Here is a 72,089-nt window from a genome sequence, read left to right as displayed (position 1 = left end):
CTCAGACGAGGAGACCAGGAGTTAGAGAGCAGCCAGAGGAGACCAGGAGTTAGAGAGCAATCAGAGGCTCAGACCAGGAGACCAGGAGTTAGAGAGCAGCCAGAGGAGACCAGGAGTTAGAGAGCAGTCAGAGGCTCAGACCAGGAGTTAGAGAGCAGTCAGAGGCTCAGACCAGGAGTTAGAGAGCAATCAGAGGCTCAGACGAGGAGACGAGGAGGGTTAGTTCCCTGCAATGACAAGGCCACCAGTTTAGGGACTCAAGTGATCAGGCTCAGAGACAGAGAGATCCTTGGAACGTGGGGAGATTTGCCTTCAGTGGGGGATCAGCCAATAAAACCTCTGGGTTCTGGGAACACTAAAGCTGAGAGTTGTGAGAATAAACTGGAGGATTATTTGTGGGAAGAACTGACTGTACATTTGTCTGACTACAAACAACACCCACGGAAGAGACTTTAGAAAGGGATCCATATTCTGTTTGGGAGTTAAAGTGACAGTGTTCTGCAAATAAACCTTTCAACTTTATCCCTGTGTGTGATTGTGGATCAGACAAGATCCCAGGGAGGAGTGTTATAGTTCAGCCTGACCCTGGGTGTATATTGTACCAGCTCTCCCATATAGTCTAGTCACAGGACTCCAGTAGCACCACACACAAGTAAATGCATGTCACATCTATAGTATATCACTGTTCATTCTCTCTCTCACTCTCTTTCTCTGTTTCTCTCTCATTCCGCCCTCTGTCTCTGTCTGTGTCTCTGTCTGTGTCTCTGTCTGTGTCTCTGTCTCTGTCTGCGTCTCTGTCTGTGTCTGTGTCTTTGTCTGTGTCTTTGTCTGTGTCTCTGTCTCTGTCTGTGTCTCTGTCTGCGTCTCTGTCTGTGTCTTTGTCTGTGTCTGCGTCTTTGTCTGCGTCTCTGTCTGTGTCTCTGTCTGTGTCTCTGTCTGTGTCTCTGTCTGCGTCTCTGTCTGCGTCTCTGTCTGCGTCTCTGTCTGTGTCTCTGTCTGTGTCTCTGTCTCTGTCTCTGTCTGTGTCTCTGTCTGTGTCTCTGTCTGCGTCTTTCTCTGCGTCTCTGTCTGCGTCTGTGTCTCTGTCTGCGTCTCTGTCTGCGTCTCTGTCTGTGTCTCTGTCTGTGTCTCTGTCTGTGTCTCTGTCTGTGTCTCTGTCTGTGTCTCTGTCTGTGTCTCTTTCTGTCTGTCTGTCTGTCTGTGTCTCTGTCTCTGTCTGTGTCTCTGTCTGTGTCTCTGTCTGTGTCTGTGTCTCTGTCTGTGTCTCTGTCTGCGTCTCTGTCTGCGTCTCTGTCTGCGTCTCTGTCTGTGTCTCTGTCTGTGTCTCTGTCTGTGTCTCTGTCTCTGTCTGCGTCTCTGTCTGTGTCTGTGTCTTTGTCTGTGTCTTTGTCTGTGTCTCTGTCTCTGTCTGTGTCTCTGTCTGCGTCTCTGTCTGTGTCTTTGTCTGTGTCTGCGTCTTTGTCTGCGTCTCTGTCTGTGTCTCTGTCTGTGTCTCTGTCTGTGTCTCTGTCTGCGTCTCTGTCTGCGTCTCTGTCTGCGTCTCTGTCTGTGTCTCTGTCTGTGTCTCTGTCTCTGTCTCTGTCTGTGTCTCTGTCTGTGTCTGTGTCTGCGTCTTTCTCTGCGTCTCTGTCTGCGTCTGTGTCTCTGTCTGCGTCTCTGTCTGTGTCTCTGTCTGTGTCTCTGTCTGTGTCTCTGTCTGTGTCTCTGTCTGTGTCTCTGTCTGTGTCTCTTTCTGTCTGTCTGTCTGTCTGTGTCTCTGTCTCTGTCTGTGTCTCTGTCTGTGTCTCTGTCTGTGTCTGTGTCTCTGTCTGCGTCTCTGTCTGCGTCTCTGTCTGCGTCTCTGTCTGTGTCTCTGTCTGTGTCTCTGTCTGTGTCTGTGTCTGTGTCTGTGTCTCTGTCTCTGTAAGTAAATGATCAGTATCAGGGGAGGAATTGGGCACAATCAGGAAGGTATCAGTTAAGGAGAGAGGTTTTGTATCTGCTAAATTCAGAACATTTCTCTGTGTGGGTTTCATTTCAGTGGGACTTGGATCAGCACCAGGGTCAGTAGTAAAGCCCAGCTCATGGTGGGAGTGTTGGAACATTTTGCCCACCTCTCGCCCCAGACTTGACGGGCCCAGTAAATTGGCTCTGGAAAAATGTCATGTTCACCGGTCACATTTAATGCCCCAGAGGCATCCTGAGCAGCCCCCACAATAGACAGAAGTACCAGTGTTTGGGCAGTCGGGGGCAGGAGTAACTTGCTTTTCCCTATTGAATCTCCTCATTCCTGCCCCTGTGATGGGAATAAGCCCAATTATAGTCATGGCCCAGTTATCTTGTAGCCCTCCATATGCAACTCCCAGCACCCCCTGCATTCTTCTATAACCCACACACAACAGCTGATTGGGCAGCACCAATTTACTAATTAAAAAGAGTTAATAGACAGTGAAATCCAATAATTCCAACATCTGTTCCCCTCTCCTCCCAGGAATGAAATGTACCCCCACAGTCTGTGGCTCAAAACCCCTCCCCCCCTCACAGCAGTCGGGGGCCACACTAAGTAATTCCCTGTTTCAACCAGACACAGGGGGCACAGGGCAGAGAGAGACAAGCAGCGTTAGGGCAACGTTTGTGGTATTACTTGGGTGAGTTAATGATTCCATTCTGTTTGTGCAGTGATCTTACTGGCATATCTGGGGTTAATGTGGCCATTTGTGCAGTGATCTTACTGGCATATCTGGGGTTAATGGAATTTGGCCATTTCTGTGGTGATCTTACTGGTATATCTGGGGTTAATGTGGCCATTTGTGTAGTGATCTTACTGGCATATCTGGGGTTAATGTGGCCATTTGTGCAGTGATCTTACTGGCATATCTGGGGTTAATGTGGCCATTTCTGCAGTGAATTTACTGGCATATCTGGGGTTAACGGAGTGAAGTGTCAGGGATAACCTGCCTTAGCCATTACTAAAAGAAACCTACAAAGGCATTTTCTCACTTGCAATATTATCTTTCACCTGTTGGTGGGGCAGAATCTCTCTTCCACTGACACTAATAGAACAGCCCCCCCCCCCAGTGCTATTTGAGATTAAACAAAAAAACTCCCAGAATTGGCAGGACCCAAATTAAGTTTCTTTAATTCCCTGTCAGATGTGAGACTAGTTAGTAAGTCACCGACTGGAAGAAAGTGTGCGACTGTAACTCTCTGTCGACTGCCCATAGGGTCCAATAGAAGCAGCAGATGTGATTGAGGTTATTGAGTGATTGAGATCAGCAGGGAAATAGATTGAGGCTTTGGGATAAGCGCAGAGAATTGGCCAGAGACCCCAGAGCAATAACAGTCTAATCCCCTGCACTGCTGGTCACCCCCGCAATCAATTACTCACCAGCACTCCCTCATATTGTCATTCAAGGGCAACTAACCCTCCCAGTGTCCTGATCTTACTTAGTACATGGCCCCAGTGCTCCGGGCAGGTAAAGGTTAATGTGCCACATTTATGGGCAGAGGGCAAATAAGAGTTAATGGGCAGATCCCCAGGGCACTTATTGCTGATCAGAATAGAAACCTGGGGTTAATGTTACTGGTGCTGATCCAGAGACTATTGCCCTTCCTGATATCTCTATATAATCTGCTCTGTATTTACTCCCCAGCCCCCATTTACTCCACATTCCCATCATTTCGTCTGAGACCCTCTGACTTCCAGTGTGATGTCCCCCGACTCCTTCATTCTGTCCATACGATTCCCTAATAACCTGTATTTATACTTTTCTCTCTCCTGCCGGGAGATCTGGTGCTGATTCCTGAGCCCCTACAACTATTTAGCTGCCCAAAATAAACGGAGTTGCCCCAAACCAACAATACACAGTCCCCCATATGTAATAAAAGGAGCAATAACCCATAGCAACTAAAAAGATGTTTGTTTTTGAAAGAGTGACCATTCAATGCTTCCTTCTGATTGGTTGCTATGGGTTACTGCTCCTGACCAAACGTGCTCCCTTTTATTATATAAGCCCCCCATTGAGTCCAACACCAAATGAGGAGGTTCCATTAACTAATTATAGAAATAAGGAACCTGCACATAATTCTAGGGCACAAGTGTTTGCTTTTTCACTACAAGGCCCCCTTAAATTCCTTTATCTGGTCAGCACTCCCCACTCCCACAGATATATAGAAACATTGGGGTAACAAGTCACCCTGCTATAGTTCCAGGGGTACCTCACCCCAAAGCTCCCCCTAACTGACTTTCAGACTGGGCCCCCTTAGCTCATAACAAGGTTACAGATATATAGAAACATTGGGGTGTCACCCTGCTATAGTTCCAGGGGTACCCAGGGTACAAATAAACACTCACCCCAAATCTCCCCCTAACTGACCTTCAGACTGGGCCCCCTTAGCTCATAACAAGGTTACACATATATAGAAACATTGGGGTAACAGTCATAGAAATGGCAATAATTGGGTTTTATTTCCCCTTTAATCCTCAAAGAAACAGATGTGAGTGAGCTACTGTACATAGAGTATACTGACAAGGGAGCAGCTGTTCCAAGAGCTGACAATCTAATAAATGATTGGTACAAAAGAGCTGACACACACTCACATACAGATACAGTAACATACAAGGACAGACAGTGATGGGATATTCTCAGATGTGGGTGGAATTCAGTTGCTATGACATTACCAGTGATGATGTCACATGTGATTTAGGGCCACTGACTGATGAAGTTTATGAAGTAGTTTGGGGGCCTGTGACTATACAGGGGGCCCATATAGAACAAGAGTGGCCCCTAGTGAACCTCCCACTGGAGAAACAATGTAGTGACGGGTGCAGAACACAACACTGGGGGGCACAGACAGCCGTATACCCCCCCACACTGATTGTGGCTGATGAAACCATGGAAACGAGCAGCATTTGTCGTCCATATACAGGATCCGAGTTGAATAAAGGGGCCCTGGAATTGTGTTAGGGCCACACCCTGATAAATGATATTAAATCAATACGTGGAGTTGCCATAGTGCTGTCAGCTGTAGCCCCAGAGTGGGGTGTCAGTGTGTGTAACATGTATAATGGGGGTGTCAGTGTGTGTAACATGTATAATGGGGGTGTCAGTGTGTGTAACATGTATAATGGGGGTGTCAGTGTGTGTAACATGTATAATGGGGGTGTCAGTGTGTGTAACATGTATAATGGGGGTGTCAGTGTGTGTAACATGTATAATGGGGGTGTCAGTGTGTGTAACATGTATAATGGGGGTGTCAGTGTGTGTAACATGTATAATGTGTGTAACATGTATAATGGGGGTGTCAGTGTGTGTAACATGTATAATGGGGTGTCAGTGTGTGTAACATGTATAATGGGGGTGTCAGTGTGTGTAACTTGTATAATGGGGGTGTCAGTGTGTGTAACTTGTATAATGGGGGTGTCAGTGTGTGTAACATGTATAATGGGGGTGTCAGTGTGTGTAACTTGTATAATGGGGGTGTCAGTGTGTGTAACATGTATAATGGGGGGTGTCAGTGTGTGTAACATGTATAATGGGGGTGTCAGTGTGTGTAACATGTATAATGGGGGTGTCAGTGTGTGTAACATGTATAATGGGGGTGTCAGTGTGTGTAACATGTATAATGGGGGTGTCAGTGTGTGTAACATGTATAATGGGGGTGTCAGTGTGTGTAACATGTATAATGGGGGTGTCAGTGTGTGTAACATGTATAATGGGGGTGTCAGTGTGTGTAACATGTATAATGGGGGTGTCAGTGTGTGTAACATGTATAATGGGGGTGTCAGTGTGTGTAACATGTATAATGGGGGTGTCAGTGTGTGTAACATGTATAATGGGGGTGTCAGTGTGTGTAACATGTATAATGAGGGGTGTCAGTGTGTGTAACATGTATAATGGGGGTGTCAGTGTGTGTAACATGTATAATGAGGGGTGTCAGTGTGTGTAACATGTATAATGGGGGGTGTCAGTGTGTGTAACATGTATAATGGGGGTGTCAGTGTGTGTAACATGTATAAATGGGGGGGTGTCAGTGTGTGTAACATGTATAATGGGGGTGTCCAGTGTGTGTAACATGTATAATGGGGGGTGTCAGTGTGTGTAACATGTATAATGGGGGTGTCAGTGTGTGTAACATGTATAATGGGGGTGTCAGTGTGTGTAATGTATAATGGGGGTGTCAGTGTGTGTAACTTGTATAATGGGGGTGTCAGTGGTGTGTAACTTGTATAATGGGGGTGTCAGTGTGTGTAACATGTATAATGGGGGTGTCAGTGTGTGTAACTTGTATAATGGGGGTGTCAGTGTGTGTAACTTGTATAAATGGGGGTGTCAGTGTGTGTAACATGTATAATGGGGGGTGTCAGTGTGTGTAACATGTATAATGGGGGTGTCAGTGTGTGTAACATGTATAATGGGGGTGTCAGTGTGTGTAACATGTATAATGGGGGTGTCAGTGTGTGTAACTTGTATAATGGGGGGTGTCAGTGTGTGTAACATGTATAATGGGGGTGTCAGTGTGTGTAACATGTATAATGGGGGTGTCAGTGTGTGTAACATGTATAATGGGGGTGTCAGTGTGTGTAACATGTATAATGGGGGTGTCAGTGTGTGTAACTTGTATAATGGGGGTGTCAGTGTGTGTAACATGTATATGGGGGTGTCAGTGTGTGTAACATGTATAATGGGGGTGTCAGTGTGTGTAACATGTATAATGGGGGTGTCAGTGTGTGTAACATGTATAATGGGGGTGTCAGTGTGTGTAACATGTATAATGGGGGTGTCAGTGTGTGTAACATGTATAATGGGGGTGTCAGTGTGTGTAACATGTTATAATGGGGGGTGTCAGTGTGTGTAACTTGTATAATGGGGGTGTCAGTGTGTGTAACTTGTATAATGGGGGTGTCAGTGTGTGTAACATGTATAAATGGGGGTGTCAGTGTGTGTAACTTGTATAATGGGGGTGGTCAGTGGTGTGTAACTGTATAATGGGGGGTGTCAGTGTGTGTAACATGTATAATGGGGGTGTCAGTGTGTGTAACATAGTATAATGGGGTGTCAGTGTGTGTAACATGTATAATGGGGGGTGTCAGTGTGTGTAACATGTATATGGGGGGTGTCCAGTTGTGTGTAACATGTATAATGGGGGGTGTCAGTGTGTGTAACATGTATAATAGGGGTGTCAGTGTGTGTAACATGTATAATGGGGGTGTCAGTGTGTGTAAACATGTACAGTATAATGGGGGGTGTCAGTGTGTGTAACATGTAATAATGGGGGGTGTCAGTGTGTGTAACATGTATAATGGGGGTGTCAGTGTGTGTGTAACATGTATAATGGGGGTGTCAGTGTGTGGTAACTTGTATAATGGGGGTGTCAGTGTGTGTAACATGTATAATGGGGGTGTCAGTGTGTGTAACATGTATAATGGGGGTGTCAGTGTGTGTAACATGTATAATGGGGGTGTCAGTGTGTGTAACATGTATAAATGGGGGTGTCAGTGTGTGTAACATGTATAATGGGGGTGTCAGTGTGTGTAACATGTATAATGGGGGTGTCAGTGTGTGTAACATGTATAATGGGGGGTGTCAGTGTGTGTAACATGTATAATGGGGGTGTCAGTGTGTGTAACATGTATAATGGGGGTGTCAGTGTGGTGTAACATGTATAATGGGGGTGTCAGTGTGTGTAACATGTATAATGGGGGTGTCAGTGGTGTGTAACATGTATAATGGGGGTGTCAGTGTGTGTAACATGTATAATGGGGGTGTCAGTGTGTGTAACATGTATTATGGGGTGGTCAGTGTGTGTAACATGTATAATGGGGGTGTCAGTGTGTGTAACATGTATATGGGGGTGTCAGTGTGGTGTAACATGTATAATGGGGGTGTCAGTGTGTGTAACATGTATAATGGGGGTGTCCAGTGTGTGTAACATGTATAATGGGGGGTGTCAGTGTGTGTAACATGTTATATGGGGGTGTCAGTGTGTGTTACATGTATAATGGGCAGGTGTTCAGTGGATGTGTAACATGTAATAATGGGGGGTTCAGTGTGTGTAACATGTATAATGGGGGTGTCAGTGTGTGGTAACATGTATAATGGGGGTGTCAGTGTGTGTACATGATAATGGGGGTGTCAGTGTGGTGTAACATGTATATGGGGTGTCAGTGTGTGTAACATGTATAATGGGGGTGTCAGTGTGTGTAACATGTATAATGGTGTCATGTGTGTAACATTATAAGGGGGTGTCAGTGTGTGTAACATGTATAATGGGGGTGTCAGTGTGTGTAACATGTATAATGGGGGGTGTCAGTGTGTGTAACATGTATATGGGGTGTCAGTGTGTGTACATGTATAATGGGGGGTGTCAGTGTGTGTAACATGTATAATGGGGGTGTCAGTGTGTGTAACATGTATAAAGAAAGGATGGGGGTGTCAGTGTGTGTAACATGTATAATGGGGGTGTCAGTGTGTGTAACATGTATAATGGGGGTGTCAGTGTGTGTAACATGTATAATGGGGGTGTCAGTGTGTGTAACATGTATAATGGGGGTGTCAGTGTGTGTAACATGTATAATGGGGGTGTCAGTGTGTGTAACATGTATAATGGGGGTGCAGTGTGTGTAACATGTATAATGGGGGGTGTCAGTGTGTAACATGTAATAATGGGGGTGTCAGTGTGTGGTAACATTATAATGGGGGTTGTCAGTGTGTGTAACATGTATAATGGGGGTGTCAGTGTGTGTAACATGTATAATGGGGGTGTCAGTGTTGTAACATGTATAATGGGGGTGTCAGTGTGTGTAACATGTATAATGGGGGTGTCAGTGTGTGTAACATGGTATAATGGGGGGTGTCAGTGTGTGTAACATGTATATATGGGGGTGTCAGTGTGTGTAACATGTATAATGGGGGTGTCAGTGTGTGTAACATGTATAATGGGGGTGTCAAGTGTGTGTAACATGTATAATGGGGGTGTCAGTGTGTGTAACATGTATAATGGGGGTGTCAGTGTGTGTAACATGTATTACTGGGGTGTCAGTGGTGTGTAACATGTATAATGGGGGTGTCAGTGTGTGTAACATGTATAATGGGGGTGTCAGTGTGTGTGTAACATGTATAATGGGGGTGTCAGTGTGTGTACTGTATAATGGGGGTGTCAGTGTGGTAACATGTATAAATGGGGGTGTCAGTGTGTGTAACTGTATAATGGGGGTGTCAGTGTGTGTAACATGTATAATGGGCGGTGTCAGTGTGTGTGTAACATGTATAATGGGGGTGTCAGTGTGTGTAACTGTATACATGGGGTGTCAGTGTGTTGTACATGTATAATGGGGGGTGTCAGTGTGTGTAACATGTATAATGGGGGGTGTCAGTGTGTGTAACATGTATAATGGGGGTGTGTGTGTGTAACATGTATAATGGGGGTGTCAGTGTGTGTAACATGTATAATGGGGGTGTCAGTGGTGTGTAACATGTATAATGGGGGTGTCAGTGTGTGTAACATGTATAATGGGGGTGTCAGTGTGTGTAACATGTATAATGGGGGTGTCAGTGTGGTGTAACATGTATAATGGGGGTGTCAGTGTGTGTAACATGTATAATGGGGGTGTCAGTGTGTGTAACATGTATAATGGGGGTGTCAGTGTGTGTAACATGTATATGGGGGTGTCAGTGTGTGTAACATGTATAATGGGGGGTGTCAGTGTGTGTACATGTATAATGGGGGTGTCAGTGTGTGTAACATGTATAATGGGGGTGTCAGTGTGTGTAACATGTATAATGGGGGTGTCAGTGTGGTGTAACATGTATAATGGGGGTTGGTCAGTGTGTGTAACATGATTAATGGGGGTGTCAGTGTGTGTAACATGTATAATGGGGGTGTCAGTGTGTGTAAGCATGTATAATGGGGGGTGTCAGTGTGTGTAACATGTATAATGGGGGTGTCAGTGTGTGTAACATGTATAACATGTATAATGGGGGTGTCAGTGTGTGTAACATGTATAATGGGGGTGTCAGTGTGTGTAACATGTATAATGGGGGTGTCAGTGTGTGTAACTGTATAATGGGGGGGTGTCATGTGTGTAACATGTATTATGGGGGTGTCAGTGTGTGTAACATGTATAATGGGGGTGTCAGTGTGTGTAACATGTATAATGGGGTGTCAGTTGTGTGTAACATGTATAATGGGGGTGTCAGTGTGGTGTAACATGTATATGTGTCAGTGTGTGTACATTGGGGGTGTCGTGTGTGTAACATGTATAATGGGGGTGTCAGTGTGTGTAACAGTATATGGGGGTGTCAGTGTGTGTAACATGTATAATGGGGTGTCAGTGGTGTGTAACATGTATAATGGGGGTGTCAGTGTGTGTAACATGTATAAATGGGGGGTGTCAGTGGTGTGTAACATGTAAATGTCAGTGTGTGTAACATGTATAATGGGGGTGTCAGTGTGTGTAACATGTATAATGGGGGTGTCAGTGTGTGTAACATGTATAATGGGGGTGTCAGTGTGTGTAACATGTATAATGGGGGTGTCAGTGTGTGTAACATGTATAATGGGGGTGTCAGTGTGTGTAACATGTATAATGGGGGTGTCAGTGTGTGTAACCATGTATAATGGGGGTGTCAGTGTGTGTAACTTGTATAATGGGGGTGTCAGTGTGTGTAACATGTATAATGGGGGTGTCGTGTGTGTAACATGTATAATGGGGGTGTCAGTGTGTGTAACATGTATATATGGGGGTGTCAGTGTGTGTAACATGTATAATGGGGGTGTCAGTGTGTGTAACATGTATAATGGGGGTGTCAGTGTGTGTAACATGTATAATGGGGGTGTCAGTGTGTGTAACATGTATAATGGGGGTGTCAGTGTGCTGGTCAACATGTATAATGAGGGGTGTCAGTGTGTGTAACATGTATAATGGGGGAATGTCAGTGTGTGTGTAACATGTATAATGGGGGTGTCAGTGTGTGTAACATGTATATGGGGGTGTCAGTGTGTAACATGTTGTATAATGGGGGGTGTTCAGTGTGTGTAACATGTATAATGGGGGTGGTCAGTGTGTGTATACATGTGGTGTCAGTGTGGTGGTAATGTATAATGGGGGTGTCAGTGTGTGTAACTGTATAATGGGGGTGTAGTGTGTGTAACTTGTATCATGGGGGTGTCATGGGGGTGTCAGTGTGTGTAACATGTATAATGGGGGTGTCAGTGTGTGTAACCATGTATGGGGGTGTCAGTGTGTGTAAATGTATTGGGGGTGTCAGTGTGTGTAACATGTATAATGGGGGTTGTCAGTGTGTGTAACATGTATATGGGGGGGTCAGTGTGGTGTAACATGCAGTGTGTCTGTAAGTGGGGGTGTCAGTGTGTGTAACATGTATAATGGGGGGTGTCAGTGGTGTGTAAATGGTGTATAAATGGGGGTGTCAGTGTGTGTAACATGTATAATGGGGGGTGTCAGTGTGTGTGTAACATGTATAACTGGGGGTGTCAGTGTGTGTAACCATGTATAAGTGGGGGTGTCAGTGCTGTGTAACTGTCATAATGGGGGGTGTCAGTGTGTGTAACATGTATAATGGGGGTGTCCCAGTGTGTGTAACTTGTATAATGGGGGTGTCAGTGTGTGTAACATGTAAATCGGGGGTGTCAGTGTGTGTAACATGTATATATGGGGGGTGGTCAAAGTGTGGTGTACAATGTACAGTAATAAATGAGCGGGTGTCAGTGTGTGTAACATGGTATAAAATGGGGGTGTCAGTGTGTGTGTAACATGTAATAATGGGGGTGTCAGTGTGTGTAACTTGTATAGATGGGGGGTGTCAGTGTGTGTAACATGTATAATGGGGGTGTCAGTGTGTGTAACATGTATAATGGGGGTGTCAGTGTGTGTAACATGTATAATGGGGGGTGTCAGTGTGTGTAACATGTATAATGGGGGGTGTCAGTGTGTGTAACATGTATAATGGGGGTGTCAGTGTGTGTAACATGTACAGTATAATGGGGGGTGTCAGTGTATAACAGTTCGGGACCACAGAGCCCCCCACTAGTGACACAAACACACTGGGGGTCCCACATGAGCTCCTGTGGGCGGGGCCAGTGAATACGTTTCATTCCTGATGAGACTCTGATTGGCTTTAAAATCCAATTACAAATAAAATGGGTTTTTCTGTTTATTATGAGATTTCTCATTGTCTCGTTTGGTTCAGGATTAAGGGACGTTACTGATCCGTCAGTTCATTACGTGTGGGACGTGGGTGCAGGGGGGGCAGGGAGATTGGGGCTGCAAAATCCTCCATCATCTTCTCATTCCATTAATTATAGTGGAACCCCCAGCTCATTGTATCACAGGAGATTGATTTCCTACAGACCAGCGACTCACATCCTGAGCAAATCCCCCCTCATACACATTCTATAGGATTCCCCTTATACACATTCTATAGGGTCCCACCATCATACACATTCTATAGGGTCCCGTTATACACATTCTATAGGGTCCCACCATCATACACATTCTATAGGGTCCCGTTATACACATTCTATAGGGTCCCACCATCATACACATTCTATAGGGTCCCGTTATACACATTCTATAGGGTCCCCCCTTATACACAGTATGGCCACCTATTGTTTCCCTCAGTCCTGGCAAAGCCCAAACTACAACAGTATGTGATGAGGGGCTGCAGGGTCCAATACCCCCCATACCGTCCCCAAATACAGTCATTGTACATAAATACACATATATTGTCATTAGAACTGAAGCAGTGTCCATCTGTCTCTGACTATTCTCTGCACTGCTGGTTCTGGCTCAGCACACGTTGCTTCTCCTCCAGTGAATCTGTGAATCAGTTACTGGCTGCTCTTATATTGTTTAATATTGTTTCAGGTGTCATAACCAGCAGTGCAATGAATAGCAATAACAGACACACAATGATCATTAGAAATTACATTAACTAAAACCCTTTAACCTAAAATTAGCTTTTTCAAAGTTAAAATTACAAAAGGCAAAGGGGAAGTTGCACTGACGTTTCTCTAAACATAAAGTATAATTCTAGGACTCAGCCTTTGTGCCCCTCCCATAAAATCCAGTTTAAATTGATACAAAATGACAGTTTAACCTTTGCCTCTGTATAAGACTCCGCTCACTCCCCTCTACTTGACCCCCACACTGGGATTTGGGATCTGGAATCAGAGCCAGTGACCTCAGTAGGGGGAGGGGCCATTCCCAGGAACTGACAAATGCATCTTTCATGTAACTGTCAGACAGAATTAGCGGAGAGCATGGAGCTTCCCAGTCCAGCCTACACACAATGAATTGTCAGTTGTTACTGTTATGGGCCCTAAGTGCAGGTAAATGACATATATATCAGGATATTCACCTGTGACCCTTTTAGATCTCACTAAACCCCCATTAACATTCACCAGTGGGGGAGGGGTAGCAATCAGACACCCATAACACTGCACTGGTGGGACTGGGTGCTGATGTTACAGGTGTAGGTCCCAGTACAGGGATGTTTATTGGATTTTGGCAACAAGTGACCCAATTCGCCCAATTACATTCCTGCATTTGCCCCTACCCCCCAATATCCACCCAAACCTGAAAATCCGTGAGACTTTTTAGTTTGACCTGAAATCCCAGGAGACAGGGTGGGGAAAAAGGGTGGGAGCTGGAAGGGGGGAGTCTCCCAATGCAAATCTTGGGGTTCATTAAAGTGCAGTCACATTCTAGAATGATCTAATATATCCTTACGCCGGGGCCCCTGTTATACAGCCCTCTCTGCCCTTCATTACAAGTGGCCCTCGGCAGACTCCTCATTGTTCCCACTGTGAGACTGGGGCCCCGGGACATTAATATTAGCCATAGGGTCAGAGGCAACTCCCGGCCCCAGTTCTGAACAGTTTTGTACCCCATCTCCCTCCCTCCTATAATGATATACTCACATTCATGTTGGATTCATTCTGCCCCAATAAACTCAATTTTAGGAAACATGATAAATAAATCATCACTTACAGAAAGTGTTCAGCTTTACAAGAGCAGAGAATATTCTGAATTGCCCCATATAAAAGCCTACTGGGGTTACAGGGCTCTCTCCATTATGCACTTTCTTTACCCAAAACTATTTGCCCCCCTGGTCACAGAAGGAACGGAGCTTTGGGGAAATTAACCCTCTCTGTTCTCAGAAGCTCATGAAGGACCCAGAGCACAAATGTATTTTGTTATTATGATATAACATTCATGTAATACTTCTGCCAAAAGGGGTCACTCTTCTTCTGACCAATGAGATCCCACTTTTACCCAAAGGGGTTACACTTCTGAGCAATGAGATCTCATTTTACCCAAAGGGGTTACACTTCTGAGCAATGAGATCTCATTTTACCCAAAGGGGTTACACTTCTGAGCAATGAGAAATCACTTTTACCCTAAGGGGTTACACTTCTAACCAATGAGATCCCAATTTTACCAAAGGGGTTACACTTCTGACCAATGAGATCCCACTTTTACCCAAAGGGATTACACTTCTGACCAATGAGATCCCAATTTTACCCAAAGGGGTTACACTTCTGACCAATGAGATCCCACTTTTACCCAAATGGGTTACACTTCTGAGCAATGAGAACTCATTTTACCCAAAGGGGTTACACTTCTGAGCAATGAGATCTCATTTTACCCAAAGGGGTTACACTTCTGAGCAATGAGAAATCACTTTTACCCTAAGGGGTTACACTTCTAACCAATGAGATCCCAATTTTACCCAAAGGGGTTACACTTCTGACCAGTGAGATCCCACTTTTACCCAAAGGGATTACACTTCTGACCAATGAGATCCCAATTTTACCCAAAGGGGTTACATTTCTGACCAGTGAGATCCCACTTTTACCCAAAGGGGTTACACTTCTGACCAATGAGATCCCACTTTTACCCAAAGGGATTACACTTCTGACCAATGAGATCCCAATTTTACCCAAAGGGGTTACACTTCTGACCAGTGAGATCCCACTTTTACCCAAAGGGGTTACACTTCTGACCAATGAGATCCCACATCTAACCAAAGGGGTTACACTTCTGACCAATGAGATCCCACTTTTCCCCCAAGGGGTTACACATCTGACCAATGAGATCCAACTTTTACCCAAAGGGGTTACACTTCTGACCAATGAGATCCAACTTTTACCCAAAGGGGTTACACTTCTGATCAATGAGATCTCACTTTTACCCAAAGGGGTTACACTTCTGACCAATGAGACCCCACTTTTACCCAAAGGGGTTACACTTCTGACCATTGAGATCCAACTTTTACCCAAAGGGGTTACACTTCTGACCAATGAGATCCAACTTTTACCCAAAGGGGTTACACTTCTGATCAATGAGATCTCACTTTTACCCAAAGGGGTTACACTTCTGACCAATGCGACCCCACTTTTACCCAAAGGGGTTACACTTCTGACCATTGAGATCTCACTTTTACCCAAAGGGGTTACACTTCTGACCAATGAGATCCCACTTTTACCCAAAGGGGTTACACTTCTGACCATTGAGATCCCACTTTTACCCAAAGGGGTTACACTTCTGACCAATGAGATCTCACTTTTACCCAAAGGGGTTACACTTCTGACCAATGAGATCTCACTTTTACCCAAAGGGTTTACACTTGTGACCAATGAGATCCAACTTTTACTCAAAGTGGTTACACTTCTGACCAATGAGATCTCACTTTACTCAAAAGGGTAATTTCCTAGTGACAGAAATTTGCACAAACTGATATCTGATCTAATAAATCAATACAATCAGTACAATAAATACACAGGTATTCGCTCCCATTTCAGCCAATCAGACGCAGTTGCACTGGATGCAGCACATTTGAGTCAGACGCAGCGCAACTCCATATCAGTACTGAGACACTGGATCAGAAGATTCTGTTTTGGCTTTGAAACGCTCAGCATCTGCTCCAGCCTTTGGATGAACCTAATGGACCTGAGTGTCAGCTCTTTGTTACAATAGCACCCCCGACACATTTTACTTTCTAAAATATATCTCTTGGCAATTTCTATTCATTATTCTATTTTGTATTTCCTACTTATTGTGACATGTTGCTGCCAGTTCTGTTTCAGCTTTTGTTTCATCATTTAATTCTCATGATATTTCTTCCTTCTCCAGGACATAAACATGCCGAGCGCTTCTCTCAGCTCCACTGACCCATTTATTAGCCACAAAGTCAGGCCATTAGGAGGCATCTTCCTAAATATATAATTCTCCTCTTGCCTCGGAGTTTTGTAACACAGCTAATTACGTATATTTCATTATGTGACCTTAGCCAGATGAGTTAATGAGGGAAAATATCTCACAGTATAAGAGAATGTGATACATTCATTCTTCAGCTTCACCTCAATTACAAAATATTATTTCTTTTCTACTAATTGCTTTCTATAAACATTTCTATTCAGTGACGAGGAAAGAATTACAATGGAACATAAGGAAGTTGAATTAATTACTGTTTCTATTCCAGTGTGTGAATAGCTAAGCTCTTAATTAAACTCAATGCTTTTCCCAATCTACATGGATCAGCCACTGACCAGTTGCCAAGTTGTTCATAGTATTGGTGAGTCACACAGGGGTACATAATGTTGAGGAGTCACAATTTTCAGCAACCCCATCCCACAAAAGTGCCATATGTAAGTAAACAACTATATAGACTCCCCTGAGGCTCATCAAGTAGAAGAACAATGATCAATAAGTTACTGTTCAGACCTTTTCCTACTGTCCCCACCTTGTCCTACAGTCTCCATTTTGCCCTACTGTCTCCATTTTGCCCTACTCTGTTTGCTCAGTTGTCACCATCACATTCTACTATATACATGTTGCCCTTTTGTTTTCATCTTACCCATCTGTCTCCATCTTTCCCTGCTCTCTCCATCTTGCCCTACTGTCTTCAACTTGTCCTACTGTCTCCAAATCATCTTGCCCTACTGTCTCCATCTTGCCCTGCTTCTCTATAGTGTCCTACTGTCTCCATCTTGCCCTACTGTCTCCATCTTGCCCTGCTTCTCTATAGTGTCCTACTGTCTCCATCTTGCCCTACTGTCTTCATCTTGTCCTACTGTCTCCATCTTGCCCTACTGTCTTCATCTTGTCCTACTGTCTCAATATCGCCCTACTGTCTCCATCTTATCCTACTGTCTCCATCTTGCCCTACTGTCTCATCTTGCTCTACTGTCTCCATCTTGCCCTGCTCTCTCTATAGTGTCCTACTGTCTCCATCTTGTCATACTGTCTCTGTTTTGCCCCACTGTCCTTCTCTTGGTCTTCTCTTACATTCTCCAGTGTATCCTAATGTCAACACATTGTCCTATGGTTGCTGTCTTGACTTAGTGTTGCCATTTGACCCATATGTTTGGCATGTACCAAACTAAATACAGGCATTAGCAAAAAGGCTAAAACATTACAATTACTGACAAATATTAATTACCAAATTTGAGTCCAAAGGGAGGGCAAGCATGGGGGGGGGGAATCCCTTGTAACAATATGGGCAAAATTAGATTCAGTAACATTTTGATAAACCAAAGATCTCAGTACCTTCAAAAAGTTGAGTCGTGGTTATTCTGAATTCAATTCATTGCGATGTTGCCTTATTCGAATGTGAGAAACTGAATAATTTTCTTTACCAAGTTATCATTGTTTCTTTCTCGTCCCATTCACTCATCTCATGATGAAGACCTTCCTGTGTGTAAAACAGTCAGAAGCAAAGGAAATTTGACATCACAAGAAATTGCAATTTCACCCGGTCAAGTTGATAGAATGGGAAACCAAACATCTTCACAGGTTAAGTATTTTTGGGGAGGTTTCAATTTGGGGAGATATATAGTAGAATTTATGCCCACTGCTCAAAGCCCATTTAGACAAGAGAGGCCCAGGCAAGTCTCATGCAGCTTTCAATGTATCACAGACTGGCAACATTGGCACCAGTCCTATTATCTTTTCAGAGGATGTATTTGTGTCTATATAGTGTGTGAGCTGGGCTGGTCTTTCTATGGTCATTCAGTCCCTCTTCTGCTAAAGGCATAAACCCCAGAGCTCTTATACATTGGGACAACGCTCTTGAATGTGCCAATGTCTGTTACATCTGTATAGTTGTCTTGATTCTCCCTGGAACCTACTGCAGCAACATCTGTGTCTGTCACAAGCCTCTTTGCCACCCAAAGCATTGGCACCCGACAGACTGGCACTTGCTGTGATCACTCATAGCCAAAGGGCTGAGAGAGACGAGTAATAAGACTGAGATGTGAGCTCTTGTGTATTATATCTATTTCATCATTGTGTAGAGCACGGAGTGGGCGCACATCATGGATCCGCAGGGAAAGAGAGTTAAAAGCCCTTGAGTATTTTCAGTTCCACGTCAGGGGCTGAGTCTGTTGTTGAACAGGTCCCAGTAGCACCATTAGCGGGGGAGCGGCAGATGCACTTCACAGGTTTGGGTCACATATTTGCCAGGTCACTCACAATCAATTTGTCTCCCACCCAGAACTTAAAATAGCCCAGAAAATGAAAAAATACAAGGAAGAAACTCTAAATATATATAAATATAAATAAATAAATACATAACAGCGAGCACAGGTCTGATGTGACTAAAAAAAGGTGTCCCTGCACATACAGAGGTGGGTGCTGATCCTCACTACTGTTGTTTTACAGCTTTATTGTCTAATTATTATGTGATTGAAAGGCACAGAACATTGTTATTGTTGCAGCAATGTACACATAGGGGCCAAAGATATCACTTGGTGGTGCGGCAACTGCAGAAAGGCAGGTAATTGCAAATGTAAATGGAGTCACAGGACAGGTAACAGTGTCTAGGCCTGGAGTCTGTATGGTCGAACCCTTGAGAAGATTGTATAGTTGGGGTCAAGCTGAGGGGCCACTTTGAAAATGTCCAGATGGATGCTCCATTGCTCAGGAGATCATATATCATGTATAATGTAATACCAAACAGATCAGAAGGCACTCACAACCAGCTGGTTCTTTGCTTCTTTAAAGTTTATTGAGATCTCTGTGCAACATTTCAATAATCCTCAAGACCCTCGTGCCTGGAAACCAAGGCTAAGGCAACCTCTACCCTTGAAAACCAACTAACGGATCAGCCCAGAGGTGGAGAGACCCAGCCAGAAGATTGTAAGTGACTGCAGATAAGAGTGGATGAGAACCTCAAATGTGCCCTCAACCATGTACTTGGACTAACATGACACATATGGGCTGTGAGATAGACAGGGATCCAGGGGACTGCAGACTTGACTGGAGATGGGTCATGGGTTCATGTTTTAAGACACCATTGCTATTTAAACAGTTATTTCTCTACTAGTAATGAGCAATTTTATTCTCCAGGTATGGAATCGCAGAGAAAACAAAATTGTCGTAGAGACAAAAGGGCCGCCATAAGAAAAAACATTGACACCCATTGACTTCAATGCGTTTCACTAATTTTTCACAGTTTCGCAAAATTTTGTGGAGTTTTGTGAATTTTTCTCCGAAGTGAAACAGGACAGATTCGCATATCTTTCTTCTCTCCCTTTATCTGTGTTTTTGCTTTTTTTTCTGGTGGTGCCACTCATTGAGACATCTTTGTCAGTTCCTACTTGATGTAATTTTCTTGCCATATTGTCTCATCTAATCTCCATCTAGTCCTAGTGTCTTTATCTTGTTTTACCGTCTCTATCTTGCCTTAGTTTCTACATTGTTTTTCCTGTTTGCTCGTTTACGTCTTAATCTTACACTACTGTCACCATTTTGCCTCTCTGTCTTTCTCTTGTTCCTACTGTCTCCATCATGTTCTTCTGTCTCCATTTTACCCCTACTATCTCCATCTGCCCTACTGTCTCCATGTTGCCCTACTGTCTTCCATCTTGCCCTACTGCCTCCATCTTGTCCTACTGTCTCCATGTTTCCCTACTGTCACCATCTTGCCCTACTGTCTCCATCTTGCCCTACTGTCTCCATCTTGTCCTACTGTCTCTATCTTGCCCTGCTGTCTCCCACCTAGCCCTACTGTCTCCATCTTGCCCTACTGTTTCCCATCTTGCCCTACTGTCTCCATCTTGCCCTACTGTTTCCATCTTGCCCTACTGTCTCCATCTTTTCCTACTGTCTTCATCTTGCCCTGCTATCTCCATCTTGTTCTACAGACTCCTATATTGTCCTACTGTATCCATCTTGTCCCTCTCTCTTCATCTTGCCCTACTGCTCCATCTTGTCCAACTGTTTCACATCTTGCCCTACTGTCTCGATCTTGTCCTACTGTCTCGATCTTGCCCTTCTGTTTCCATCTTGCCTTACTCTCTCACATCTTGCCCTATTGTCTTCATCTTGTTATACTGTCTCCCATCTTGCCCTACTGTCTTCATCTTTTCCTACTGTCTCCATCTTGTTTTACAGTCTCCATCTTGTCCTACTGTCTCCATCTTGCCCTACTGTCTCCATCTTGCCCTACTGTCTCCATCATGCCCTACTGTCTACATCTTGCCCTACTGTCTCCATCTTGCCCTGCTGTCTCCATGTTGTCCTTACCCAAATAATCCATGCCCCATACCCTTGGCATTGCCTGAAGGAACTCCCTACCCTTGTTTTTGGATTTGCCTGGAGGGCGTGTGCATCTTGCTGGGGCTTGCTCCAGGGGAAGTCCTATATTTCTGGCCAGGGAGTGTTATTGGGACTTGGGGACTTCACATGCTAATGCCGTGTTCCTGATCTCCCACTTTTATGTCTGTAATAAACCTCTGTGTAAATGTTTCTAACATGTATGTAACATGTAATTCCCTGTTTGTGTCAGTTGGTCATACGTCACACTTGAGCGACACAGTAACTTCAGTTTTGTTGGGTCCCCAACCACAGGCAGTTGCAAAGATGCTAATCTAATGACTATTTTAGCAGTTTGAATTTTTTGAAATGCTCTCCCCCCCTCCCGCACAAAAGAAAATTTCAGTCCCCTCCCTGCCATGCTATTCACTGACTTCCTTACCGGATGTTTGGCAGATGAGAGAAGAAAAAGTGATGCCATATATAATACCCCATGGCTGATATAGGCCCCCCTTTTCCCTGCCCCCCCTGTAGTTGTGGGGCCTGATGTACAGTAGTTATATCACTGGCACCATCCCCTGCTGCCCCCAGCACATTGGCACCACTGATATCATGTGATATTAAACAGATTGAACCATAAATATCCCAAGAAGTAATCAAGGTGGGTGTGTTACAACTGGGGGGGTTGTCTAGATTGAGTTTCTCCAGCAGTTACTGAGCTAAACATGGAATTTGTAAATCTGAAATGAGCCTCTTTCTCCCACACTAATTATTCTGCCCGTGTTTGTGCTGTAATTATCCTAATGGTGAGACCTTTGTATCAGGGAATGGCCTCTTTATAAGGGTCACAGTATGAGTGGGGTCATATTAACAGGAGTGAAAGTACAAGAGAGACTCAGGGAAGGAGGAGGCTCCAGGAATCTTATTCTAATATCCAGATCGTTAAGGAATCATGACATTTGCACTTCTATTTTATATTTATATTATATATCTTTCCCAGCATGCCCTTTCCTCATGCACATTCATCCATTTCTCTAACTGTTCTTCCATTATTATTGCTATTTAATAAGAATAAAGTTACTTTAGCATCTGGAGGTATCTCAGTTATAGGTGTTTATTACATGTGGGCAGGAATGTTACAGGATGGGTGGGCTTCATGCGCAGGGATCTTATTGGCTCACGACTAATCTACCCAAATTAGACTTTTCAGCTTCCAGCAGTGGGGGCAGATGTGGGGGTGACAGATCTCACTGGGGTGAATGAAAAGATTAGAATATGGGGAGCAGTTAAACAGATAAGGAGAGAGTTGGCTGTAACTTCTCCCTGTCTGGAATCTCAGCTCTTTCCTTGACTCTCAGTCTCTGGAGCGGAACTGCACTGGGGTAATTTGGGTAATTAGATTCCTATAACAAGTGAGGGAGGCGGCTGCTTAATTCTGATTTATTGTACTTACACTTATTTCCCTTATTGCTGTGTCAGGTGAGAGGGAGAAGGTGCTGAACTAACAAGCTCTGATAATTACAATGGACTGGTCACAATCTCGCTGTGTTCACATTAACCTCAGGAGCTGCTCTGCCAACAGAACTAATTACCCCACTCCCAGCAAAGCCTTCAGCTCATCACCCATTGTTGGACTCTCTGAACCCCTACCTGGGGGCTCAGCAGAAAATCAAAGGCAACAGCTTGGGCAATAAACACATAGGTTTAGAGTTATGTAATAAAAGGCACTAAGTTTGCCCAGGAGCAGTAACCCATAGCAACCAATCAGAAGGTAGATATTACTGGTCATCTGTTCAAAAGCAAAAAGCCTATTGGTTGCTATGGGTTACTGTTCCTGGGCAAACTTAGTGCCTCTTATTTCATATGGGGGGATAATGTGTTCTAAGCAATGATGTCAATGAAGTTTGTGCTGACCAATAAGATTGTGCTGTTTCATACTATGAGAGTGGTACAGTGCATTGTTTCAAAGGAGAAACCATATGGATGAGGGGGTTTCAATGGTGCTGAGTTGTTTGCCCCTGTAATGCTGAATACAGTTCCACTTACCCTACCTCTCCTACCTAACCCTAAACCTAACCCTCCTTATCTGATACTGAATGATGAGCATTAAAGCATTTTATAGGATCTAAAAACAGCCAAACTGTCACATGTCACATTTCTGGGGCAAAGCCAAGTATCTCTAGTATGGGGTCATTGTATAAGTGTGATGCATTGTAGAAACATACAGAACTACAGATACAAGAGCTCTATTGAATAAAACATATGTTACCCAACTGATACCATCTTGTCCTATTGTCAATGTCCTGCCACAATGTGACTTATACTCATTTATGTCTCCATCTTGTTCTACTGTCTCCATTTTATCCTACTGTCTCCATCTTGATCTACTGTTTCCATTTTATCCTACTGTCTCCATCTTGCCCTACTGTCTCCATTTTATCCTACTGTCTCCATCTTGATCTACTGTCTCCATTTTATCCTACTGTCTCCATTTTATCCTACTGTCTCCATCTTGATCTACTGTCTCCATTTTATCCTACTGTCTCCATCTTGCCCTACTGTCTCCATTTTATCCTACTGTCTCCATCTTGTTCTACTGTCTTCATCTTGCCCTACTGTCTCCATCTTGTCCTACTGTCTCCATCTTGTTCTACTGTCTCCATTTTATCCTACTGTCTCCATCTTGTTCTACTGTCTCCATCTTGCCCTACTGTCTCCATCTTGTTCTACTGCCTCCATCTTGTCCTACTATGTGAATCTTGTCCTACTGTCTCCATCTTGTCCTACTGTCTCAATCTTATTAGTAACTATCACTCCTCTTGCCATTGTGTCCTATTATCACCATCTTGCTTTATATTTACCATCTTGCCCTTCTCCCCATGTTGTTTCTCTACCAGCTGTTTGTCATCTTTTACAAATGTCACTGTTTTGCCTTAATATGGATAATATTTCCCAATTTCATTTCCTGCAACATCTGCTGTGTCTGTTGTGAATCCCAAACTGTCCATTGAGAAAAGTGTGGAGGTCCTTATACAGAACTGACCTGCGAGGTCCTATTCTCATACACTCATTTATATTAATGGATTGAAACATATGATTATTTTCCAGCACATTTTCAACACTAATTAATGCTTTGACTTCATTTTGTACCATATTGTGACCTCTCTAATTTTACAGCTAAGGCACAGAGGTCTCATATTTTTCCAAATGCTATTTATGAAAGAAAAACGGCAAAAAAATCCTCATTTGGAGATGAAAGCCGCAGTCTGTTCCATTTCTACCTGACAGGGACAAGAAGTTACTCCACAAGGTTAAACCCAAGGTCATTTTTATTGGATCCTGTTTGTCCCATACTTATTATTGTGTGATTGTTACTATGGCGACACTAAGAGGGAACAGTTCGAATAAAACTTGATGCTGACGTCTGGATTGTAACACTGGGTAGAATGAATTGATAATTCAGTTGCAGATGTTGAATCCTCAAATAATAATGACACTTCTCTGCTCTCAAGACTGAAATATTTTCTATTTAATTGGGGCTGAGGCAGTGGAAATGTATCACTGAGGGTTGGTTTGTGTAGATCATGTATGTACACATAATAACATACAGAGATGCCGTGTGTAACATGTTCACTTACTCCCTGAATGTCTCTGGGGAACATGGTGGTGCCTCACAAATGTAAAAAAGGTGACAATATCTGCAACTGATACAATGTTCTTCTCATATTACACTAAATCAATATAGTTTATCTGGGGTTAGTTTACTAATATTTTTCAAATTAGCCATATGACTGATACCAACTGAATGTCAATAATTCAATAACTCATCTATAATAAAAGCTTAGACCAATCAAAGGGAAGGACTTCTGTAGGTATTGGGTCAAATCTGACACCAAATCTGCTTGACCTCCAGAAGAAAAAGAGAAAAGCTCCTGAACTTCAACCTTCCTCTACTGATAGTTTCTTAATAATTTTGTTTTCTTCTGACTCCATTGACCTATAAGAGACTTTAGTTGCAATCAGCACCAAGATGGAATACGCTAATGAAATCAGCCTGACACTCGCCTGTATACTGAGAATAGAGCAACCTAATCAGCCAACCAGAGCAGATAATGATCCTGCCAGCTGGGTACATAAATGTTCCGAATTTTACTCCGTGCATAAATAAAGGCACCAAAATAGACAACAAAATGTGCAATTAAAATAGACAAGACCAGTCTCTGAAACAAAACCTGAGCAAAACTTTTGTAATGTTTTGTGTATTTGTGAAAAAGAATAAAGACAAAAGGAGAGAGGAGCAGGGAAAGTAGAAACAGAACAGAGTAGAGAAACAAATGGGTGAGAGGAGAAATATAGAAGGGGAGAGAAGAGGGAGAATGGGGGAGAGTAAGGCCAAACAGTTGGGAGAGAAAAGGAAAGGAGAGGGGATGAGAGACAGAAGGAGAGAAGGGAAAGGGGGTTAGGGAGTAGAGAAACAAATGGGTGAGAGGAGAAATATAGAAGGGGAGAGAAGAGGGAGGATGGGGGAGAGTAAGGCCAAACAGTTGGGGGAGAAAAGGAAAGGAGAGGGGATGAGAGACAGAAAGAGAGAAGGGAAAGGGGGTTAGGGAGTAGAGAGACAAATGGGGGAGAGGAGAAATATAGAAGGGGAGAGAAGAGGGAGGATGAGGGAGAGTAAGGCCAAACAGTTGGGGAGAAAGGAAAGGAGAGGGGATGAGAGACAGAAGGAGAGAAGGGAAAGGGGGTTAGGGAGTAGAGAGACAAATGGGGGAGAGGAGAAATATAGAAGGAGAGAGAAGAGGGAGGATGGGGGAGAGTAAGGCCAAACAGTTGGGGGAGAAAAGGAAAGGAGAGGGGATGAGAGACAGAAAGAGAGAAGGGAAAGTGGGTTAGGGAGTAGAGAGACACATAGGGAGGAGAAATATAGAAGGGGAGAGAAGAGGGAGGATGTGGGAGAGTAAGGCCAAACAGTTGGGGGAGAAAAGGAAAGGAGAGGGGATGAGAGACAGAAGGAGGGAAGGGAAAGGGGGTTAAGGAGTAGAGAGACAAATGGGGGAGAGGAGAAATATAGAAGGGGAGAGAAGAAGGAGGATGGGGGAGAGTTAGGCCAAACAGTTGGGAGAGAAAAGTAAAGGAGAGGGGATGAGAGACAGAAGGAGAGAAGGGAAAGGGGGTTAGGGAGTAGAGAGACAAATGGGGGAGAGGAGAAATATAGAAGGGGACAGAAGAGGGAGTATGGGGGAGAGTAAGGCCAAACAGTTGGGGAAGAAAAGGAAAGGAGAGGGGATGAGAGACAGAAGGAGAGAAGGGAAAGGGGGTTAGGGATTAGAGAGACAAATGGGGAGAGGAGAAATATAGAAGGGGAGAGAAGAGGGAGGACGGGGGAGAGTAAGGCCAAACAGTTGGGGAGAAAAAGAAAGGAGAGGGGATGAGAGACAGAAGGAGAGAAGGGAAAGGGGGTTAGGGAGTAGAGAGACAAATGGGGGAGAGGAGAAATATAGAAGGGGAGAGAAGAGGGAGGATGGGGGAGAGTAAGGCCAAACAGTTGGGGAGAAAAGGAAAGGAGAGGGGATGAGAGACAGAAGGAGAGAAGGGAAAGGGGGTTAGGGAGTAGAGAGACAAATGGGGGAGAGGAGAAATATAGAAGGGGAGAGAAGAAGGAGGATGGGGGAGAGTTAGGCCAAACAGTTGGGAGAGAAAAGTAAAGGAGAGGGGATGAGAGACAGAAGGAGAGAAGGGAAAGGGGGTTAGGGAGTAGAGAGACAAATGGGGGGAGAGGAGAAATATAGAAGGGGACAGAAGAGGGAGTATGGGGGAGAGTAAGGCCAAACAGTTGGGGGAGAAAAGGAAAGGAGAGGGGATGAGAGACAGAAGGAGAGAAGGGAAAGGGGGTTAGGGATTAGAGAGACAAATGGGGAGAGGAGAAATATAGAAGGGGAGAGAAGAGGGAGGACGGGGGAGAGTAAGGCCAAACAGTTGGGGAGAAAAAGAAAGGAGAGGGGATGAGAGACAGAAGGAGAGAAGGGAAAGGGGGTTAGGGAGTAGAGAGACAAATGGGGGAGAGGAGAAATATAGAAGGGGAGAGAAGAGGGAGGATGGGGGAGAGTAAGGCCAAACAGTTGGGGAGAAAAGGAAAGGAGAGGGGATGAGAGACAGAAGGAGAGAAGGGAAAGGGGGTTAGGGATTAGAGAGACAAATGGGGAGAGGAGAAATATAGAAGGGGAGAGAAGAGGGAGGACGGGGGAGAGTAAGGCCAAACGTAAATTATTGAGTCACCTCATTTAATTTGAATCCTACACTGGCTGTATTAAATATTACATTATCATTAAATGAGGGGCCTTGATGTGGAACGTGATATACTTTGGCCAAAATGTGTAAAATGGATATAAATGGATTGTCAGAGGCTGAATTTTAGTGCTGGAAGATTTTTCTTCCTTTGTAAGTGCAAATAATGACTGTGTAGTGTTTGTAGCAGCCGAGTGCTGAGTTTAGTCTGAGAGCTGTAACAAGTATCAGGTGGGACTAATACAAAACAGGTATCATTTAGAAAGGGAAAAAGATATAAACTGAATAATATTCCCCTTATTTTAAAATATAAGGATATTATAGGTCCAGATGCTCCATGAGGCCAAAGGGCGAGTGTTTTTATGCAGGTCATGAACTTCTATGTGACTTCTAAAAGTAGAGATGGAAAACAGGAACTGTGAATGAGCCAATGAAGCAGTTCTTGCTGCAAAGAGTGTTTATTCCAACTGTGTTCTATGTGACTTCTTATATCCTTATAGTTTACAACAGGGGGTATATTATTTATTATAACACACAAGTTTCATGTGACAGAAGTGACACCACTATACAATAATTGTAACTAATAACATCACCAAACACTGTTTATAAGGCTCTTGTATTATAATGGGCAGCATCGGACTGGGGGGGACTGGGCCCACCGGGGCTGCCACTTCAGGGGTCCACATCCCCTTGGGCCCTGACCCCCCCACACACCACTCGCACATGTCACCGACCCCCTCACCTGTGCGGCCCCCAGACTCCCCCTCTGCCACCTACATGGGCCCCGCCACAAATCCCTGAGTGCTCTCTGTCCCCCTTCCCCCCGCCAGCGCATACATTCTTCAATTCCTGTTCTATCCTCATGCGGCGGGGGAGGGGGACATGAAGGAGCAAGAAAGCAGCGAGCGAGTCTGGGCCGCGGGGCCCACGAGGACTGGGGACCCACCAGGTTTTTTCCCGGTGTCCTGCCGGCCCAGTCCGACCCTGATAATGGATTAAAAACAGAATTAGTATAATATACAGTTGGTTATAATATACAGTGAAGAGAGTAAAATATAAGGATATTATAAGTTACCAAGGAGTTTTATAACCATATATATTAGAGACTTCTAATATCCTCATATTTTGCAACAGGGGGTAATTTATTTATTATAATACACAAGTTTCAGTGAGTCATGTGACAGAAATGACATCACTAAATTCCCATTATAACTGATGACATCACTAGTCACCGTTTATAAGGATTTCATTTACAGGATATTCATGGCTTTTGTGTATTATTGAATGGGTACAAAACTGAAATGGTATAATACAGAACAGAATTAGTATAATACAGAGTGGGTATAATACATTATTAGTATAATACAGAGTGGGTATAATACATTATTAGTATAATACATTATTAGTATAATACAGAGTGGGTATAATACATTATTAGTATAATACATTATTAGTATAATACAGAGTGGGTATAATACATTATTAGTATAATACATTATTAGTATAATACATTATTAGTATAATACAGAGTGGGTATAATACATTATTAGTATAATACATTATTAGTATAATACAGAGTGGGTATAATACATTATTAGTATAATATAGGAATGGTAGAAATAGGGTATGAGTGAATGCTGTTCTGCTCCGTGGCCCCATTGATAGATAATAAGGATAATGATGCAGGTGGAGCGTTGCCGGGGGTAGGAGCGCAAGGTTACCAGCACTGAATTCTCTATGAAATCTGATAATACCTGAGTCACTGAGAATTAATAGCAAGAACCTTGGTCAGGGCTGTGGGAGGAAAGCTGAGTATTTATCTGTCATTTCATTAAAGTAAGACAATAATCTGATCAGCCAATAGAATCCTCTCCTGTATTATTAATACTGTGCTGCTATACGAGCTTCTATACATTCTATCAGCCAATAGAAGCCTCTCCTGTATTATTAATAATGTGCTGCTATAGGAGCTTCTATACATTATATGAGCCATTAGAAGCCTCTCCTGTATTATTAATAATGTGATTATATAGGCATTTCTATAGACTCTGGCACAAAGGTGTTATTGGGATCAGTAACAATGTGCCAGGGATGTGGTTCCAGTAGGAATTGACTTTAATTTACATTTCTATGAAGAGAGAAAAGATGAATGAAGTCTAAAGTTCTTGACTAAAGAGGTGTCTGATATACTCACTATAATATACTCCTGGAATGCTATGGGGAGATATTGGGTATCTTGGAGTAATATAAATTACAAACGTGGGCATCTCTGGGATGGGGGTAAGTCTGTGTAATCCAATGAGTATTTAGAAGGTGCCTGGGCTGTGGGGCTGTTGGGGTGGAATCATTAAGAATAATAAATATATTAATGACACGACTTTATTCTCTGGTTACTTGTGAATAGGAAACACGTAGGGCAGAAAGAAATGGCGTCAGGTCGTTACTAAGGACACTTTCCCCTAGAAACGACTGCTCCCACCTGTACAAGGCACAGTCTATTGTCAACCCACAAACGTCTCTGTGATAATTGCCTGAGCCAGACCCTCATTAACTGGACAAACAACTCATATGCTGAACAGTGAGCGTCTCCTGCCGGCACAGCTTGGTGGGACCCACACGGCTGAGCAAATACCCAAAGTCCTAATTACCGGCTCACAATGGACCCGTCTGATTGATTGGGGCCCTGTCTGAGAAGAGCTGACACTTCTATACACATCAGCACTGCCAGGACAAGAGCCCCGTCCACTTGTTATCTAAGTTATTAGCAGTGATTGTAATGAGTTAATAATACCAGGATCTCCATTATCTCCCACTTCTTCTTCCATTTCCATTTCCATAGTGACTCCTTCTGTCATTGCAGGGGAATAAAGTGATGTATTCCCTGCTAAACTGTGCTAAGTACAGGGGCATACGGTTATACTTTCTCTCCATACAGACAATAAATTACGGGACTGTTCCTGCTGAATTGTGCTTAGTACAGGGAATTCCTATGTGCCATAGTTTTATGGGATCTCTCTGTACAGACTATGAGCAAACTTAGGGGACTGTTCCTGCTGAATTGTGCTTAGTACAGGGAATTCCTATGTGCCATAGTTTTATGGGATCTCTCTGTACAGACTATGAGCAAACTTAGGGGACTGTTCCTGCTGAATTGTGCTTAGTACAGGGGAATACCTATGTACCATAGTTTTATGGGATCTCTCTGTACAGACTATGAGCAAACTTAGGGACTGTTCCTGCTGAATTGTGCTTAGTACAGGGAATACCTATGTGCCATAGTTTTATGGGATCTCTCTGTACAGACTATGAGCAAACTTAGGGGTCTGTTCCTGCTGAATTGTGCTTAGTACAGGGAATACCTATGTGCCATAGTTTTATGGGATCTCTCTGTACAGACTATGAGCAAACTTAGGGGACTGTTCCTGCTGAATTGTGCTTAGTACAGGGAATACCTATGTACCATAGTTTTATGGGATCTCTCTGTACAGACTATGAGCAAACTTAGGGGCTGTTCCTGCTGAATTGTGCTTAGTACAGGGGAATACCTATACTGCCATACTTTTATGGGATCTCTCTGTACAGACTATGAGCAAACTTAGGGGACTGTTCCTGCTGAATTGTGCTTAGTACAGAGAATACCTATGCTGCCATAGTTTTATGGGATCTCTCTGTACAGACTATGAGCAAACTTAGGGACTGTTCCTGCTGAATTGTGCTTAGTACAGGGAATACCTATGTACCATAGTTTTATGGGATCTCTCTGTACAGACTATGAGCAAACTTAGGGGACTGTTCCTGCTGAATTGTGCTTAGTACAGGGAATTCCTATGTGCCATAGTTTTATGGGATCTCTCTGTACAGACTATGAGCAAACTTAGGGATTGTTCCTGCTGAATTGTGCTTAGTACAGGGAATACCTATGTACCATAGTTTTATGGGATCTCTCTGTACAGACTATGAGCAAACTTAGGGGACTGTTCCTGCTGAATTGTGCTTAGTACAGAGAATACCTATGCTGCCATAGTTTTATGGGATCTCTCTGTACAGACTATGAGCAAACTTAGGGACTGTTCCTGCTGAATTGTGCTTAGTACAGGGAATACCTATGTACCATAGTTTTATGGGATCTCTCTGTACAGACTATGAGCAAACTTAGGGGCTGTTCCTGCTGAATTGTGCTTAGTACAGGGGAATACCTATACTGCCATACTTTTATGGGATCTCTCTGTACAGACTATGAGCAAACTTAGGGGACTGTTCCTGCTGAATTGTGCTTAGTACAGAGAATACCTATGCTGCCATAGTTTTATGGGATCTCTCTGTACAGACTATGAGCAAACTTAGGGACTGTTCCTGCTGAATTGTGCTTAGTACAGGGAATACCTATGTACCATAGTTTTATGGGATCTCTCTGTACAGACTATGAGCAAACTTAGGGGACTGTTCCTGCTGAATTGTGCTTAGTACAGGGAATTCCTATGTGCCATAGTTTTATGGGATCTCTCTGTACAGACTATGAGCAAACTTAGGGATTGTTCCTGCTGAATTGTGCTTAGTACAGGGAATACCTATGTACCATAGTTTTATGGGATCTCTCTGTACAGACTATGAGCAAACTTAGGGGACTGTTCCTGCTGAATTGTGCTTAGTACAGAGAATACCTATGCTGCCATAGTTTTATGGGATCTCTCTGTACAGACTATGAGCAAACTTAGGGACTGTTCCTGCTGAATTGTGCTTAGTACAGGGAATACCTATGTACCATAGTTTTATGGGATCTCTCTGTACAGACTATGAGCAAACTTAGGGGACTGTTCCTGCTGAATTGTGCTTAGTACAGGGAATTCCTATGTGCCATAGTTTTATGGGATCTCTCTGTACAGACTATGAGCAAACTTAGGGACTGTTCCTGCTGAATTGTGCTTAGTACAGGGAATACCTATGCTGCCATAGTTTTATGGGATCTCTCTGTACAGACTATGAGTAAACTTAGGGGTCTGTTCCTGCTGAATTGTGCTTAGTACAGGGAATACCTATGTACCATAGTTTTATGGGATCTCTCTGTACAGACTATGAGCAAACTTAGGGGACTGTTCCTGCTGAATTGTGCTTAGTACAGGGGAATACCTATACTGCCATAGTTTTATGGGATCTCTCTGTACAGACTATGAGCAAACTTAGGGACTGTTCCTGCTGAATTGTGCTTAATACAGGGAATACCTATGCGGCCATAGTTTTATGGGATGTCTCTGTACAGACTATGAGCAAATTTAGGGACTGTTCCTGCTGAATTGTGCTTAGTACAGGGGAATACCTATGTACCATAGTTTTATGGGATCTCTCTGTACAGACTATGAGCAAACTTAGGGGACTGTTCCTGCTGAATTGTGCTTAGTACAGGGGAATACCTATGCTGCCATAGTTTTATGGGATCTCTCTGTACAGACTATGAGCAAATTTAGGGACTGTTCCTGCTGAATTGTGCTTAGTACAGGGAATACCTATGCTGCCATAGTTTTATGGGATCTCTCTGTACAGACTATGAGCAAATTTAGGGACTGTTCCTGCTGAATTGTGCTTAGTACAGGGGAATACCTATGCTGCCATAGTTTTATGGGATTTGCGTAGCCGGATTTGTTGAATTAGCCACACTCACACCACCAGACAGTCTTGTTTCTACATTACAAAACGTTGGCCACTCTCTTCCTATTAATCATGGAGAGAAGCTGAGAATGAAGAGGCTTCAAACTGCAACAAAGCAATTCCTTGTGTTAAAGACACAGATCTTTTTATTAATTGGTTCAGAAGAATTGATTGGACAGTTCAGCAGCTGCCAGACAATTTAGGAGCAACAAGTTGTACAAGTATAAAGTCCCAGGGAATAGAAGTGGAGTGAGATTATGTTACTACAGAGAAACTAATAAAATGGGCTCACTGGTGTCTGCGATTCAGTCTGATAATCCTTCAGGAACCCAAACTTGAGCTTGAGAAATAATACGGATCAGCTCACCAAGCTCATAGGCCCCACCGCTTCTGAATATCATATTGGCAATTGCTGCTGATTTGGTGAAGTGGTGGGAAGAGTCAGACTGGGCTGGTGGGATACTCGTTGCCCTGGCTCTTCTGGTTCCTTCTGGCCCAGACCCCCTCCTGCCCTTACTGCCCCGACTGTCCTCTCCAGCTCTGGTTGCGGCAAGTAAGTGCATGTGCGGTGGGATAAAGGGGGGTTGTGACTGGAGGAATGAGACAACAACCTCAGTGGACCCCGGGCCCTCCAGTCCAACTGTGCTGGGGGAGGTATAGACCAGTCTGCTGTGGGTCTAATGAGGGGCTAGTGAGGCTTTGCTGTATATGTGCTGATGAAAAGGAAAGAAGAGAATAAATAAGCTCCTTTGTCTTTAACTGGTTTATAAAATGCGGAAGTTTCACTGTTCCACTTACATTTTCTATCAGTCTGACCTTAATGGGCTTCTCCTATATCGTCTCCTATATATCGATGCTTCTCCTATATCTTCTTCTATATCTTCTCCTATATCTTTTCCTATATCTTCTCCTATAGCTTCACCTATATATTCTCCTATATCTTCTTCTATATCTTCTCCTATATCTTCTCCTATATCTTCACCTATATCTTCTCCTATATCTCTATCTGCATTGAGATATGTGACCCTGAGACAATTGTGTAACATGTACTGACCCAGGTTCCATACAAACTGTTGGAAGTGTTGGGGTGCAAGAAGTAGGACACAGGATTGGGGGGTCACTGAATCAATAGTCTCATTTAATGGATTATCGCTTCAGGTCCAGCTCCTTAAATTAATAACGAGGAGATTTAATAGGATAACACTGGGGGCATTTGGGGGAAAGGAGAATCCCTTAAATAAGCCCATAATGACAAAACGTTTACATTACAGACAAACCAATATAATAAGATATTTGAAATAATTCAGTAAGTACCAGTTATTTTAGATTATTTTTTAAAGTTTCCTTGAGTGTTGAGTAGAACATGTGAAAAAAGTATTGAATTGTGTCCATTGCATTCTGTAACACAGGTGGCCCCATATTCCTTGGCTGGAGGCAAAGGCTGGATGTCTTTAGTGGAAGAGTTAGGGACACATTTATCAACGGTTGGATTTCAAATCTTCAAAATTCAAATTCAAAAAGACCAACCGAAATTAAGTCAAAGTTGTTTTTTTGGCAGAATAGGTCCATTTTTTATTAAATAGGTATGTATTAATATCGCATTCGATCTAATTCAATTCAACGTTTTTCCCCAAAAAAAACTTTCATTTTTCAAAGTCCACCAATTGACTCCAAATAGGTTCTAGGAGGTCCCCCATAGGCTAAAACAGCAGCAATGCGGCAGGTTTTATATGGCGAATGGTTAAAGTCAAATTTTTTACAAGATAAATTTCGATATCGAATTTTCTAATTTTTTTCAAATTCGAATCGAATTTGTGTGTTGTTATACAAATGGCCTGTAGATGTCACCGTGCTCATACTTATACTGTGCAGACTTCCTGGTAGCTTAAAAGTGAAAGTTACTGTTGTGTAATGGCTGCATGAGTCTGCTAATAAATCACTGTTATACTCTACTCATCCTCGGCTACCCAAACATAACAATTTGGTCTATTCCCTAGTCGAGTTACACAAAAAATAGTTCAAAAATGTTTTTCATTTGAAAATTCACCTCGATAAATCTGTCCCGTTTTGCTTCTTGGCCCATTCTCAGTAAGATACTGGAAGATTTGGCACATACTGGAATAGACCGAATGATGGCGCCTTAAAGAGAACGAACGGAATAAAAATGACCCAAAACGATGCTCAATGCCCCTTCTACTGAAATGCTGGATCAATAAATAATTATTCATTGTCTTTCACCATCGTTGCTGTTGAGTTCTTGTACCAGAAACCAGAGCTTTTCACCACCATTTTATTTTTACCTCTGTCACTTCCTCCAGAGTCTCCTCCCCCTGACTGTATTAAAGGAAAACTAAACCCCCAGAATGAATACTGGGCAACAGCTTGATCAATTCCTTTAATAAAAGGGAGTGTTGTGCAAATGATGCTGCTCAGCATATCTACAGAACATGCCCAATAATAGCGACTGTATTTATTTTATACCTTTCATTGTCCTCTCATCCAATGGAGGGACGGCAGATAAACTGCGAAATTTAGTACAAGCTTCATTATACTGAAATAAGAAACTTTCTAAATATAATCAATTAAAAATTCTGAATTATTTCTGAAATAAACAGGTTACTCTTCATTGCGCCTCTCAGCATCTGTCTCTCTACGTTCTCTCTTCATGCAGGAGTCGGTGTCAGATTCTGAATGACAGTTAGATCCAATATATCTTTTAGGGGGGCTCCTTTTGCCTAGAACATATTTCAGTATATAAATAGTAAATAATAATGACAGTTGCAGTCTCAATGTATAACTGACACAGATTCTGCTATCCGATTCATAAAACAGACATATAACCAGATGCTGCACAACCTGTTCCAGGGTAAATATACCCACATATGTATTATAAACACCCTATTAAAGGGTAAACACACACATATGGGGTTATTTACTAAACTCCAAATGCAAAAATCACGAAAAATTTGTGATTTCTTTTTAAAAAATTTGACTTTTAAAAAATCACGAATTTTTCAGAATTTATTAAACCCCGAGGATGGAAAAGTCAGAATCTGAAAATGCGACATCTCAGACCTGTCGAGGTTGCATATAAGTCAATGGGAGAAGTCCCAATGATTTTTTGATGTGCGCTGGGTTTCGGCCAATACCCCGAAGAAAATTACAAAAAAATTGTGAAAATCGGATGAAAAAGTAAAAAAAAATCGTGAAAATCTAATTTTTTCCCGCAAAGCAAATTTTACAGAAAATTTAATAATAAGCGTAAAAAAACCAAGCGGATTTGGTCAGGGTTTGTATTGAGATAAATTCGGACTAATTTCCTGCAAAGAATTTATTCACCTACGGCGAAAATCGAATTCACGTCTGGCGAATTTATTCGCCTATCACTACAACACATTTTCTATAGGGCAACTATATAACCAACTCATAAACACCCAGTTACAGTGTAAATCTGGTTCTACATCAGTGGCACAAATCTGTCCTGTTTCTGGGCATCTTGTTGAGGAATAAGTATCTTCTGAGGTCAAGTCAAGTTGAGATGAAGCGAATATCCTGAAAACAACCGTCGAGTTACAGAAGACATTTAATATTCTGATGTTCATTGAACTCATTCGGGACACAGAGGGATTCAACATGTAGCCAAAAAGCCTCTCGCTGATCCAGGGAACCCTCTCTAATAGCAAATGCTGAAAGACGATTAATATCTAAATGATGAACTTCCTGAAAGTGTCTGTAGATAAGAAGTTCCTGAGAAACGTGTTCCTACAGGTGAGTCCTACAAGGTCACCTGAGCAGATAACATGGGCTCCAGTACAATCTAATGCACACACATTCACTGGAACACTTTATAACATGTGCTCTATTAAAACTCCCTAACGGATATCCTCATCTATACTGGCCCTTTAATTGTGAAAAACATTTGATACTCAATGTCATTCCCAGTCATTAGTTAGACCTGAGTATTATTCTTACTATTAATATCATTACCAGCTTCACAATCCTTCAGATTCGTTAGTTCTCTTCATTTAAGTTACCGACGTTTCCATGCAACATGTAACAGCTCCTGTTTCAGGCAATAAAGTCTATAAAACAGGAGCAACATTTGGCCAAAATAATGAAGAATATTTATAATTGTAGCTAGTTGTAGGGGTTTATTTACTAAACTCTGAATGCAAAAAGCACTAAAAATGTATGATTTTTTTTTTATAAAATCTGACTTTTAAAAAAATAACACATTTTTTGGAATTTATTAAACCCCGAGGATGGAAAAGGCAGAATCTGAAAATCCAGCATCTCATAGTTACATAGTTACATAGTTAAATTGGGTTGAAAAAAGACAAAGTCCATCAAGTTCAACCCCTCCAAATGAAAACCCAGCCCCATACACACCATCTCAGACCTGTTGAGGTTGTATAGAAGTCAGTGAAAAAACCTCAATGAATTTTTGATGTGCGTAGGGTTTTTGGCAACACCCTGAAGTTTTTGGCAAAATATGGAGTTTTTGGGTGAAAAAATCAAAAAAAAATTGAAAATCTGATGAAAAATCCTAAAAAATAGTGAAAATCTGATTTTTTTACGATTTTTTTGGATTTTTTCGCGCAAACAAAAATTTCAGGAAAGTGTATTAATAAATAAGCCCAAAAAACCTGTGTGGATTTGGTCAGAATTTTTTACAGGAAATATTGAAATGAATTTGGATTTTGATAAACAACCCCCGTAGTGTTAGTCACAAATATCGACTCACTGTGACTTGATTTATTTCATATTTCTAAGCGTTTCTGCACTGACACTTCTTTCACTTCTTTTTTTTTTAGTTTTAGCACATTTTCTGTTATTTCTCTTAAATTGTTACACTTCTCCCTTTCCTATGATTCAGTCTCACAAATGATTATTCAACAGGATGAAAGTTAAATAGAATTAATTGAATAATGTTTGAGAATATTCCTGGACATAGAAAAGAGCATCTCGTTCCACTGAAACCGATTCCTTCATTGTGAGTTCTGTGTTCTGTCCCTCAGCTTTGAATATAATAAAGGGAAACAAAGAGGCATTAAGTTTTATTATAAACTGGATTTTAGGAACATTTAGTATGAGATTCATAGTGACTACTGATCAGAGTATAATAATAATAACTCTATATCTTCCTCTTTGAAATGAGTCTTATTAATGATCTTATCATTCTCACTTTGTATTATGAAGCCCAAGAAATATCTTTATTAAAATCAGTAAGATCAGTCCTTCAATTCAGTAAAGGGAATATTGATCAACAGTAGTGATGGGCGAATTTGTCCTGTTGTGCTTTGCCGAAAAATTTGTGAATCTCCTGCGAATTCGAGAAACGGTGAAAAATCTCCGAAACATGAATTTTGATGTCTGCATCAATTTTGACACTGGTGTTAAAGTCAATGGTCGTCCAAATAATGTTGACGCGCGACGGTTTTGAGGCGATCGACTTTTCTGACGTGCGTCCAAAATTTTTTGATGCTGGCGAATTTCCGCAGGCGAATTTTCACTGCAATTTTGTGAATTTATTCACGCCTGACGAATTATTCGCCTATCACTAATCAACAGATGATATTCTAGTATCTCTGATTATTATGGGGACAGGGCCGGCCTTAGGCCTATTGGACCAATTGGGCCCAATAGGGCCCCGCACCTCTGGGGGCCCCGCACCACAGGGCAGCACAGATAATATTTCCCTCAGCACATGATGCTGCCTGGCCTGCCCCCAACTTTGAGAGTCCAGCCCATCCCCAAATCCATAGTTCCAGCCCACCCCCAACTCTGATAAGCCAGCCTATCCCCCAACTCCATAGGTCTAGCCTGCCCCCAACTCTCATAGGCCCAGCTTTCCTCCAACCTTGATAGGCCCTGCCTGCCCCCAATCCAACCAAGCCTGCTCCCAAGCTGAATCGGCCCAGCCTGCCCCAAACTAATTGGCCCAGTCCACTCTCCTATTTCCTCGCTCTCTCTCTTACCCTGTGTGCCCCTATTATGTGCCCCTATTTCATCCCTCTCACTCTCTTACCTTGTCTGCCCCTTTCCTTTCTATTTTGTGCCTGTATGCCCTTATTTTCCTAAATACTTGGTGTGTCAGTAGCCAGCAACACTTTGTCTAGGGGCCCCGCCAACATGGTCCCAATTGGGCCCCACATTTGATAGGATCAGCCCTGTATGGGGACCTAAGCTATAGACTTCCAATATATTATCAGACCCAGGGGCAGGTGGGGGATCAAATATATGGAAACCCCAGCTCTGTAAATATAAATATGATCTTTAAGGGCCAATCCAGTTCCCATATATATATATATATACTGTATATACAAGTGTATGGAGGGTTGGGGTGAGTATATATTGTATGTGCACTGGGTTTATTTCGAGGGGTTGATCCTAATGGACTTTTGTCCCTCCCTCCTATTCTTGTTATAGTTGAACTACACCCTTAGTGGGCATCTTGGTTCTTGGAATGTAATTAAATAATTGTGAGTAAGTAAAAACATTGACCTTATTCTTTCCTACTTACTATGAGGTGTTGGTGCTCAGTCTGCTACAATGAGGCACCCAGAGGCTCAATTACTGATCTGGGGACAAGGAGCGGGGGCTTTCAGCTAATAAAGGGGGTAGGGCACGTTTGTCCCATAATAGATTCTCTGTTTTCTTGATACTTCTCTCAGCAGCTGGGGGGCCCTTCCCTGTCACTTGCACAAGGCAATTCTCTTACACAGTACTGGGGGTCCACAATCCCCCGGCAGGTAAAAAGCTCAATGGGAAACCACATCTCTGCAATGCTGCCTGGAAACCTCCAACAATGGGGTTAAAAGAGAACTAAACCCCAACAATGAATATGGCTAAAAATGACTGATTCTCTATTAATTCTCCCCTGGGTTGGGGCTGGTGATTGTGGGTGAGGATTTTATTATATATTGTGATAAGGGGGGGGGGGGGTGCCAGTCACACAATGGGAGCTTTACCCACTGCACAAAACTCATTTAACAGCCCCCATATCAGATCATCTCCCCCTCAGCCCAACTGTCTCTCATTTATTTCTCTCTTTATTCTCTGGGATTCAGCCGAGTTTATTGATAAGTCTGTGACTCATTATTCACTTCTTCATAACCAGAGTCTCTCTAATGAGACAGCCGTCAATCATGTGTCACCCCTGCTACACAATGACACCCCCAACACTCACACTCTAATGATCCTCTCCTTCTGGGGGAATCAAGTCTCATCTGTAACATGGGCCCCAGGGCTTAATAGGGACCCCCCAGATATAAAACACAGAGGAAAGGAGATCTCACCATCAGCATAGGAAGGGGTTCTTTACTGTAAGGGCAGTCAGGTTATGGGATTCCCTACCAAGAGAGGGGAATGAGTGATTCATTGGTGGGGAGGAAAGGAGATCTCACCATCAGCATAGGAAGGGGTTCTTTACTGTAAGGGCAGTCAGGTTATGGGATTCCCTACCAAGAGAGGGGAATGAGTGAGTCATTGGTGGGGAGGAAAGGAGATCTCACCATCAGCATAGGAAGGGGTTCTTTACTGTAAGGACAGTAAGGTTATGGGATTATCTACCAAGAGAGGGGGAATGAGTGATTCATTGGTGGGGAGGAAAGGAGATCTCACCATCAGCATAGGAAGGGGTTCTTTGCTGTAAGGACAGTCAGGTTATAGGATTTATTAATGAGAGTAGCGTTGGGGTGAGTGGCAGATTGTTTCACAGAAGAACATGGATATTTACAGAGAGTAAATAAATAGGGGGGTGCCAGTGTTGGTTCTGGTGTCATTTCCAGGGAAACCTTTTATATTGTGTTTGTGAATCAGGACACAGTTCTGGGGGGACCCAATACATTAAGAATTTCCCAAACTTTATCCGAGGGGACTTTACTGTAAATCATTTTGGGAAATCCTGGTAGAGACCAAGAACACCATGAGCGGATACAAGTGCAGGATCAGGGGTATAAAATATCACTATATATAAATGTTCTATACTCTGTGTCAGGTGTTTGTGAGAGAACAGGGAGTGTCACCCCCAGAGACAGTGGGTCAGTCCTGTATGACATGAGCCCCATGAATAACACAATAAATGATCATATTCAGTATCACAAGATGCAGTTGTATCAGCAACACATAATCATGTGACCCCCACACTCTGCTCCTCAGATTTCATGAAACATTGTGACATTGTCTCACAATAACGTCCCCAACTCATAAATATCCCATGAGGGACTCTGGTCTGGGTGTCAGGAGTTGGTGTAGGACACGGCATTCTGGGAATGTGGGCAAAACATGTGAGGGCTTTCATTTATTTATAGTAGCACTGATCAGCCAACAGTCCTTCAGCTGAACCACAACTCCCATCATACCCTGAAAGCCTTCATTCAGCCAAGGCTGCTGAGAGTTGTACAGTTAAACAATGCAACATTGGGCAACTCATATAATATCGGTTTACTCCAACCATTTTACACTAGTCCCTTGCCTTGGACCACTATATCCATCCTGTCCTGCTGTCACAATCTTACTGTCCCTACTATCTCCTTCTATAGTCTTCATCATGCCTTTCTATAACTATCTTACCATATCTTACCAATCTTGCCCTACCCTACTCATTTTCTTGTCCACTGTTTCCACCTTGCGCTACTCTCCTTGTTCTACGCTTTCCATGTTATCCTACTGTCTCTATATTGCCCTTCTGTCTCCATCTTGTTCTACTGTCTCCATCTTGTCCTACTCTCTCCATCTTGCCCTACTGTTGTCATCGTGTCCTACTGTCTCCATCTTGTTCTACGGTCTCTATCTTTTTGCATTTTGGCTATAGCATTGCTGCAGGGCAAGGTCCTTACACACATAGATTGCCTTAAAGGTAGGAGAGTGGTCCCACCGTGCACAGTAACACTCCCAGCTGGTTCCCACAATCACAAGCCAAACACAATCTCAGCAAATACATTTACCCTTGTAATGGACAAACTGGCACCTGGTGCCGCTCCCTAATCCAGCTCTTATCTCTCCTCATTACGGTGCCTGCAGGGCTCACAAAAGCTTTTTATTTAATCACTACAACCCCGACGGTCACCGGTGCCTGTATCAGCTGTCTCATATCTGTGGCCCTCTCACCCTGGTGATGTCACGCACCCCTGCTGCAAGGAGACTTTGTTTGAGGCTTTGTGATCCTCAATTAATAAGGAACCTCACGGCTTTGTTGGGAAATCATTGTGTCCGCACAACTTATTCTCTGGCTGCAGGGGCGAAGGTCCTTTCATTAACAATTAAACCTGCTCCAGTTGTTATTCCCAGAATCCCCAGCTGGACACTGCAACTTGTATAACTCGCTAACTAATCCAGAACAATCCCCTAGAAAGCTTGGATTTTGCTGGATTTGGGAGCCACCCAATTACCTTAGTTCCTTCAGCCAGAGCTATATTATATGTTATATTATATTATAATGTTATGGTAAAATACAGACTGGTGCAGGGCAAGGAGCAGGCGTCAGGTTTGCTGGTGGGAAGGGGCCCCATTCCTGTTTCCAAGACAAAATTAAAGCCAAATATCGCCTCATGCAATAAACCAGCACATGTCAGCTAAATTATTTGTTGTATGTTTACATGATTACAATTTATTTTAAATTGCCCTTGCCTTCAATATAGGCCCTAATGCTTCTGGGCTACAGCTATGCCACTGCATTGGGATAGTCCCCTGGCTATAGCACCATGTCTCCTTTTAGCCAAATTAGTTTCCTATTACTGAGTGTGATCCCCTTCTCCCGTAGTATAGTGAGTGTATGTGGTGGTTCCACAGAGCCCCCCGAGGGAGGCAGAGCTTGTTACCTGCTCCTGATAAAGTGACCGCAGTGTAAGGGTGTAAGACGTGAGTCGTGCAGATATATAAATATATATAGATGTTGTTTTGTGGATAAAGAACATGGTGAATTGTTCCATATTTTGCACTAAATATTTAGTGGATAAAACAGGTTTGTCAGTTAGAGCTTTGGTCTAATCCCAGGGATGAGAGCTCAGATAGACCAGAAGGAGCTTTAACATTCATGGGCTCAGTAAGTGATTTATTGGGCACAGACCAATTCTCTGGATTTTTTCTCAAATTGGTTTATTAAAAACAACTCAAGAACAGCAAAGATCTTATTACTGGATCTGCTGGACGGGGACAGAGTTCAACTGTCAAACAACTGAATTCCTCTTTGTTCTGAGCTTTTACTTTCCTTATATATCAGGTGAGGAGCAGTAGCAAGCTCAGGTTGAGTTACCTGTGGTCATTTGGGCTCCTGGATCCCTCCTACTGAAGATGCTACATTGCCTTCATGGTGGGTGAGGGTTCTAAAAGTTGTGCAAGATTAGAGCTTCTCTATTCTCATATCAGGACTAAACACATTATGGAATTAGAAGGTAGAAAGTTAGACCCTTAGTTACACAAAACAACTTTATTACCAGGGCAACACGGTTCAGGCCTTTCTTAAAGCACAGAATTGGCCACATAAATACAAACACAAGGAATACAGTAATGAGAGAATATTCTCAATACCTTCAACTGAAGTCAGTCCCTTGGCCCTTCAGCCTCAGGCTTAGAAGAGTTCCTCTAACAATCCAGGAGGTCTTACAACACGATTAGATGAAGAATTCTCCTCCAGCTTTACTGGGTTTCATAGTGGTCAGATGCCTAACAATTTCCATGGGACCAGAGAGAGCTGATGTTACTTTGGGAAGGTTCGGAAACATGAATGAATGTAGAGTCAAGTTTGGATGGCAGACGGAATAATCATGAGTTTGATAAATAATAATACAAGGTTGTGGAACAATTTTTATAACTTTTAAAAAGTTCTGGCTCTGTAAATTACACAAGACCAATCATCACATGAAGTCCAACATCCATTGCACAGAGAACTGTCAAAATACTGAAGGCAAGAGCAGGTCACTAACACCATCACATGTACATCAGTTGCCACTGATAGAAACATAGAGACATCAACATGAATCAATTCACCAGCTGTTACTTTGGCAACTATTCTACCCCCCCCAACCAATAGACTTATTGTTATATAGTCAATTCAATAGATAAAATACTGCAAAGAGGAAACACATCTACAAATCTTGCATCTGAAGGACATCTGAGGCCACTGCTTTGACATGTTGACCAATCAAAGTAAAAGTGATCCTGTAGACAAAAGTTGGAACTCACTTACAGATATAAGGGGTCTTCTTCCCTGGGTAGTAAGTATTTCAAGATTAACAAAATCTGCCCAAATGGGTCCCTAATTAGGAAAGAGTTTTCTACGGAAGTTTAAAAGAGAGTGACAGTTGAGAAGATAATTCAAGAAGGACTGGGGCTGTTGGGAGAGGCTGTGAGTGGTGGGATAGAAGGGGGTTGACTGCAAGTTAGGGTCCCATGATATAGACACAATACTATCTAATGCTTCTTGCACAATACTGTAATATCTCTTCTGCACAATTAAGTCCATACTAAACATAAAGACCATAGTTTGCTGGTACATCAGAAGGAGTTTCACAGTCCACTCCCCCCAAGATAATTAACACACTCACATCAACTGGCACAATTACAGCAACGTGTTCTTAGAGCTGGCACTCAGAGAATGTTACCCCAGGGTGAACACCAATCACTATGCACCTCTATACACAGTAGGGGAAACCCCCCAATGCTTCTATTTACACACCTGTAAAATCTAGGCTTGTTTGGCATGAAAATGGCTGTGCAATTATTTCATTTTGTGTAAACACATGGAAAATAATTCCCCTTTTAGAGGTAGGTTGAAGAGGAAACATTAAGTACCCCAAATAAGCCAACGAGGAAAGCCACTATACTTTGATGAACCAGTAGTATCCAATGTGATACTCTATAGGCCAGTGCCATGCAGGCTGATCCGTTGGAGTACAGTATGGGTCTACAGTATGGGTCAGTCAGTCTTTACGGTGCAGATAAGAAGAACAGAAGTATCTACAGTGAAGGGATATTGAGGCTGTTTGTCCTGGAGGCTGAACTATAGCAATGTCACTCAAGAACACACAAGACTTGTTACATTCCCCCTATATTGTCCCAGTTATTCTGCAGTTTTCATCCACATGTGACTCTTCCAGGGGCTGCATAATGTGATATACTACATGAAATCAGCTTTATCTTCAGAAATATTGAAGAACATCTAAAGGTGATTTAAAAATATAATGTCCTGTTGCCCTGCACTGGTACAACTGATGTTTTTGCTTCAGAAACTCTACAATAATTTCCATAAATAAACTGCTGTGTAGCCATGGGGCAGCTATTTAATCTGAAATGGGCTAAATGGCACAGCCTACAAAGCAGATACAATGGTGTTCTATAGAGCTAATCTGTCACCTGCTGAATTGCAGCTATCAGGATCTTTACCTGTTAACAGGCTGCACAATGTATCGACACAAGCCACTATACAAGCCAACAATCTGTCCCATGGGTCTAAATCAGCAAACGGTTTGCTTTATGGATCTATACTTGGATCTATATCATCATCTACTCTGTGGATCTATACAAGCCAACAGTCGGTTCCATGGATCTATACAAACTAACAGTCTGGCACAAGGATCCATACCAGCCAACAGTCTTTACCATGTATAACTATTGTTCTACTTACACAGCATGATTGGAAGAATAATGGTGCCTACGGAAAACTGGGGGACAAAGCAAATCAGATACTACAACACTAAGGATAATTTATGGTAATACAAATAATATCTGGAACAACTCCTTCATTAGTGAAACATACAGGAGAGAAGGGGCTTTGGTAACAAGGAATTCACAGAGTTCAGGGGAGAAGCATGTCCAGCAATGGGGGGTGATTAGACCTGGAAACATCAAATCTTAAAGGGAATATAAAACAACAAAATGGAAACAGTAATGAAATACAAACATTGAGTGAATAGATACAAAGCAATAGTTGATTAAGATTAATTAAATGGGTCAACATGTTATTTCCTGTTATTATCTGTATTTATTAGGGCTAAAGGCCAGTGCCATGTGTTGTATCCCCTATAGGAAACCTACAAATCTTGTGAATTTGATGTGTTTCCCTCACTGATACCCCCTCATCCGTTAATCTCTTGCAGTTTCTCATCCCTTCTGGGCCAATCAAGTGTGAGATGTACTGGACTGTTCCACAAGCGACCGGGAAGCTTTCCAAGGCCCCGATAACTCCAAGACAGGCTTGAAATGGAAGTGTAACGAGCATTTAATTATTCACTGTGGCTTTTAAAATATTTATCATAAAGTGGCAGCGGGAAATGACCCACAAGACAGAATCTTTACCTGGGGGGACAGGAAGAGATAAAGCAATTCATCACTTTTTCACGGTGGAGTTAATAAAGCAGATCAGGCATAGAGACTAGCGGGTTCTGTCCAACTCACTCTATTAAGCACTGGCACCATAGGATTCTCCCTGCAATATGGGCTCTGATTCTAACAACAAAAATTAGAATTCAATCTTGGTCTACAGTAGGATAATATCCAGAATAATGTCTCTTCTGCAAGCAATGGTAAGCATGGGCCATGGACAACATTATAATATAAATATAGATGGAACACATACACACTCCTATCAAAGCAACAAGCCAATAGGCATATCTGTAGAAATAAGTCAAATCAACTGGACTTGCTGTGTTTTTTCTCCTTGAAGACGTTTCACCTGTCCAGTTGATTTGACTTATTTCTACAGATATACCATGATCTGGATGAATGAGAATCTTCACAAACACAAGCCAATAGGCAGTTACAGTGCTGAACTTCTGCCTTATACCTCTGGGGTCTTAAGTTCAACTCCAGCTTTGACACTATGTACAAGAAATTTTTGCTTCTTCCTACTAATATATTATAGGGACCTTAGACTGCAAGCTCCCCTGGGGCAGCAGCTGATGTGCATGATGTATTAGTTCTGTGGAAATGTGTCCATGCTATATAAATACCTGGCAATAATTAGCAATAGCCTAATGTCTTTAGCTTCAAGGTCAGGAAACTGAAATCATACGAGAACATAATATTGTGCAAGTCCAACTTTAAACAATTTGAGGTTCCTGTATGGAGAACCCAGTGTTTTTGTAAGAGTATATGTAAGATGATAACCTCAGAACTGGTGCTGATGTGGTCTATACTTATGATGGAGTGGTGCAGGTTCCCTCAGAATTGTTTTATAATTCCTGCACAAGAAATACACATAGGAGTTTACAGTTCCCCACAATTGACAATATTGAGGCATACAGCTTATAGTTCCTCCCAAATATGGAGAGCATGCAGAACTAATTGTTCCTTAGAAATGTTTGACAATATGCCAAAAGAATCCACATACAGTAGTTCATTGGTTCTCAGAATTTTATGAGGATGCAACTTTGGAGAACAAACAGAGTTTCCAGTTCCTCTGCACTGCTTGATCGTGTAGCCATGGTGAAGAACATTCTTCCTTTAATCTTCCTTGGTAAGAATGGACACACATGTAGCTTTCTAACTCTCAGGACCGTGGGAGCATGTAACTATGCAGAACACTCATTGTTTATAGTTCCTCAGAAATGTTTGAGGGTGTAATTATGAAGAGCACACAATTTACCCCCCTAAACTTAGGGTCCCTCAGAACAGAGGAGGACATAACAATAGAAAGTTATCATGATCTGTGGGCTATCAGATATAGTAAGTGGTTTTCAAGCAGGGCCCAAGCTGCTAACAGTAGTATAACTGAATTTAGAGAGAGATGCTCCTGTGGCTGCAATGTCTTCATCTGTATCACGGAAATTGCGGCACGGCTTGATACAGCTGGAAAACGTGCCCAGAAAGGCCTTACGGAAACGCTTGTTCATGAAGCAGTAGATGAGAGGGTTGACGCAAGCTGATGTGTAACTCAGGAGGTGGATAAAAGAGATGGGTGCTCCCGTCAGGGTGTTGAAAGCAGATAATTCATCGAAGGCCTTCCAAGTGTTGGCTACGAAAATGGGCATCCAGCATATGAAGAACATGGCCACGATGACAATAAGCATTCGAATCACACGCTTTTTAGCCATGAGTTTGGCTTCTGAGTTGTTGATCCGTGCTCGATCCATCTTGGTGCAGACACTTGGAGTCAATGTGGACATCTCCATGGTGTTGCGCCTCTTGGTGACCTGAATGTAACAGCCGTCTCCCTCATCACCGCTCGGAATGGTGGTTGGAGTTGAGACTCCATTTTTGTGAGCTACAAAACATAAATATTCCATTGAGTAAATAAAGCATATGTTAAATGTAGAGCTACACATAGTCTCCAAAATTGTCCACTAACATGAATTATCTCGGTGGTGTTCAGCTGAAATGCAGATGTAATGCTCTAGTATATACAGCAGTGAAATGTAAAGCAGCCAATAGGTATAAAATAATTTAAATCCAACGTATAACCCTCCAGCTGGAAATGTAGTATGGATAGATGACAGAGGTCAGACTTACCAGACAACTGTGCCAAATTATATACATTATATTGATTAAACTTCTACTACAAAATCCAATAAGTTAAATAGTTAAGACCCGAGGTGCAAGAGCTCAATATTTCCATATGAATCTGTGAATAATTGGGAATTGTACATTCTACTTGAACTCTACTCAGTGACATGTTTCTATACTGCTTGCTCTGAGACCTTTTGCTTCTTTGTTGAGGTCCATCTCAAACTGGATGCCCCTGTACAGCTCCCGGGAGATAAGTCCATAGGCCACGATCATCACCACCCCAGGTATGAAGAAGAGGATAGTAAGGAGTAGGACGTACCTATAGTGGAGGCAAGAGAAAGATCAATTAAGGAAGAGGAGGAGGTCCCTGTAGGGGAGGCTTGAGAAAAGGACATACAGGTAGGTCCATACATTTTCTAATTTTGGTTCTGTACATGACCACAATGAATTTTAAATGAAACAACTCAGATGCAGTTGAACTGCAGACTTTCAGCTTTAATTCAGTGGGTTGAAGAAAAAGATTGTATAAAAATGTGATGAACTAAAAGCCTTTTTTAACACAATCTCTTCATTTCAGGGGCTCACAAGTAATTGGCCAACATAAAAAAGTGAAAATAAAATGTTAATTTCTAATAATCCTTTGCTGCAATGAGAGGCTGAAGTGTTGAACTCATGGACATCAGCAGATTGTGGGTTTGCTCCTGTTTAATGCTCTGCCAGGTCTTTACTGCAGCCGCTTCTTTCACTTGCACTGGCCCCAGGGGAGAAGCCACAGCTTCTTTATTATCAACATGCCCAAACACTGTAACTATTGATTAGAAGGAGCAGAGAAACCAGTGAGATATTGGTATAAATATATATATATATATAATATGTGGCACACATTGGGAGGGTGCAGGTACATGGGGGGCAATTATAAATGCCCCTTAGGGTCAATCCCAGCCATGTAAAGGGAAAGTAAAGATAAAGTAACTGCCCTTGGATCTTTTTGAAACTAGTGCTGCTTATCTCTGGGCAAACACTAGTCCTGATGCCCTTGGGAGTCCAGTCGGTCATTATCTGTGCCACATTCCTGCACGTAACATTTATTAGCAATTAAAGAAAAATCATCTGTACTCAGGTAATATTTACCCTAAAAAAAGGCAGCAATGAGCTGGGGGTAACATGGGAGCTGTAAGAAAGGAAAGAGTTGTCCTGATTGGCTGAGAGCAGATCCCCATGAAACAGTAGGATTATTAACCCTTACCATGCCTGCTGCACCTGCTTACTGGGCCAAACCAGGCGACACTGGTGTCCGACTCTCCGGTCCTTCATGGGAAACGTTACGGTCTTGTTGTAGACCAGATACGGGATCATTATAATGCTGGACAGGACCCAGGTAGCGGCAATCACCCGGTAGGCGTGGGATCGAGTCTGCCAGACCCGGGATTTCAGTGGGTTACAGATGGCACTGTAGCGCTCAATGGAGATGGCCACAAGGTTGAATGTGGAGACGCTGACAGATAGGCCTGCAATTAAGTACAAAATAGATTGTAAGCTCTGGTGGTCAAGGCCTTCCTTAACTCTTAACTCAATATTGTGGGTCATTAGCTGACACTTCTGCCTGGGTTCTATTCTGCCCTGGGCACTAACTTTATGGGGTCTGAATATTCCCCCTGTATGTGTGCGGGGGGATTCCATTCTACCCTGGGCACTACTATACTCCAAACACACCGAGGCAGGTTAATGGGTTCCTGATGAAACTGTCCCAGAGTGTGGATCCCTAACCCTAACCCTAGAGTGCAAGCTCAGCAGATTTGGGGGGGGGGCACCCAGGGGACATGTCATGATTATCTGTTTTTATTGGCTGGAAACACAAGTTGCCATTGCAGGAATGGCCGGGGGTCTCACCCATGAAGTAGGCGGCTGCCCGGCATATGACCTCCCCGAAGATGAAGTTCTCCATGAGGTTGGGGATGAGGGTGAAGGGCATGCAGAGTACGGCCACCATGAGGTCACTGAGGGCCAGAGACAGGAGGAAGGAGTTGGTGATGGTGCGGAGACGTTTGTTCATCACTAACACAATAATGATCAGGGTGTTGCCGAAAACGCTCAGCAGGAAGATGACGCTGTACATCACGATCCGCACCCACAGGTTCAGGTCTGAGGGGAGACAAACATGGGTTTCACATAAATCTCATTTCAATTCTCAGTTGGGGGAAGTAATAGAGGTAACAACTTCCCAGCTCTCCCTGTAACACCCCTTTCCCTCCTCTAATCTCATTGGCTCCCTCCTGTCTGCTGGGAGGAGCTACTGGTGAATAAAGCATCCGACCCTTCCTTGTACCTATCTAATGTATCAGCCTGTACCCCTGATTCACTTCCCAGCTCTCCCTGTAACACCCCTTTCCCTCCTCTAATCTCATTGGCTCCCTCCTGTCTGCTGGGAGGAGCTACTGGTGAATAAAGCATCCGACCCTTCCTTGTACCTATCTAATGTATCAGCCTTAGCTCATAACAAGGTTACAGATATATAGAAACATTGGGGTGTCATCCTGCTATAGTTCCAGGGGTACCCAGGGTACAAATAATCACTCACCCCAAATCTCCCCCTAACTGGCCTTCAGACTGGGCCCCCATAGCTCATAGCAAGGTTACAGATATATAGAAACATTGGGGTGTCACCCTGTTATAGTTCCAGGGGTACCCAGGGTACAAATAAACACTCACCCCAAATCTCCCCCTAACTGACCTTCAGACTGGGCCCCCTTAGCTCATAACAGCACCCCCACGTATAACACTGAATCAGCTGCCAAGAGCTTGCACTCATTACTGGCAGTGAGACTTCCAACAAGAGCCAGTGGTCTGGTCCCTCACAGCCGAGTGTATGAGCAGCTCAGTGACCCTGTGTGGTCCCCAAGGAAATCTAATCAGTGTAACACACTGCACCCCGAGTCAGGAAAGTCATCCCAATATTACTGTTTGTGGGACTTCAGCTCTCTATGTTTTTTTATTTATTCATTAAACTTTCATTTATTTTGGGACTGACACAACTGGGCAAATTAATTACTCATTGCACTCCCATTGTTCTCTTAATTATATATTTATTATTAGAATTACATCTTATTCAAAACATTACATTCTGTATTTCCAAAGCTTTTTACTTCTGCCATCACCGAGCTTCACAGACAAACACCAAAATCATAGCACTGAATGATTCCATGATAGTGGGATATGATCACTATATATAAATATATAAGGGGGATATGATCACTATATATAAATATATAAGGGGATATGATCACTATATATAAATATATAAGGGGATATGATCACTATATATAAATATATAAGGGGATATGATCACTATATATAAATATATAAGGGGATATGATCACTATATATAAATATATAAGGGGATATGATCACTATATATAAATATATAAGGGGATATGATCACTATATATAAATATATAAGGGGATATGATCACTATATAATATATAAGGGGATATGATCACTATATATAAATATATAAGGGGAATATGATCACTATATATAAATATATAAGGGGATATGATCACTATATATAAATATATAAGGGATATGATCACTATATAAATATATAAGGGGATATGATCACTATATATAAATATATAAGGGGAATATGATCACTATATATAAATATATAAGGGGATATGATCACTATATATAAATATATAAGGGATATGATCACTATATAAATATATAAGGGATATGATCACTATATATAAATATATAAGGGGATATGATCACTATATATAAATATATAAGGGGATATGATCACTATATATAAATATATAAGGGATATGATCACTATATATAAATATATAAGGGGATATGATCACTATATATAAATATATAAGGGGATATGATCACTATATATAAATATATAAGGGGATATGATCACTATATAAATATATAAGGGGATATGATCACTATATATAAATATATAAGGGGAATATGATCACTATATATAAATATATAAGGGGATACGATCACTATATATAAATATATAAGGGGATATGATCACTATATATAAATATATAAGGGGATATGATCACTATATATAAATATATAAGGGATATGATCACTATATAAATATATAAGGGATATGATCACTATATATAAATATATAAGGGGAATATGATCACTATATATAAATATATAAGGGGATATGATCACTATATATAAATATATAAGGGATATGATCACTATATAAATATATAAGGGGATATGATCACTATATATAAATATATAAGGGGATATGATCACTATATATAAATATATAAGGGGATATGATCACTATATATAAATATATAAGGGATATGATCACTATATAAATATATAAGGGGATATGATCACTATATATAAATATATAAGGGGATATGATCACTATATATAAATATATAAGGGGATATGATCACTATATATAAATATATAAGGGATATGATCACTATATATAAATATATAAGGGGGATATGATCACTATATATAAATATATAAGGGGGATTTGATCAATATATATAAATATATAAGGGGATATGATCACTATATATAAATATATAAGGGGATATGATCACTATATATAAATATATAAGGGGATATGATCACTATATATAAATATATAAGGGGGATTTGGTCAATATATATAAATATATAAGGGGATATGATCACTATATATAAATATATAAGGGGATATGATCACTATATATAAATATATAAGGGGATATGATCACTATATATAAATATATAAGGGGGATATGATCACTATATATAACAGAGCTATAAACCCAGTGAGAATGAGGAATGAATGGATATTGGGAAGTTGTATCAGGAGTCAGAAGCAGCAGTGCAGAGAAAGGGACAGACACAATGACAGTTACACAGAACTATAAACCCAGTGAGAATGAGGAATGAATGGATATTGGGAAGTTGTATCAGGAGTCAGAAGCAGCAGTGCAGAGAAGAGAAAGGGACAGACACAATGACAGTTACACAGAACTATAAACCCAGTGAGAATGAGGAATGAATGGATATTGGGAAGTTGTATCAGGAGTCAGAAGCAGCAGTGCAGAGAAAGGGACAGACACAATGACAGTTACACAGAACTATAAACCCAGTGAGAATGAGGAATGAATGGATATTGGGAAGTTGTATCAGGAGTCAGAAGCAGCAGTGCAGAGAAGAGAAAGGGACAGACACAATGACAGTTACACAGAACTATAAACCCAGTGAGAATGAGGAATGAATGGATATTGGGAAGTTGTATCAGGAGTCAGAAGCAGCAGTGCAGAGAAGAGAAAGGGACAGACACAATGACAGTTACACAGAACTATAAACCCAGTGAGAATGAGGAATGAATGGATATTGGGAAGTTGTATCAGGAGTCAGAGGCAGCAGTGCAGAGAAGAGAAAGGGACAGACACAATGGGGGTCATTTATCAACACTAGGCAAATTTGCCCATGGGCAGTAACCCATGACAACCAATCAGATTGCTGCATTCATTGTTCTGCTTGCAGCTGACTTCAAAAAGCTAATCACTGATTGGTTGCTATAGGTAACTGCTAATGGGCAAATTTGCCCAGTGTTGATAAATGAGCCCCAATGACAGTTACACAGAACTATAAACCCAGTGAGAATGAGGAATGAATGGATATTGGGAAGTTGTATCAGGAGTCAGAAGCAGCAGTGCAGAGAAGAGAAAGGGACAGACACAATGACAGTTACACAGAACTATAAACCCAGTGAGAATGAGGAATGAATGGATATTGGGAAGTTGTATCAGGAGTCAGAAGCAGCAGTGCAGAGAAAGGGACAGACACAATGACAGTTACACAGAACTATAAACCCAGTGAGAATGAGGAATGAATGGATATTGGGAAGTTGTATCAGGAGTCAGAAGCAGCAGTGCAGAGAAAGGGACAGACACAATGACAGTTACACAGAACTATAAACCCAGTGAGAATGAGGAATGAATGGATATTGGGAAGTTGTATCAGGAGTCAGGGGCAGCAGTGCAGAGAAAGGGACAGACACAATGACAGTTACACAGAACTATAAACCCAGTGAGAATGAGGAATAAATGGATATTGGGAAGTTGTATCAGGAGTCAGAAGCAGCAGTGCAGAGAAGAGAAAGGGACAGACACAATGACAGTTACACAGAACTATAATAAACCCAGTGAGAATGAGGAATGAATGGATATTGGGAAGTTGTATCAGGAGTCAGAAGCAGCAGTGCAGAGAAAGGGACAGACACAATGACAGTTACACAGAACTATAAACCCAGTGAGAATGAGGAATGAATGGATATTGGGAAGTTGTATCAGGAGTCAGAAGCAGCAGTGCAGAGAAGAGAAAGGGACAGACACAATGACAGTTACACAGAACTATAATCCCAGTGAGAATGAGGAATGAATGGATATTGGGAAGTTGTATCAGGAGTCAGAAGCAGCAGTGCAGAGAAGACAATGAGGAATGGCTGAATATTGGGAAGTTGCACAGATTTTCCGTTTTTGGGTATATTTCCCCTTTAACATAATGTGGAAGTGAGACAGATGGACATTTCAGCTGAAGACAGACAGACAATGACAGGTACAGGTACAGGGAAAGTCTCTGTTTCTCACCTGAGGGACTGGGCTTCTTGCGATCCAATATGGGGGTGCAGTTGAGGTTCCAGGGGGGCCAGTTGGCAGTTGTGAGGTTGTGGGTGCCATTGGTGCTGGAAAGGTTCCATGTTAGGGTGCCAGACAGGTTGCTATAGCGACAGAGCAGTTCATGGAGGGCACTGATGTTACTGAGGGACCTGAGAGACTCCATCTCTGCCTCTGATGCCTACTCACCCCCTGTGCAGCCCCCAACTCTCACCCCACTAACTTGCCTGAGCTCTAGTAATAGCAGGGTGCCCAGAGCAGTACTGAGTAACTATCTCCCTCTTGAAAATGCTGCCCCCACACACCACTCTGCTCCATTCCCTCTCCTGCTTCTGCCTCTTGTGCGCTGACTGCCAGAAACTGCTTCCCTGACAGTTGCCTCTGCCTCTCCCATGTGCACTGAGCAGTCTGACTGCCAGCAAATCCCATATTCCAACTCTGCCTGTTACAGTGTGACAGCTCCATCTGCTGACAGTCTCATGGTAATGCAGCTTCCTTGTTCCATCTATACCTGTTACTTTGTACAGTGTGACAGCTCCATCTGCTGACAGTCTCATGGAAATGCAGCTTCCTTGTTCCATCTATACCTGTTACTTTGTACAGTGTGACAGCTCCATCTGCTGACAGTCTCATGGAAATGCAGCTTCCTTATTCCATCTATACCTGTTACTTTGTATGGTGTGACAGCTCCATCTGCTGACAGTCTCATGGAAATGCAGCTTCCTTGTTCCATCTATACCTGTTACTTTGTACAGTGTGACAGCTCCATCTGCTGACAGTCTCATGGAAATGCAGCTTCCTTATTCCATCTATACCTGTTACTTTGTATGGTGTGACAGCTCCATCTGCTGACAGTCTCATGGAAATGCAGCTTCCTTGTTCCATCTATACCTGTTACTTTGTATGGTGTGACAGCTCCATCTGCGGACAGTCTCATGGAAATGCACCTTCCATATTCCATCCATACCTGTTACTTTGTACAGTGTGACAGCTCCATCTGCTGACAGTCTCATGGAAATGCACCTTCCATATTCCATCTATACCTTTTACTTTGTACGGTGTGACAGCTCCATCTGCTGACGGTCTCATGGAAATGCACCTTCCATATTCCATCCATACCTGTTACTTTGTACAGTGGGACAGCTCCATCTGCTGACAGTCTCATGGAAATGCAGCTTCCTTATTCCATCTATACCTGTTGCTTTGTACAGTTCTGGCAGCACTATATTAATGCACTTCCACTATTCTATCAGTGGTTGCTGCTTTGTAGAGTGGAGGAGCCAAATTGATCATAACAGGAAATCTATTGGGCTCAGATGACAGAAGGTTTAGTTCATTCTGACCATGGGAAAGAGAACAGCCCAGGAGCAGGAAGTACAGAGAATCAGAGCTCTGTACCTGGGTAAGTACTGGGGGAGATTCACTTACCCAGGGGGAGGTTCCTGTCTGACCATGGGAAAGAGAACAGCCCAGGAGCAGGAAGTACAGAGAATCAGAGCTCTGTACCTGGGTAAGTACTGGGGGAGATTCACTTACCCAGGGGGAGGTTCCTGTCTGACCATGGGGAAGAGAACAGCCCAGGAGCAGGAAGTACAGAGAATCAGAGCTCTGTACCTGGGTAAGTACTGGGGGAGATTGGATTCACTTACCCAGGGGGAGGTTCCTGTCTGACCATGGGAAAGAGAACAGCCCAGGAGCAGGAAGTACAGAGAATCAGAGCTCTGTACCTGGGTAAGTACTGGGGGAGATTGGATTCACTTACCCAGGGGGAGGTTCCTGTCTGACCATGGGAAAGAGAACAGCCCAGGAGCAGGAAGTACAGAGAATCAGAGCTCTGTACCTGGGTAAGTACTGGGGGAGATTGGATTCACTTACCCAGGGGGAGGTTCCTGTCTGACCATGGGAAAGACTTGACTTTCAAGTTGTGACACCCAGTCATTAGTATCATCATTGTGGCTGGATTATTACTTGCAGCCCCTTCCTCCCTCCATGAAAAACTGACCTGGCCCCCCATATTCCTCACTGTATCTCTTTATATCCAAACTTCTCTACAACTTGTGTCTTCTGGACCCAGGACTGGACTGACAATCTGTGGGTTGTGGAAAATGCCAAAGGGGCTGCTGTAAGGTCCCATAGACACTATAGTCACTATTTATTAGGCTGATGGGACATGTCGGGGTCTCCGAGTACTTGCAGTGCCGGGGCCTATTTGGACTCCCAGTCCAGACCCGTCTGTGTCTCTTGCTCATCTTCCTTGTTCAGAATCTCAATCTCTTCCTCATTTTCGACTGATTGGGGGTGGGGTATAAAGGGGCTTAAGGATTCTTCCCACTATTTCCCATGGAACACAATTCTGTAACTGCCTGTGGGGTATTTTACACTGAGGAGAGTTGGTCTCACCTAAATTATTCTTTCTCAGTTTTGAAAGTAGAAGCTTTAATTTCAAACCCTTTTTTCAGATTTATCCGTCACCCCCCCCCCCACAAACAACTCCCATTCCCATTCCCTCTCTGTGTCTAGATTTTCAGGCTCGGGTGATTTTACTGTACATGAGGCACCTGGGAAACCACATTCACCCCCAACAGTCAGCATTTCAGCACTTGCCCCTTCTCACCTGGGACTCTTCTCCCCCTCAACATCCCTGGGGTTCTTGTTGAGGAAATACAATATTACTTAAATAATAATAATGATGAATAAAGTAATGAAGTCAGAACACTGGATGTTGTATTTGTCCTGGTTACTCCTGATCTCACATGGGATAGGAAGGATAATAACATAACAATAATGAACCGGACACATGAGGAGCTGTAGGTGTAAAGGCCGCACATTTAAATCCATTTCTTTCAAATCAGTTTATTGAGCAACCCCCCCTGGTGCCAAGGTTGTACATTCTTACCAAACACCAGTGCAGATCCTGAGTCTCCTTTGCAAGGTAACAGGGTACTGGGAATTACCTCTATGGCAGTGCCTCCACCTAATGGGATCTTGGAATACACCAACGGATGGCTCCATTAGGAAAACATTCAACACACACTTTATTATATAACAAATGTAACTTTATGCAACATTTAAAGGCAAAGTTAATCTTCATTTAGATCCACATAAATGACCCACTACCCTGGGGACCTGGGACAGTCCATTCTGGCACCTCCCTGCAAGGCAAAGTTCTGCACTACTCCCTTTGGCAGATAAAGAGTCTCAGTCCTGTTTCCCCAAAGAGTACCAGTGTCCCCAGGCAGTGCTACCTGCCCCAAATACCTTTCCATCTGGACAAGATATTGGCTCCCACGAGGCAGACACACAAACAGCCTGTATCACAAAGAGGAGACCCGCTCAATCCTTTTCTTTTTCTACTCTCCCTCAGACACAACTCACCCATGGGATTCACACAGACGGGTAGGCTAACACAGAGCTGGAACTGGCATCCACAGCGATAAGTCCTTTTAATCAAACACATGCAGCTTGCTTTATCTTTGTGGTATTGCTCTCAGCACTGTCCAAAGTGCGAGCACGATAACCCCCTTTATTCCTTGCAGTGTGGCTCCCAGCACCCTCTATAGCGCAAGCACTCAGAAATCCTCCTCTGCAGAACAACAGCTCCCAGCACTCTCCATAGTGCAATCATACAAGATTTTTATTAGAAGGAAAAAATTAATTCTTAAAATAAATTAAATAAATGCTCAGACTCTATAGCCACACAAGGTGTAAATCAATTATAAAGAAAAAGGAGAAGGAAAGAAAAAGGACCTTGTTTTGTGACTGTGATACAGTCACAAAACAAGGTCCTTTTTCTTTCCTTCTCCTTTTTCTTTACAATCATACAAGATGTCCATCTAAGCTCCAAACCTGCATGGTTGAGCTTACCAGGCTTTGGAGTACCCTACATCATCTCGCAGGGCTATCACACTCCTTTTAGCCCCTTCTCTCTCAGCAGCAGTTCTGTCCACTCTCTCTCCATGAAAGTGAAAGCAGGAATGGCTGTGAGCATATGGTTCTCTTATATATTCAAAGTGGTGCAGCAGTGACACCTTGTGACACCCTCCGTTATCTGCCAGACATGCTGCACTGGGACAAGGCTCAGCCCCTCCCAAAACCCTAGGAGACCCTGTAGTTGCACAGACAGGGGATTTCCACCATGTGGTTCAGATTTTCAGGAACAGTGGGGAATTAACCATCTGTATACCTACAATTATGCATTACATTTTGTTATACCAACATAAATAATGTGCACACTGGCACTTGCTTTTGCCTTAACTGCCAGAAGCCTCCTTTTATGGTAATTTTCCTTTTTTTTTCTATAACTAATTTTCCATGAATTTCCTCCACCGCCATTAATTTCCTCTACTACCTCTAACTTTTTCCAGAGATTTGGACTCCTCAATTTCAGCCTATATGGGCCTTGATATGATTTCTGACCAAATCAGAATTGTGTCCATAAAAATAAATTTTAGTTGTGCTAAATCCAATGTGACAGATCAACTGCTCTGCTGTGATGTTACCAATATCATTACCTCCTTGGTAAATAACAATCAAACTTGGCTACTTGCCTATAAAACATGGTGTTCAGGTCTGACCATCTTGCTCCCTTTATGCCCAGCCATCTTATGATTACTTTTGGGTTAAATTCTAAATGTTCTGCATAAGTTATTTTCTGCTCTCTCTATGCTGCCCAATGAATAAAAGAGTGGCCAATAATGAAGACTGTACATTTTCCTAGAACCAAAAAACAGAGATTTAAATATTGTCTATTAAAGAAGACCACATTCATTATCTTTGTCTCTTTGCAACAGAATAATTCTAAATGTACCTGGTGTTGCTTTGCTTGGTGATTCTACTTCTAAAAAGCAACAAATAATAAATATGAATTTGAACATCACCTGTTCATACTGAGAATAGCAAATTGTGTTGAGTGTTTCTATCAGTTTCCCTAATATAGCCACGGTTATTGGTTTTCTCTTTTCGTCATTCATGTTTGGCTTTTGAATCCCCTTTAAGAGCTGCCTAATTAGTGCTGATTTTGTGCAGTCAGACTTATTTAGGAATCTGTTGAAAAAGGATATACCTGTGATGTGTTTTTTATTGGTCGCTATAGACCATTTTTAGTCCATGTTATTCAAAATAAACAGCATTAACCTCACAAATTCTCATCCCGTCTTCTCTGTAGAAATAACTGAGCCCAGGGTCCAGCAACCTGACTGACAAATACCACGAGACACAGGGTGACCCAGTTAAGGAGGAGCAGGTTTAGTTCTATTTGAGAAAAGTTCAGCTGCTGAAATACCTGTAGAACCTGTCGGATCTCATTATTTGCTTATAATTCACTTCATGGCCAATTGTCAGTGGGGTCTGAGCTGCTCAAGTCACGTGAATAGAATATTTGCATAAGGACAAAACATATGAGTGGATAATATAACATTATTGCCAAACTGACAGTTAGATGAGAGTCAGCAGTTGAGCCATGAGGGGAGGCCATAAGGAGTCAGTTACTGTAGGACAGGGAGCCCAGTATATAAAATGGGTCCAACCCACTAAGCTTTTTGCACCCTGTCCTGCAGGTGGAACAATTGTGGAGGGAGTCAAGCCCGACTTGTGGAAACCTAAAACCATTCACAAGTTGATCAGAGCAAAAGACGAGATGGAGTCTATTCCAGGGCTCCCTGCTGACACCGTTTGGGGGAATGTTTCTTCAGACAGACTGACCAACAAGCACAAGGACATGGCATGGATGGCTATTCAGGTGGGGCTGCCCCCCAGGACCTTCATGCACGTCTGTAACCTGTGTAGGTACCACCACTGCCCACGGTGCAACATTAATGAAGATCATCTATGCACGTCTTCTGGGATTACGGATTTACACAGGCCCTGCCTGATGCACTGGAACATGAACTCAAAGACTTTATCAAGGAACTTCCTTACTCAACACGCAATGTTGTACAGATTGTTTCAGGGCACTCATACAGAAGGGGCAATTCTGGAAGCCTGGCACCTTATGAACCCTATTAAGGACGTTTTGTGGTTTTCTAGGAATCGCCTCATTCTACGGAGGGAAAACATCCAAGACTGCCATAGGCTGATTCATAGTCTGCTGTGTGACTACAACACCCACGACAGCCTTGAGGAAGAAGAGGACTGAATAACCTCCCCCATCCCCCACAAGCTTTATTTTTGTGCAATACGATTTTAGTCTTGTTTTTTATATATTCATATTATATATATATATATATATATATATATATATATATATATATATATAACTATATTTTTCAATAAAAAATTTGCTTTCTGTGTCCCATGAATACAGTGATGACTGCACTTGTGTGTTGTGTATTCATGAACAGATGCTAAACGCACCCCCTAATACATGTCTTTAACACTCACAAGTTAGGGGGCACCAATGGGTGCAGGGAATAATGGAGCTCAACTTTCAGTCTATATAAAACCTGCCTAACTGTCAGTTGATCCAGAGGAAGGTGAAAACCCATCTGAAGTCTCTCCAATTTGCCTCAGAGGGGGAAAAATTCCTTCCTGACTCCAAAATGTAATGGGACCAGTCCCTGGATCAACTTGTACTATGAGCTCTCTCCCATATCCCTGTATTCCCTCACTTGCTAAACACCATCCAACCCCTTCTTATACCTATCTAATGTATCAGCCTGTACCCCTGATTCACTTCCCAGCTCTCCCTGTAACACCCCTTTCCCTCCTCTAATCTCATTGGCTCCCTCCTGTCTGCTGGGAGGAGCTACTGGTGAATAAAGCATCCGACCCTTCCTTGTACCTATCTAATGTATCAGCCTGTACCCCTGATTCACTTCCCAGCTCTCCCTGTAACACCCCTTTCCCTCCTCTAATCTTATTGGCTCCCTCCTGTCTGCTGGGAGGAGCTACTGGTGAATAAAGCATCCGACCCTTCCTTATACCTATCTAATGTATCAGCCTGTACCCCTGATTCACTTCCCAGCTCTCCCTGTAACACCCCTTTCCCTCCTCTAATCTCATTGGCTCCCTCCTGTTTGCTGGGAGGAGCTACTGGTGAATAAAGCATCCGACCCTTCCTTGTACCTATCTAATGTATCCGCCTGTACCCCTGATTCACTTCCCAGCTCTCCCTGTAACACCCCTTTCCCTCCTCTAATCTCATTGGCTCCCTCCTGTCTGCTGGGAGGAGCTACTGGTGAATAAAGCATCCGACCCTTCCTTGTACCTATCTAATGTATCAGCCTGTACCCCTGATTCACTTCCCAGCTCTCCCTGTAACACCCCTTTCCCTCCTCTAATCTCATTGGCTCCCTCCTGTCTGCTGGGAGGAGCTACTGGTGAATAAAGCATCCGACCCTTCCTTGTACCTATCTAATGTATCAGCCTGTACCCCTGATTCACTTCCCAGCTCTCCCTGTAACACCCCTTTCCCTCCTCTAATCTCATTGGCTTCCTCCTGTCTGCTGGGAGGAGCTACTGGTGAATAAAGCATCCGACCCTTCCTTATACCTATCTAATGTATCAGCCTGTACCCCTGATTCACTTCCCAGCTCTCCCTGTAACACCCCTTTCCCTCCTCTAATCTTATTGGCTCCCTCCTGTCTGCTGGGAGGAGCTACTGGTGAATAAAGCATCCAACCCTTCCTTGTACCTATCTAATGTATCAGCCTGTACTACTGATTCAGGGAGACAATTCCACATCTTCACAGCTCTCACTGTAACAAACCCTCCTTAACATGGAACCCCCTTCCCTCTAATCTGATTGGCTCCCTCCTGGCTGAACTGTCTCCAACACTCCCCAGTACCCCAGAATCACTTCTCCCCGCAGCCCTTATTGGGTCCAGGAAACATATGAGAATTGCTGCTGTGCAGGGTTGGGACCATGAAATAAACAGACAATAACTCTCACTGAAATTAATCCTGAGATTTTCCATGTAGCCAATATATATATTTGCAGACAAATACTGGTCAGTTGAGGTGAATGTTGTACTGAATATTTAACAAAGTGACACCCTGTTCCTTAATATTATGGCAGCTCCTACTTCTCTCTTTTTGGAAACAGACACTGGTTTCAATGCAAATATTAACTGACTGATTAATGTAATTCCTTAGTACCCCGGCCCAACCTGGCATGTAAGGAAAACACAGAGGCACATTTACTAAAGGGCAACTGGTGTTTTTTTGGGGGAAATTTGCCAAAATGACAATTTGCTGCGAATTTGCCAATTTATTATAAGGTGAAGAAGGTGATTTGTTAGTGAAAAACCTCAGCTCTAGAGGCAGTGAAAATTCTGTAATGAAAATCTGGTAATTTATCAAATTGCGGACATTACCCACTGCACCAAAGTCTTCTTCACCGGGTTTAGGCCGACAAACTCCCATTAAACAAACAGAGCAGACACTTCTAAATCACAATTAACATCGCCCTTTCCATGTTACCACGGTGAAAATTCTCTAACAGAGAAAAAGAGGTGAAGAGAAAATCACACTTTAGTAAATGAGCCACGAAGTTATTTATATAGTTTTTTTTTAGTATTTTATATTTTTTAATTCTAACCATGTGACTTGTCCATGCAATTCTCACCTTTATCTATTATTTGCAGTATTTCTATAGCTCCAATGTATTATACTGGGCTGTGCAGTGTTATTCAGTCATTCCCATCAGCCCCTGTCCTACTGAGCTTACAATCTATGGTCCCTATCACATTCCCATCAGTCCCTGCCCCAGTGAGTTTACAATCTAAGGTCCCAATTACATTCCCATCAGTCCCTGCCCCACTGAGCTTACAATCTAAGGTCCCTATCACATTCCCATCAGTCCCTGTCCCAGTGAGCTTACAATCTAAGGTCCCTATCACATTCCCATCAGTCCCTGCCCCAGTCAGTTTACAATCTAAGGTCCCTATCACATTCCCATCAGTCCTTGTCCTAGTGAGCTTACAATCTAAGGTCCCTATCACATTCCCATCAGTCCCTGTCCCAGTGAGCTTACAATCTAAGGTCCCTATCACATTCCCATCAGTCCCTGCCCCAGTCAGTTTACAATCTAAGGTCCCTATCACATTCACATCAGTCCTTGTCCTAGTGAGCTTACAATCTATGGTCCCTATCACATTCCCATCAGTCCCTGTCCCAGTGAGCTTACAATCTAAGGTCCCTATCACATTCCCATCAGTCCCTGCCCCAGTCAGTTTACAATCTAAGGTCCCTATCACATTCCCATCAGTCCTTGTCCTAGTGAGCTTACAATCTAAGGTCCCTATCACATTCCTATCAGTCCATGCCCCAGTGAGCTTACAATCTAAGGTCCCTATCACATTCCCATCAGTCCTTGTCCTAGTGAGCTTACAATCTATGGTCCCTATCACATTCCCATCAGTCCCTGTCCCAGTGAGTTTACAATCTAAGGTCCCTATCACATTCCCATCAGTCCCTGCCCCAGTGAGCTTACAATCTAAGGTCCCTATCACATTCCCATCAGTCCCTGCCCCAGAGTAGCTTTCTGTATATGTAAATATGTAGAAACATGTTTGTAAGGAACTAATGGTTTATTTACCCTTTATTTGGGCTTTGAGTTATGGGAAGAATGTTGAAAGGCAAATTGAAGACAGAAATACAAATATTTAGGCCTGACTCACATCTTCTGAGCAGAAAGTGCATGAGGCAATGTGTGCTCCCTCCCCAACCCTGGTCTGTGACCCCTTGAAGGTTGTCTGTGGCTTAATGGAGAAAGGAACAGAGAAGATTATGTTGGTGCTATTGAGAAGCTGAAACTTTAGGCTGGTGCAATTAGTTCAGTATATAAAATGTGTTTTTTTAGGCTTTAGTTTTCCTTTTGTAAACTTCATGATGAGCGATTGCCGAACGTTCCTCAGATGACAAATAAATTCAGAAAGTCTATGGCCACTTTAGTTTTATCTTGTTTTGTTGCCTCTACAAACATGTCCATTATAATGTGCTCCATTGAGAAAAAGGTACTCACATCCCCAGACAACAGCCAGACTTTCTTTTTCTGGTTGGGAATATTTCATTAAACTTCTGATTGAGTATGAAATGATGTGTGGGGCTGGGATCTCTGGTTTATAAAGGGCAAGAATCGCTCTTAGTCCCACAACTTGCGTCTTCAATTATCTCAGTTCTCAGTGAAGGATCAAAATAAGCCGTGGAGGTCGTGGGACTAAGTTTTTGCTTAATTGTAACAAATGATTCTCAATATTCACACGGTCCACTGTGAAAAGTCTTTAATGGATTTAGAATAATAACTGGCCATTCCTTTTTTTTTATTTTTATTTTTTTAATATATTTTTATTCTTATTTCATTAAAGAAAAACAATCATTTTCTAAGATGACATTAAAATATAAGATAAACAAATGAACTAAAAATCATAATAATATAAGTAACATAAACATGGATCAATATCACAGAGAATAGTCATAACCATAAGGCTAGAATAGAATAACAAATTACAAGTTAACAAGTATCAATGGAACAATCAAGAATCCTGTTGAGTTTAACTCTTTCTGCATCTTTTAAAGTATGGAAGAAGATTTTCCATTTGGTTATAAACTTAAAACAGTTCTGTATATTTTCTACTCTATAACCAATTGCCTCATTAGTATAACGAGTTTTTAACTCCAACAAAACCTCATTTAAAGAAGGCAAAGAGCTCTCAATCCATTTTTTAAAAATAACTCTACGAGCTGAAGCCAAAACCAGTTTTATAAATTTTGAAATATGTGCAGAATTAAAATCTTTTGGATGATCCAAGATCTATAGAGTTAGTCCACCCAAAAAGAGCATCTTGAGATGATAATGATATCTTGAAATTTAAATTCCACTAAGGTAATTCTCAACATTAATTCAAAAGTTTTTTTTATCTCTCTACAATCCCAAAGCAAATGGAAAGAATTAGGAGAAGGAACCTCACATTTTGGACAGCTATTAAGGAAACTAGAATTTTTAGCTTTGAAATTAAATCCCTTGTAACCTAGATGAATTAATCTGAAATGTTGTTCCCTCCAAACTTCAGATACAATTAGCTTTTCAAAACTATTTATAGAACTAGTTAGATCATCAGCTTTAATTTCCTTTTGTAAATAAATGGACCACTTTTGTGCAGTTGATTCCATCGGGTGAGGTTTAAATTCCATATTGTTCCATAAAGTGGATTGAATGTATCTGATATTAATATCTGTAGTAGAATATAAATATTTGTTGAAAAAGGAAGATAATAAAGAGTTATAAGACAAAAAAACATCCTTCTTGTCTAATTTGTTAAACCAATGAACCAATTGAAGATAGAACAGTTTCTCTTTTCCTGAAATGTGAAATTTGAGTCTGAATTCATCCCAATCGAAGATTTTACCGTATATACTCGAGTATAAGCCGAGTTTTTCAGCACAAAAAATGTGCTGAAAAATTCTACCTCGGCTTATACTCGAGTCAGTGGCGTGCACATTCCGCCAAAGCTCCAAACAAGCTTTCTCCTCCTCTGTGGGAAGGTTCGCAGCAGCACATTTGATCTCGCACCCCCAAAACAAACAGCGCAAAGGTGGGAGCAGCAGCGCGATCAGTGGGGAATCTACATCAAAACCCACATGATCTGTAACGTCAGCGTGCGCGCCACCTACACTTCAGCCGGTATCGATATGGCGCCACACTCCTTGCGCAAAGTTGTGCACTGCTGCTCCTCCTGCGCCGCGGGTAAGCATCACTGTTTCTGGCAGGGAGGGGGGTGTTCTCCGTTGGCTCCTCAGGATCAGGGGGCCCCATAGATGGGTTGCGGGCCCCAACCGAGGTGCAGGGGCATGGGACTCCGTAGCGCACACGCTGATTCAGTAGCAGACGCTGACGTCACTGATCATGCTGCTGCTCCCACCGTTGCGCTGTTTGTTCTCACCACGTTATTTTGCCATTTATTTGCACACAAAAACAGATGCAGCTACAGTGCTAAAATTGTAAAATATTGCAGGTGCTACTTGTCTGCTTTGTCTGTCATTTTTAACAATTCTAATTTTCAAAGCATAAATCACAATGTTTATACTGGAACTCACGTGAGAATGACCAGAATACACTTTGATATTGATTTGTTTGCAAGTTCTCATAAAAAGCAGTAAAATACCTTGGCAATTTTAAATTAAAAGACTAAACAAAGGAGATATCATTTTAACATTTTTTCTTTTATGAAACTACAGAATGGTATTAATGTTACCAAGCCATGGATGCTGCAATCCCATACTGTTTTTTTAAAACACAAAGGTTTAAATAATATTATTAAATATATCTATCTACAAATACAAATAGGATCCTGCTTGTCTAACGGTCTTAGTTGTGTCTAGGCTTATACGCGAGTCAATAAGTTTTTCTGGTTTTCATAGGTAAAATTAGGTACCTTGGCTTATACGCGGGTCGGCTTATACACGAGTATATACGGTACCTGTTGAAGGCGAAATAATGTCTGTCAGAAGACGAATACCTTTCCTTTTCCAGGAAGTTAACATTGGAGAGAACAATGAACAAGGAATTGTTTCTTGTTAAAGGCAAATAAGGAGTATTCAGAATCAGATTTAAATAACTTGTGTAACAATCTCCAAACTGAAAAAGTATCTCTATATATTGGATTTGTCTTTACTTCAGTAAGTTGATTTTTAAAAGGTTTATGTAGTAGCATCAAAATATTTTCTCCTTTCTCAGTAGTTATTTCTAGGGGAACATTAGTATATTTATCCTTTTCACAAATCCATTCAATAATGTAACGGGTAACTGGCCATTCCGAGAAATCACTGAATGTCATTAATATCTTGTGGCGCGAAGGCCAGTTTTATTGTCTGTATTGTGTCAGGTTGAATCCCGTCTGCTGAAAAAATGTGCCCATAGAGTTATAGGGGCAAATTCACTAAGCCGCGAAGCGCCGAACGCTAGCGTTAATTCGCTAGCGTTTGGCATTTTCGCTACTGTGCAAATTCACTAATGAACGCTGGCGTAGTTTCGCTAGTGTTACTTTGCAACCTTACGCCAGGCGAATTTTCGCTAGCGACGAAACTACGCAAATTCACTAACGCGCGCAGTGTACTGAACGCTACCTTTTACGCTAGACTTCCTTCGCCACCTCAGACCTGGCGAAGCGCAATAGAGTAGATAGGGATTGTTTAAAAAAAAGTCAATTTTTTTTCTAAGTCCCAAAAACGCTGGCGTGTTTTCTACATGATGGCTGATAGGCTGAAAAAGATCGAAATTTTTTGGGGCTCCCCTTCCTCCCCCCTACATTTCCTGACTCATGGCAACTTACCTAGACAGTGGGCACATGTGTAGGGCAAAATAAAATTTTTATTTGCTGATTTGAAGGTTTTCTAGGCATTTGTAGTGCAGATACGTATTCCTCCATTGAAATTTGAATTTCGCGCCGTATGCAAATTAGCCTTCGCTAGCGTAACTTCGCTTTATATAGCGAATCAACGCTAGCGCAACTCCGCAACCTTACGCTACCCCTGTGCGCAACTTCGGATTTTAGTGAATTTGCGGAGCGCTGGCGAAACTACACCTGGCAAAGTGCGGCGAAGTGCGGCGAAGTTGCGCCTGGCGCAACTTCGCATCTTAGTGAATTTGCCCCATAGTGTTGTCTTGATGAATTCACATCTTATTAAGAGTAAGTCATTGAGTTGATCATCATTGTAATTATTGCATTTGGAATGTGCCGAATTACTTTAACTTTTTTTTTTTGAGGAAGCAAGCCAATTATATTTCAAAAAATACTTCGAAAAATCCCCAGCAGCACACTGTTAGATTTGCAAAAATTGCTCAAGTGTAAAATGTATTTAGCCCATAGCATACAAAAAGGCAACGTTTTGGGCCTCCCAGGCTCTTTATCAAGCCCCATGTTACACCATCAACAATCCTTTTAAAGTGAGGGATAGGGGCGTGTACATAAGCCCCACCCCTTCCTGTGAACATCCAATCACAATATATCAATTATTTATATATATATATATATAACACATCTGTCCCGGATGATTATAAAAAATATACTATTATTGTTAAAAATTACAACAAAGGCTTTTAAATCAAAAATATAAAAAATTCACAAAAATTGTCCAAATTAAATCCCAGTGAATAGGTTCCCAATAAAGTCCATTGGTTATTCAAAAAAAGTCCAAGACCTTGTGGTTTGAAAAAAGTAAAAGTACAAAAAACATTGTATATTAATATAACATACCTGAGACATATCGCACTCAGCACTTTCCTGAGACCTTTCATGATATGCCAAATGTTTTGTCGGCACTCAGGGTGTTCTATGTAGGTCACCAATACTTTAATACCCTTAGAAAAGGGGAAGGGTCTAAGGATATTAAAAGTATTGGTGCCCTACATAGAACACCCTGAGTGCGGACAAAACATTTGGGTTGTGTGACTGTTTTTATATTTCAACAAACAATAAAAAAAACCCTAAAACCTTTTTTTTAAGAAATGACTGAACATTCATTACAAAGTAAGTGCGTGTTTATGTTTATAGCAACAGCAGCTCCTATTTATTAATAATTATATTAGTAGAATACAGTGGGGGCTCAGACACATGCAAACCAATAAAACAGAGAGATTGCGAGAGATGAGGTTCAGGACATACAATAGGTTGTTTAGTATTATATGTTCAGGCTCTTGCCAATAAAAGAGCTCTTCCGAAACATGTAAACCATTGCCCAGTTACCCAGAAGTTATAAAAAACCTCTAGGAGTATTTAAGGGGCCCATTTACTTAGCTCAAGTGAAGGAATAGAATAAAAAAAACTTCGAATTTCGAATGTTTTTTTGGCTACTTCGACCATCGAATGCGCTACTTCGACCTTCGACTACGACTTTGAATCGAACGATTCGAGACATAAATCATTCGACCATTCGATAGTCGAAGTACTGTCTCTTTAAAAAAAAACTTCAACCCCCTACTTCCGATATTCGACCATAAATAAATTTGCCCCTAAGTGTCGTAAACCAAGGTCTTTTTTAATGGTCAATGTCAAGTATCAGAAGCAACAAGATTGACAACCCTATAAATCCTACACTAAGGGGCCGATTCACAAAGGGTCGAATGTTGAGGGCACAATTAGTGCGATCGAACGATCGAAGGATTATTCCTTCGATCGAACGATAAAATCCTTTGAATCGAACGATTCGAAGGATTTTAATCCAACGATCGAAGGAATATCCTTCGATCAAAAAAAGTTAGCCAAGGAAGGTCCCCATAGGCTAACATTGAGTTCCGTAGCTTTTAGATGGTGAACTAGGGGGTCGAAGTTTTTTCTTAAAGAGACAGTACTTTGAATATCGAATGGTCGAATGGTAGAACGATTTTTAGTTCGAATCCTTGGATTCGAAGTCGTAGTCGAAGGTCGTAGTAGCCCATTCGATAGTAGCAGGAACTAAAGGCTGTATCTTTCTCTCAGAAATATTGTAAACCTAAGCCATTTTAAATGAAATTCACCTTGTATTTGCCCTGGAAAATATATCAAGTTTGTAGTATAACAAAAGTAAAAGGGAATATCATAACGAGATTGAATATTATAAGTCTAATGTTTAATACGTAGTCCTAAGCTCATTTTTGTTACTTTCTTAAGTACTAGCTAGTAACAAATTGTACTGTCCATGGAACTATGGTAAATATAGAATTGAGTGCAACTTCATTTTTTTCATTTTGGGAAAGGTTGCTCAAGAAAATTTTCCATGAATTTCATACTTCACAATGTTGAATTTGGAAGCCAAAGCTTCGTTAGTACATAGGTTCTTTAGTGATGACATCCATCATCTCGGGATCATTTGTATCAATCCATTTTTTGAAGATAATCCTCTTGGCTGCAATTAATGTTATGTATGTGCAATGCTACAAATAGGAAATGTTCCCAAATTTAGGCTAGAGAGTATGTTGGGATGATTTCATTGAATCATCTATATTTACAGCCTAATCTTGTATTCAGATTAGGGATGTAGCGAACTGCCGTTTATGTGTTCGCGAACGCCGTTCGCGAACATCGGCAAAAAATGCGAACAGTTCGCGAACAGTTCGCGAACTTCGAACACCCGCAAAATCGTTCGATTCGAACGATCGAAGGATTTTAATCGTTCGATCGAAGGATTTTCGTTCGAATCGAACGATCGAAGCCATTCGATTGAATGATTTCATTCAATCGAATGGCTTCGATCGTTCGATTCGAAAATCCTTCGATTTTAGCGGTCGAAGGAATCGAATGGTCGAATGATTTTTGTTCGAATCGAACGCGAACTCATATTGGCGAACGTCGCGCGATGTTCGCGAACATTCGGCGGACGCGAACAGTCAAAGTTCACGCGAACTAGTTCGCCGGCGAACAGTTCGCTACATCCCCAATTCAGATGATTTTCTACTTTATGCCAAAGTCTTTTGATGTAAGAACAGTCCCAGAACAAATGGAATGTGTTGGATAGAGGTCTGTTGCATTTAGGACAATTATTATGTAGAGTCTAAAAGTTAGTTGACATTTCTGGGGAGATTTCCATTATTCCATTCCATTTATTTGCAGTTGTCTCCATCGAATGGGGTTTGTGGTTTGAGTCAATCCATATTAAAGATTGGATCATTCTGATGTTGTTGTGAAGTTGATAATTCATAAGAGTATTAAGAGCCGACTTGAGTTGAGGGTTGTAGGTGTTAATGTCATCAGGTTGATCAACTCCGTTGATGGAGTAATGATGTCCCTAATATATTGGATCCCTTTTTGTTTCCAGCTGGTCATAAAAGGAGAAAAGAATGAACTAGGCAGTGATGAATCTTTAATTACAGGTAAGTATAGAGTCAATGTATAACTTCATTTGTATTTTAGGGATTCAGTTCTGGAATCGGCCCAGATTCAGCCTTTTTCAGCCTGGCTGAACCGAATCTGAATACTAATTTGCATATGTAAATTAGGGGCAGGTAGGGAAATCACTTGACTTGTCGTCACAAAAGAAGATTTTTTTTCACTTTTTCGTTTCCTGCCCCTAATTTGCATATGCAAATTAGGATTCGGATTCGATTAAGTATTCGGCCAAATCTTTCACCAGTGCACCCCTATTGTATTTCTTATGTATTTGTTTCCAGACAGCAAATGTTCTGTATCTCTATATAATACACAAAAGCCATGAATATCCTGTAAATTATATCCTTATAAACGGTGAGTAGTGATGCCATCAGTTATAAACGGTGAGTTCTGATGTCATTTCTGTCACATGACTCACTGAAATTTGTGTATTATAATAAATAAAGTACAAGCAAGCCCCCCAAATTGTTTCTTGTGTATAAGTTTATTCAGAGCTATTTTAGGATTATTTTCCTTTCCATAGGAACTTTAGAAATGCTGACCTTAACTTGTTCATGTCATTCTGTTTGATAAATAGGGGTAGGTTCATGATGTTGTAGATGCTACTCAAAAAAATCATTTTATAAAATGCAAGTCTACCTTTTATGTTTAGAAGAAAATTTTTACATTTGTTACATAGGGAAACTATGTTTTTTATATCTGGA

General features: G+C 42.1%; 1 protein-coding gene across 1 annotated transcript; it reads right to left on the bottom strand.

Moving 5' to 3' along the window:
- Nucleotides 1–47,145: 47,145 nt before the first annotated feature.
- cckbr.L (CCKBR cholecystokinin B receptor L homeolog) lies at nt 47,146–54,752 on the bottom strand. The gene is given in 5 exon segments (NM_001085808.1): nt 47,146–47,672; nt 48,106–48,233; nt 49,161–49,422; nt 49,805–50,056; nt 54,560–54,752. Coding segments are annotated over 5 exon segments (1,362 nt in total).
- Between the last annotated feature and the right edge of the window lie 17,337 nt (nt 54,753–72,089).

Source organism: Xenopus laevis, chromosome 2L (genome assembly GCF_017654675.1).
Source record: "Xenopus laevis strain J_2021 chromosome 2L, Xenopus_laevis_v10.1, whole genome shotgun sequence".
NCBI classification, from domain to species: domain Eukaryota; kingdom Metazoa; phylum Chordata; class Amphibia; order Anura; family Pipidae; genus Xenopus; species Xenopus laevis.
Note: the sequence above shows the minus strand (reverse complement) of the source record. Positions and strands in the feature narration are given on the sequence as shown.